This window comes from Amborella trichopoda, chromosome 3 (genome assembly GCF_054954075.1).
Source record: "Amborella trichopoda isolate Santa Cruz 75 chromosome 3, AtrichopodaSantaCruz75HAP2 v2.0, whole genome shotgun sequence".
In the NCBI taxonomy this organism is placed as follows: Eukaryota; Viridiplantae; Streptophyta; class Magnoliopsida; order Amborellales; family Amborellaceae; genus Amborella; species Amborella trichopoda.
Genome location: NC_142338.1, coordinates 18,032,097 through 18,104,185, shown reverse-complemented (window position 1 = coordinate 18,104,185; position 72,089 = coordinate 18,032,097). Strand labels below are relative to the sequence as shown.

At 37.5% G+C, this 72,089-nt stretch overlaps 1 protein-coding gene and 1 long non-coding RNA gene across 21 annotated transcripts; one reads left to right on the top strand and one right to left on the bottom strand.

Moving 5' to 3' along the window:
- Window positions 1-25,127: 25,127 nt before the first annotated feature.
- On the top strand, window positions 25,128-26,685 carry LOC148782789 (uncharacterized). Its single transcript, XR_016050870.1, has 2 exons — window positions 25,128-26,403; window positions 26,512-26,685. It is a non-coding gene; the product is annotated as an uncharacterized LOC148782789 (long non-coding RNA).
- Window positions 26,686-27,071: 386 nt separating this feature from the next.
- LOC18430523 (pantothenate kinase 2) lies at window positions 27,072-53,748 on the bottom strand. Of its 20 annotated transcripts, none has more exons than XR_016050861.1 (13): window positions 53,046-53,748; window positions 51,249-51,461; window positions 49,138-49,196; window positions 47,936-48,052; window positions 46,830-46,949; window positions 46,582-46,720; window positions 46,403-46,496; window positions 32,280-32,411; window positions 31,459-31,894; window positions 28,629-28,741; window positions 28,208-28,391; window positions 27,703-27,875; window positions 27,072-27,349 (listed from the first exon to the last, which is right to left on the bottom strand). XR_016050861.1 is itself a non-coding variant. In XM_088860301.1 (12 exons), exons 1-11 carry the CDS (start codon window positions 53,320-53,322, stop codon window positions 27,705-27,707), a joined length of 1,569 nt encoding a protein of 522 aa, XP_088716427.1. In that variant the 5' UTR covers window positions 53,323-53,748; the 3' UTR covers window positions 27,072-27,349; window positions 27,703-27,704. The 20 variants fall into 20 exon arrangements, 4 of the variants coding, with proteins under 4 accessions (XP_088716427.1, XP_088716428.1, XP_006840737.3 ...); XR_016050862.1 differs by having other exon boundaries at window positions 31,459-31,782; XR_016050865.1 differs by having other exon boundaries at window positions 46,582-46,686.
- Between the last annotated feature and the right edge of the window lie 18,341 nt (window positions 53,749-72,089).

The following is a 72,089-nucleotide window of genomic DNA, read 5'->3' as shown; positions in this document are numbered from 1 at the left end:
AGGTATGTGACAATCATATAAGACTCCAGAAGTACATCTCTACTTTGTCTACCAAACTCTAATTCTATATAAATATTTTCCTCATATTTCCTTTCTCCTTTCTCATTGGTATCCCTTTCTTCATTAGAAAATTGCTTACATCAATCCAAGAGGCTCGAGATCAACCTCCTTATATATGTCAACTTCACTTTGAGAGATTTCAATTCACATGGATTCCTTGGAGGAGAAATTTATTGGATGACTTTGATTTTGACATATTCAATCTCCAATCCCTTATGTCAAATGATAAACTGAATGATTTTTAAAATTTGATATCAAAGGCATATTTTACAGGATTCATCTTGTGTTAGTGGAGGTACAATCAACTAAAAAATTAATTTGTCTTACAACTAAGTGAATCATTCTTTGGATTTAACCACAAGATTGTCTAGGTAACATTCCATCATGTTATGCAGCATATCTATGCATCAGGTAGTCATTGCATGCTAGTAAGTCGCCCATGCATTTTTGAGATTGGAAGGCATGACTTCATAATAAAAGATCCTTTTGAAAGTCATGAAGTCTGTTAGTTCCGTTTTGAATTGATTGTATCCTAAATACCCATCTAAGAGAGAGACATGAAAGTAGCAATTGAATCTATGAACATTTTTGTGATGGTAAGAGAAAAAATCATATTGGAAGTAGGCTACATTCAAGCCCCAAAGTTAATTCAGAACGGATTTGTCCATTTTGCGTATTGATTCACATTATGCTTGCTAGCTAAATGGGGTAGTTAGCCTCTCTTGTGAAACCAATGTTAACTTGTTTGTCACTTTAGCCACCATTTGCGAAAATGTTTATGGGTAGAAGAGTCTTGCATTTTGCTTCTCATGGTTATTTGATAATCAATCAACTTATATGAAGCCAACCTCGATCCAGCCTAAGCACATTATGGTAGTTCTAAGCAAAGACATCCTGGTTCTCTTGGAGGAAGGTTGTCCATTGTTCTTTCTCTTTTGAGGTCAGAGCTATAGTAAAAAATTTGGGTCTGGACCATCCTCATCACCCTAGTTAATTTCTTCTAGATCATTCACGGTAGTTTGACCACAGCCCTCAAGTTGTTGAAGAGCAGTTTTAAGCCCAATGTCTTCTTTTTTTGAAAGGAAAAACATTTTCGTATGAACAAAATTCTTTCATGTGATTAAGTGTGGGAGTTAAGCCCAACGTCTTCCTTAGTTGGTCAAAGTTCAAGGGGGCTCTTGCTAATATTGACTTGGATGAGGAAGACACTTTTTTTATCACCTTTAGCTTGGGGGTTTGGAGGCGATTTAGTCATAGTGGTTCTTAAGGATATTATATTGATTGGTCGCCCATCCCTCATTTGTTTTAAGAAGGATAAACCATAAGGAATATACCTAAGGCAGCAGTTTGTGACAAATTTCCATGTGCTGCATCTGTGTGACAATTTATATATAAAAATTTATCCAAATTTAAAGAAAAAAAATAAAATAAAATCATGAAGACTTGCCCATCCCTCAGTAATTATAGGAAGTATAAACCATTAAGAATATACCTAAAGCTGCAGTTTGTGCCAAATTTATCTGTCTTATATTGTGTGACAATTTATATATAAAATAACTCCAAATTTAAAGCAAGCAAATACAAGAAAATTAGAAATACAAGTCTTTAATTTAAGCAAAGAAAATGCTTACAATTTTGGTGGGTTCAAAATATCTCGAGTCGTTTTTTAACCCTCTTAGGCTACCCAGGTTTTTAGATGCTGGGAAAAGCCCTGATGCTCTCTCTATTGCTTGCTTTGGGTTGGGTTGGGGTCGAGTTGTACCTTGCTTGGGCTTTTATTGGGATGCAGTCTCTCTCTCTCTCTCTCTCTCTCTCTCTCTCTCATTGTTGGATCCTTCACAGATCGAGAGATATCGTTCGAAAACCAACTGTAGGTCGTGAAACATGAGAATTGCATGAAAAAGAGCCCATCAACTGCTCTCTAGAGTTTCTCCAAGTTCCAGCGAAAGACACCCTTTGATATAAACTTCGTTGGAAAGTAACAAGCCATAGAATAACATACCCAATAATTAACCTCAAATTCCTCATATTTTGAGAGAAATTACTAATGGATGATAGCCAAAATTGGCTGATTTTGCAGAATTTGGGTCCCTTTTGGTTGTAGCTCGAAAATTAGCTTTTGAATAGTAAGCTACACCTTGGCCTTTCAGTAAACATGGCCAAATGATGTAGAAATGACATGAAATATGGGGATTAACGTTCTTCGCCCACCCAGATTTATCCATGAGGGTTTTGAACCTATCAAAGGCTGACTTTCTCGAGCTCCTTCGTAATTTAAACCCCTTTCTTAGGATACACAACCAATGTACCATGCCAATATTCCTACAATATCTCTTTCATTGGACATTATTTTAAGCTGATATCTCAAGGGAGTTTAAGGCTAATTTTTTGTTTAGGGTCAATTCGCATCCCTCTCCATTGCTTTTGATCTTGGCCCTTTATTATATACTCCACAGTAGATTCAGGTCATAACTAACTCTAAAACCCATAGTTTTTAGGTTCTCTAACATCTAAACAGAGGAAACTTGGAGTTTGGGCCCATAATGAATTCATTTGGCGATCCTTCTACATTCTTTGTATTCCAGCAGTGCACGCCATCAAGTTCCTGTCAATGTTGACAAACCTATATATTTGCTATCTTTTGGCTGTCATCTTTCCGGGGAACCACCACCATCTTTATATTTGAAGGATTTTCAATGGGATATGGTGCCCAAATACATGTCCTTGGTTTTAAATGAGGCTTCTATGTATGTGCAAACATGCGGCCATTCATGTAAAAGGAAAGTATGTTTTATCTACTAGGTTGAGATGGAATGTGTATATTGTAATCAATATATATGGGAAGGGTAGGTACAATATCTTATATTTTATGGTAAGTCTAGGTATAGTATATGTGTCTGTGATTTGTTTCTATTCTTGTTATCTATATTTGTCTATATAAGACAAGCTTGTATATATATGATGAATGGATATCCCCAATCTTGGCTGCAATTCCCGGCAGCCCTTACCCTTTGCTCGATAAGCTTTGATGGCATGATCCACTTCTATGAATGAAAAAAAACAATCGTTCCACCTCTCTACCTATTTTTCCTCTAGATCTCAATCTCACGGTCTAGATCCATTTCAATGATGACCCAGTTAACCAAAAATTCCAGTTTGTTTGAAGATCTACTGAAAAACAAGGTGTTACCAAAGATTCGAGGAAAAAATCATCCTTGCCCTAAAAAATAATAAAATCTGACAATATCCCAATAACCATTAGATATGATACTTACCGTTCTGTCCTCTGAAAAATGGCCATCTAAAAGTGGCCTCTGAAAAATCACTATATTTACCGCCTTCCCTTTGAAATCAACCAGCCTCTGAAAAATCCCTCCAAAACTGCATCCGGATCTGATACCACCTCTACTCTAAAATCCCTAAAACAACCACTGAAAAAATGCATCTGAAATCCTCTCTGACCCCCCTCTAAAATCTCTAAAACCTGTTGTGAAATCAACACTGAAATCTCTGAAACCTGCTCTGTTTTGCCGGAAACCCTTGAGCACAAAGAGAAACCATCAAGACCCATTGGGAAATCCCCTAAACATGCAGGAAACATCCTTGAACTCACTGGCTTATGTTCTCTGTGCCTAAACTTTGTTCTTCTTCTTTTTTTTCTATTTCTTGTTTTCATTCGCCACTTCCCCTTTTCTATGCCTTAACTATGCGTCCAAACTCAATGTTCCCTTTCAAGCCCCTTTACAAAAACTTTGATAGGCCATCTGGTTGCACAAGTGACAGACCATCAAGTTGTGATGGACTGATCTTTTTTGTTTTCATCTGTTATTTAATAAATAAAAAAATCATGTACGTCTTCACTTAATCCTGGTTTTGTATGATCGAGTCTATTGCTCTATTATTCGATCATGTTTATCTATCTGCGCGATTCCTAATCAATCTTGGATATGCATTGAGTTCTATTTGCTCTTCCAAGTGTTCATCATGTTTTCTCAGTTGTCTCGACTGTTTTTTTATCTATGGATAATATCTGAAGTTTTTGTTTGTTGTTCAAGCCTGCTCTATTCGAGCTTTATATTTCTGAAGCTTGTTTATCTACCATTGCTTGAGCTTGGCATATTTTGTTGTTCCTCTCTGCATGTTCAAGCAATATGAGCATGGCAACTACTGCTTCTACTAGTCACTCTATGCACCTGAAGATCCAACTGCTCATTTCTGCAACTTAGTGTTCAAACTCAAGCTGCTCTCACCTATTGCATCTTGAGTTTGAGGGGGAGTGTGAAAGGAAAGTATATATTGTCTACTAGATTAATATGGAAGGTGTATATTGTAATTAATATATATGGGAATGTTAAGTAAAATATATTGTATTTTATGGTAAGTTTGAGTATAATATAGGTGTTTGTGATTTATTTTTATTTTTGTTATATGTATTATTTATATTAGACAAGCTTGTATATTCATATTGATGAATGGATACTTAGAATCTCTTCAAAGAAATTCATATTGATGAATGGACATTGAGAATCTCTTCTGAGAAACCTGAGACTCTTCACAATTCCAACATTTATATGAGGCCACCTCAATAGAGATGAAGAGGACGACCAAACCATTGCCATCTTCAAAGCCTTATTCGAAGTGCGCTCATAATCCATTTTTTGAATGATCTCATGATCTTGAGGGTTTTAAAAATCCAGGGGTTCTGCCATTGGCCATAGCTGGCTTTTGTCTTCTACTACTTATCACCCTCTTTTTTGTTGTCAAGCATTAGTCCATGTAATGCTTTTGAGGATTTAGGGGGATTATGCCTTTCCCTTAGTTTTTTGCATTGCTTTGGCAACAATAATTTTTCAAGCTCATAAAGGGAGGTTGTCTATTTTTGTGGAGCCATCAAGCCTTTGGTGTCGCAGGAATGGGGGTAAAATGACCTTCAACGTATATGGTTAGTTTTTCTCTTATTAACATCATACATTTCTAAACCAACTCTCATTCTTCTGGAATAGAGATGATCAAGGGTTTAGAGGCATTTTCACCCTTTGGGGAGTTTTGACATTGGTGATCCAATCTGGTTTTCCTCCCATTTATGAACCTTCGGCTTTGAAGGTTCTTTTCTTTGAGATGGCCTAACAGTAAGAGAGAGAATCTAAGGCTCCGAGTGCGTTTTATGAAGGGTGATAGTCATGTCTTAGTGGGCCCTTGAGATTCCACCACTATGGGATGTAGGGAATTATGGTTTGATCCTATTTTCCATCTCCATGTCATTAAACATATTATCACAAGTCCCACTTAGGTCCTCCTCATCAAAACCATGGGCCTACGCCCGAGTGACCTTTGCACCTCAACCAGTCATGGCCATGCTGCACATTGGATTGGATCTATTTTAAGCCTCACCTTCATATGTAAAATAGTGCTTGACATCATAGTAATGAGACTTCGCATAAAAATCAGTACCACTCCATTCTCATGAAGCCATGGCAGCCCCAACATACATTGTAAGATGTGTCAACCTCAATGACAGGGAGTTGCACATACATTAGCCCTGATGACATTATAAGATGTGTCATCCACTTAAATAAACCCCTAAATGTTGAGATTAAAGGGCTTATGATTTTCGACCCCTCCCCCACTCGGGTTAGCATCCTCATTCGCAGCAAGTTAATGACCAATCATACATCTAGCATGACCTAGCCAATAGGTTGGCCATGTAATTCCCCCTGATACAAATACTAGTTGGATATTAAATTGATACCCTATCTATGGGTCATCATCTGGCAATATTTTTTTGTTTTTTTGAATGTTAACAGTGTCTTTAATTAAAAAAAAGAGCTAGGCTCAAGATTACAATAGAAAGAGGAGAAGAAGAAATAACGAGACTAAAGCTCTCAATTCTTTAAAGAGACTCATCCAAGACCAACAAAACACTTACACCACTCAACAACAATCAGTAATCCAACAAATCCAAACGTAGCTGCTTCTACAGGCGACGATCTCCTCGGCAACTCAGCCAAACCAAACCACATATCAAAACCCTCGATAAGAACAACTCATATATCAATAACCTTGCGAGCTGGGGGTTGGAAGAAAGTGCCAACCTGCACAGGATTAGCGGTGCCCATAAGGAGATCGATCAGACAGTGCCACTGTAGGGGTTGGGGCACAACCAGTGGCCGAAAACCAGGGCTAAAAAAGGGGTAAGAAAGAGGTTGAAGAGCATAAAAATCCAATGAGAAATGAACCTAGGGGCTAGCTACGAGAGAACAAAGAGAAAAACTAAGGCGCAGCGAAAGAGGAGACCGAACTAAGTAAACTCTCGAAACAATTGTAATTTGCCACAATTCATCAAGGTCAACAATTGACCATCCCCTATTTAGGCAGGATACAATAGACCTCGAGGGCCTCGAGGAAACCTCAAGGGCCAATGACGTCTGGCAACAAAGTGGGTGACCCCCAAGAAGGTATCCTTGTTTTAACCCAAGCAATAAGAGTTTAGAGTTGGAGAAGAGGGTGAAGGCGGAAAGCATTGGAGAATGTCCTGGATGAAATCAGAGAGTGGGCAAGAAAGGGCAAAGGCATAGGATGCATGGCGAAAGGGGTTGAAAGAGGGGACGAAAGAGCGCACAAAAGGAGGGGAGGAGAGGAGAGGGGCGCTTCTCGCCCCTCCTCCCCATCCTAGGGACCTATTTCTCTCTCTAGGCGGAATAGGAGGACACCGGCTAAGAAAACTGGGGGTAAGGAACTAAAAAAAATAAAAAAAACACCTAAGAGCTTAAGGAGGAGAGGCTGAGGGAAAGGATAAAGGAAAAAAAGAGAGAGGGAAGAGAGGAAGCAACCAGGGTTAGGCTCACTGGTCACACGATGGCTGTAGGTGCTTGGGTCACAGACAAAAAACTTGGATAGAAGCTGGATCTCGCTTGCTAAAGGCTAGATCTAGCATGAAAGAGGCTGGATCTAGCTTGTTGTGGATGAATATGGCCCCCAAAAAGAGCTTTGGGTGGAGCTTGGCAGAAGCAATGCTTCACAATGGAGGAGGTTGGGGAAGCGGTGGCTTGGCAAAGATGGTGTTGGTGGTGGCGGCTGGAGACGCATTGGTGGTGCTGGTGGTGGTGGCTGGAGATGTGGGCGGTTGTGGGTTGGTTGTTTCCTCCTTCGTCAAAACCCTATCAGAGCACCCTTCAGGGTTTCATCTCGCTCATCTCAAGATCTCTCATGGCGCTTGTGATTATAAACATTCGTACTAACCACCATGCTAATTGAGCATTTCTTTGTCATCATCTGGAAAGATTACAGCCATAAAATGGCCCGTAATGTTGGATCCACTTTAATTCATCCCACCTGGGTTTCATAATCTTCAGGATGATGGCTTTGGGTGTAGCTCTTCCTTGTAGTTATGCTCTCCGACAGAATGCCACTTACAAATTTAATTACAACTGAAACAAGGCTCAAGGACTCACATTACCATGCCCCAAAACCACCTTCCATTCATTAATGCAATTTTACAAGACACTATCAGCAATGTAAATTTTTTGCTACTCCAACATACAATCATAACTTCAATACATGGACATCCTCGTAATCTCTTTAATACCTGAACACAAACTCATAAATAAATGACTGTCGCATCATGGGAGCAAAAAGGCAATGAATTTTCAAAGATTTCCTCGTAAATCCAAACCAGATCATTTTTATCGATAGCACCCGAATCATGGCCCCTCTTGCTCCAACCGTTGGAAGCACTAAGAATAACTCCCAAATCCTCCCACAAGCTGTGTGAACGTGCCAATGATGTTTTGGAAAGGATGCTCAAAACTCACACAAGACAAGCAACATAGTAGCGTTTGAAGGCATGAGGAGTTAACACACCATGGGCTAGGAGAGAGACCAAAGTGTGCTGAGGGTGGCATGGACTAAGGGACCTTGTTAACTCAATTTGACAGCTGAACACTATTTTGGAGAGTTATGTAAATGAGGAGCCTAATATCCCTATTTACAAAGTTGGATTAGGGTGATTATCACACTCGTTATCTCTTAGATGTTTCTAGCCCATATTCCTCTTCAATTAATTTTATAGGAAATTCAACTTTAAATTTGAACCGTAGGATTAGCTGGAGAGAGAACATGACACTTTGATCAAGACTAACCACATAAATGGGGCATGCCACTCCTGTAGGGTTTTCTCTCTCCTTTCATGAAAAGTGGAGAGTGGGAGATAATATCTCATTATTCCTTCATCTAGCTTCCATGTGTTCAAATTTCTTGGTTACAGGAGTCTCAAAGAATCATAATTTCATTTTACGTATATGCAAAGGATGCTATGACACGTATCTACCGTTGAAATCAATTGCCAAAATACCCATTCCAAACTAGGATTATTTCAATCAACGTGACCAAAAAAAGTAGGAGAAAGAGAAGATAGACGATGATGAAGTCATGTTATGGCCCTCTAATGGCTGGGGCATGGGCCCATTTGAGACTGACATGTGCCTATGTCTTATATGTTCATTTTTTTTAAAATTGTTTTTTTTTACTTTATTTTTTTAAAAAAATTTTTCTAAAAAAACCCAAAAATATCAAATGATTATTTTTTGTCTAAAAATCCCAAAAAATAGAAAAATCATTTTTGAATCTTACTTACCAGGATAATGTGATTTTTGATCATTCAAAAATCATTAAAGAAGAATAAATGCATGGATTTAGAAAACTAATTCAAGGCACTCCACGGGGACTACCCCCATGGCCCACAAGCCACGTTCTCATACTGTTCCAACCAGTGTTTTAAAAAACGCCGAGTCGAGCCCGGTTCGACTTGGAAATCGCAAAAAGTGGATCGTATCGGCTAAAAAATCGGAAATCATCCGGTTCTAGAGAGAACCGGACGATTATGTATAGTGACTCGCCGATTCATTGTACGGAATCGTCGAGTCCGAACAGTGAATCGGCTAGTCCCGTACGGATTTTTTATTTTTTATTTATTTTTTATTTATTTATTTTTTTATTTATTTTTGTTGTAATCCATGATAGATTTTTTTGTAATACTTGATCGATTTTTTTGTAATCCAAGATCGAATTTTTTTTGTTTTTTTGTAATCCATGATCAAATTTTTTGTTTTTTTGTAACCCATGATAGAATTTTTTGTAATCCATGATCGAATTTTTTGTAATCCATGATCGAAATGTTTGTTTTTTTCTCTTGTAATCCATGATCGAATTTTTTGTTTTTTTGTTTTTTTTGTAACCCATGATATAATTTTTTGTAATCCATGATCGAATGTTTTGTAATACATGATCGAAATGTTTGTTTTTTTTTTGTAATCCATGATTGAAATGTTTGTTTTTTTTTTTGTAATCCATGATTGAATTTTTTGTTTTTTGCTTTTTTTGTAACCCATGATAGAGTTTTTGTAATCCATGATTGAATTTTTTGTAATCCATGATCGAATTGTTTTTTTCTTTTTTTGTAATCCACGATTGAATTTTTTGTTTTTTTTTGTAATCCATGATCGAATTTTATGTAATCCATGATCGAATTTATGTAATCCATGATCCAATTTTTTGTAATCCATGATTGAATTTTTTGACAATTTGTGATTTTTTGTTTTTAATCCATGATCGAATTTTTTTTTGTAATCCATGATAGAATTTTTGGAAAATTCGTGATTTTTTTTTTTAATCCATGATCAAATTTTTTTTTGTAATCCATGATAGAATTTTTTGAAAATTTGTGATTTTTTTTTTTAATCCATGATCGATTTTTTTGAAAATTTGTTATTATTATTTTTTAATCCATATTATTCAAAGAGAAAATGAGAGAGATGATGATTCTGAAGCCACCCTATCCCAGCCATATTATTCACATATCGAGTCCCAACAACAACAGTGTAGGGATGAGCACGACAGTGCGGGTGAGCATGAAGGATGGACAATCCTGGGGGATTTTAGATTGGGAACACAACAAAACACTAACACTCAGGGATTTGAGAATAGTCAGACGCTTGCTAATATCGATGATTCGTTTTTAGATCGAATCAATGAATTGTTAAACGAATTCAATCAATGGCACCAGCGTGACCAAGAAGAACAATAACGTCGTCTATCATTTTATTTTTAGATCATATGTTACTAATTTTATGCTTTATTGTAGTCCATGTATGTTGATATACTTATTCCATGATAATTATATGTTTATCCTTTTGTGTGATGTAAATTAAATGCTGAATGGCGGTTCATGCAGGGAAAGAACATATCAATATTCGCATATTTATTCAAAAACATGAAAATTCTTAATGGAGTACCCTCATTTCTTATTGAATTCCTAAAAAACAATATTTATAATGAATTTTAATAATTTTTTCGAATTTTTTTTAAACTTTATTCTGACCGATTCACTCGATTCCCGATCCTGATCGTCGATTCGTCGATTCGAATCGGTTTTTTGAAAGCTCGATCCAGATCACCGATTCATTTTTTAAACCATTGGTTCCAACAAAGCACATGATCCATAGTCATATAAAAAGAGTCTTATGATAGGACCATCAAATATGGCTAATAGGTGAGGAGATTATGAGGAGACAGTTGTGGATTCCATGTGCTCCAATCGACGCCAAGATCTAGCCACTTTTGGGCCTATCCACTAGAAAATGAAGGTGTTGGGGACGTTTCTTCAACACATGCGCATGTCTTCCTCGAATACTCCCCGAGGAGATAGTTTCCATTGTGTAACTATCATATAATTATACGGTGGGTAGTAGTGTCATGTCTTTCAGCCATCACCCTCATTCTAAGAACACCACAGGGGAGTCCGTCTTTCTCCCAACATTCCACATACATATCTTTGACGTCAATAAAAAATGACCTAAAACCTTCTTAAAAAATGAGCATCCTCAACCTCGATGCCCATCATTGTCGGTTTTCTTGACTTTATATACTTTTCTAAGCCCTAAATGCCTAGGCCCAATGAGCCACAATGGTTGAGTCCAACTTGCCCATGTTAAATGGGCCTAAGCCACATCCCCCGTCCTATCCTCCAAGGTCATGCTCCCACTTGAGTTCCCAAATCCACTATATAAGGCGGTTTGCGTACAAGGGCATCAACGCCTTGAAAGGCCACAAAATTTGAACACAGCATGACTCAAGGTTTGAATGAGCATCATTCAGATGTCTTTGAACAACATCAATGCTTCATATATTCTCAACAGAGTGGGCAACTTTCTGAATTGATTCTCAACAGAGTGGGCAACTTTCTGAATTGCATAAGGACATCATGTTTGACTTTATCATCATTTAGTGAGACTTGATGATTGGGATTGTTTCCTTATGTGTAACGCAGTTGGGTACCTATTAGATGGAATAGACTGGCCAGGTAGACTTGTCAACCTTGGGAATCTAGGCGCCACTATTCTTCTCAATGACCTTAAATCCTAGGTAGACTTGTCAACCTTCGGGATCTGGGCCCCACTATTCTTCTCAATGACCTTAAATGAACAGGGTTGGCCTTCATACTCTTGCTAAAAATAATGATCTAGACCATATTGCAGTCAGCATAGGACAACTGTATTTCCTTCCCACCTCGTTAAGAGGCCAATTATATGATAGTTTTGAGGATTGGCCCTTATGTATAAGCCAAAGCACGTGGGACCTTTAGAGACCCCGCTTTCCATGCCATCACTTTACAGAGCTCCTTGCACAATCTGATGGGCCTCAATAATAACTTCAAAGTTTTGGAATACAAAGTAGGAGATTAGTTAGTATCTGTTGGTACCTGTGTGGTCATTGGGCTTTTAAATGTGTCATTTTTTTTCTCTTATAATTTAATGCTTATCACTAAAATAAGGAGGCTTTTTAGAGAGAGAAAGTGCTGTTATCTAACGTTCAGAAAATTATTGGATTTTTGCGACCTTCAAAGGCCTTATGAGTGCTTGTAAAATGAAATGATATAGTGGAACATGAGCTCAGTGGGAGTGTGATTTCTTGTGGACTATACTAAGCAAACGATGGTTTGCTGATACCAATCAATGCTTGACAATCTAGGCCAGTCGGTTGGAAAAAACCCACGTTATCTGGGCATGAAGAACAAACCAATGAGGGTTTATGGGTTAGCCCTTAATGAGATTGGAGAACATGCTCGGATGAGTGAGCCGAAGGACTATGTGCCCTTGTATGTGATGGTGGCCTACATAGATAGGGGACAAAACCTCATCCATGTACCATCACACGACATGCATATCGATAGATCGTTCGGGAAAGCTAGAAATCCACCTTTTAGGGTGAAGCGTATGTATGTACGAGAGATACCCCTATACGCCATAGAGCTATGGTCGCATAAGGTTTTGGTGACCTTGACTTGTTTCTACGGGAGGACCTATAATCCACCAACTGGGATTGCGACTCTTTGGCTCATCTACTAAACTTTGGTGACCTACTAATGAGCCACTGCTTGGATTGTGGGTCATGAAAAACACTAGATCAGTTCAATAAAGCAAGTGTGGTCTGCAGTCCACAGTTGAAGGTGGAGTGCCCCATGATTGCAGATTTAATTCCTAAACTATAAGGATCCATTTCCCATCAAGTTAATTTAATTATATTTGTTTTATGATAGAAATTATTTTAGAATTATTATTTGAATTTTTATGAGTCTTTTGATATTTTATTTATAATTTTTACGTTTAGAAAAATGAAGATATTGATTTTATATAAGTATAAAATTCAAATAATATTTTAGAAATTATTTATTAATTTTAAAATGATATAAAAATTTCATGGAGGCCCATTGTGCACATGGGCCCACCATGTATCAAGTGGGTGACACCCACACGTGCCACACATGGGTGGAACGCCCAACCTCTTGGATGCTTTTTTTTTTTATCAAGTTATTATTATATTATGACACACGGTCAAATAAAGATATGGGTATGTATTACCATATATTGACTTATTATGGAAATAGATATTGACTTGATATATCTTTGATATATTTTATGGAAAATATGTGTAGAGTTGTATTATGTTATGGAATGCATAATATTTAATTTAACTTATTTTCTATTGATGGAAAAATAATTTAGGAAAAGGGGATAAGGGTACATGCACTTTCCATAATGTTAATGGCCCATTTATGGAATGGATGACACAGATCTCTTACCCCACAAGTCATCCTTAATCGACGGTTTAGGTTCAATCTCATAAGAAGAGGCAAGCCAAGAAAAATCCTAAAAAACACTAATCTTGTTCAATCCTATAAAAAAGGGATTGTCACACCTTATCTTTCTATCTCTCTCTTAAGAAAGTTTCTCTCTCTCATGTTTGATCCATCTCTCTCAAACTAGGTTGCTAAGGGAATTCATCTAGGGTTTGAGTTTGTGATCAAAGGGGTACATATTCTATCGGTGTGGCTTGATCGAAATTTGGTTTCCCGATTCGAGATTGAAGCTAGACTGTTGATCTCGTGTCATCAGATAGTGGTGACTCGGTGTGATGTGTAATAAGCTCAGTTGAGGTAATCTCCGGCACTCTTCCTTTTGTTGATTACAATATTATTTTTTATTCTCAAGAATAGTGCATAGTTGTTTCAATGGCATCAAGTTGTTAACCTATTGGTTTTATTGTTATGTTGAATTTATTATGAAATTTATCTTGTTGTAATCAAGACCACCTATGAGTGATCTTTTGCTAAAAAAAAAAAAAAGGAAGGGTTAAAATAAAAAAAAAAGTATTATTATTCCCCGGTAAAAGATCATATAGTTCATTCTTTCAAAAATAACCACCCACCTCCCAGGATTATAGGGCCACGTTGCTTAGAAATTTTAAGAACTCAGTAGAACGTTGGAGAATGACCTCCTTCTATCCCTCTTTAAGAAGGGTTTCATGGCCATGGAGATGAATACTACACAATCAATTTTGAGTTCTACATAATCAATTTTGAGTTTTCAGTGTTATGGGAAAGGGCCTGATCTCTGCGATCCCAAGTCTCACGATGCTGCCAATAATCCTGGGAAAGGGTTCCATCTCTTCCCTAATAATCCAACATTGGTATCAGAGCGGGTTGTGGAAGCGTGGTGCGCTCATAACCTACAGTTTATAGACTCCATTATTTATTTATTTAATTATTTAATTCTGGTTCATCGATTATCATATTTTATTTCATCTAACTTTGCAACCTAATTACTCAAAGACAGAGAGAAACAAATCACATATTTTTTTTTTCTCTCTTCGCTTTTTTTTTTTTTTTTTCATCATCAAGGTAACACCTTTTTTTTTTTTTTTGCGTGCTACGGTTTAACCAATATTTTTTTTTGAGGCGAACTCTTTCAATAGAAGTCGTTGTTGACGGCTCAAAATAAAATTGGCTGCGAGTATTTTGTTCAAAGTGCAGCTTTGGGATAGAGCAAAGATAATTGTTGAGAGAGAAAAGTCATTGTTGAAATATAAGGCTATTGAGAAAGACAAGATAGAGAGAAAACTTTTGTTGATAAATACTCGCAACCAATTAGAGAGAGAGAAATCAGTAGCGATAAATTGAGAGGGAACTTTTGTTGAAAAAGAAAAGTCGATGTTAACAAATGTTGAGAGAGAGAGATAGAGCTACTGCTGCAAAGATAATATTTTATTATGAAAATTTTTACTTTATCCCTTCTCGACTTGATTGTTTCAAGCTAATTGATAAGCACGTAAGTCTCAGTGTAGCGATAACCCCCTACTATAAATAACTTATGTTAGAAATTTCTAATTGATTATCACCGTAAATAACCTCTTCTTATCAAAAGTCTTACGGTAATGATTATCTAGCAAAATTTTGATTATCGTTGTTTTTCTTGCTCGCCCTGCAATCCGCGACTGTAACCTTGATTATCGATGGTAAATTACGTTACTGTTATATAGTTTTTGTTGACCATGGACGGCTGAAAATCAGTCGGCTTGCATCTTTTTTCTTCCAACTTTTTTTTTGCTGAAAATTAGTGCATATTTTTTTATTATTAAAAATTATTATGCACACGTCAATTCTATTGGAGTAAAGGCCGACATATCAATTGCATGCATTTTCTTGTGACTTATAATTTAGGGATTTCAACATATTTTATTTGCAAAATAATTACCATTGCATTGCATAATTTCCTATGCTTTGGTCTCTTTAACTTATAAAATTTCATGATCTTGATTTTGTGAATATTTTTTTTTGTGATTATGCAATGCCATATTTTTTGTTGAAAACTATCAAAAATCATTGTAGATTCTATCTATTATGCTAAAATATATTCACATATTTATGAAAATTATTCTTATACAAGATTTGACATAAAAGTAGTCGTTGCCTTACTTTATTAATTTTTTGTTGCATCACAGCAATGTGTATATAAACTGTTCGAGAACATTTTTCTTTGAGGTTGCAATTCACTGAGAGTCGGCAAACTTATTGATTTAACTAGCAGACAACCTTTTTGTTAAACACAATTAAAATTTTTGAACTTTTAGGCATTATCTAAAAATTAAAAACGGCATATAGGCTAGTCATGTCAGAACTATCCAAACTTAAAAAACTCAATAGGACCAATTTTTCTATGTAGAAAAGAAAAATTGGGTATATTCTTTTCCAAGATAGGGTAGATTATGTCTTAAAAACAAAACCACCTGTCGTAGAGCTTAATGCCAATGGTCAAGCCAAAAGACGACTTGACAAATGGCTAGAAGATGATAAAGTAGCTAGGACAACTATGTTAAGCTTTATGGAAGATGATTTAATTAGACTATTTGAGGATCACACTAAAGCTCAAAGTATGATGGGTGCCTTATCAGAAAAATAATAGGTATAAAGGAAATAGTAAAAATTTTAAAAATTAAAAGAATAAGGTTGAGAAGACATTTTTTATTGTAAGGAAATTGGGCACATCAGGTTTAATTGTCTTGAGCTGAAAAATAAAAATAAGAACTAGAATAACAACCATGCTCAAAATAATCAAAATAAGATAAAGGACTTGATCTGCGTAGTCCTAGAATCAATAGTTGCCGACCATGACTTGAGAAATTGGTAGATCGACTCAGCCTCCACCCGACATGTCTCGAGGACTAAGGATGGATTCACAGAATTGAAGGAGATTGCAGCCAGTAACCAGCGAATTTACATGGGAATGACACCTACTGCGATGTATTAGGTGTCGGTACTTTCATGTTGTGTTTACTAGGAAGAACAAATCTCTTATTTATTGATACATTGTATGCGTTCAATATGATGCGCAATTTGATTTCTATCCCTAGGCTAGACGACAAGGGTTATGAAATAAGATTCAGGTCTGCTAGGATTACTATTTGGAAGTATTGTAGAGCATTGGTGTATGGTACTAAAGTTGACAATTTGTACCGATTGAATATTAATGAAAGTTCATATCTTTCTAGGTATTTTGATGCATCTTTTGATGCTTATGTATATAAGGATGATCCATATTTATGGCACTTAAGATTATGACATATAAATAAAGACAAAATGAATCAAATGGTTAAAAGAGGCTTGCCCCCCAATTTAGGAGAAATTGTGTTCAAAACATGAGAGCCATGTATTTGTAGTAAATTAACTAAGAAGTCTTTCCCTAAAGGGAAAAGGTCTAATGAACTACTTAGTATTGTTCACTTTGATATATGTGGCCCATTAAATGTAAAAACACATAGAGGCATGGAATATTTCATAATATTTGTAGATGATTTTTCACGTTATGGATATGTATACCTAATTAGTAAGAAATCAGATGCATTATAAACTTTTAAAGAATATAAAGTTGAGGTAGAAAATTAGTTAGGTAGACATATTAAAATTCTTCGAACAGATAGGCGAGGTGAATATTGTTCTGCCTTATTTACCAAATTTTGTAAGGAGCACGGTATAATTCACCAAACAATCATGCCATATACACCACAACAAAATGGTGTAGTTGAAAGGAGAAATAGAACTCTAATGGACATAGTTAGGTTCATGATGAGCCATTCAAATTTATCACCTCATTTTTGGGGCAAGGCTCTCAACACTGCAATGTATATTATTAATCGTATCCCAACTAAATCTATAGACTTGACCCCATAGGAATTATAGACAGTTCGGAAACCTGACCTTACTATTTTGAAAGTTTGGGTTCTTGAGCACATGTGCTTATACCACTATAAAATAGAGATAAACTACAAAGTAAAACTATAAAATGCTCTTTTATAAGTTATTCAGAAATTCTAAGGGGTATAGATTCTATAATCATGATACTAGATCATTAGTAGAGAGTCGTGATGCTCATCTCTTAGAAAATATAGATGACAAAAATATTTTAAATAAGCCTGTCAACTTACATAAAATTGATAAAGATAAGAGTCTGGAAGACCCTGTTTCTCAGACTCCCTCTATATTTGGCGAGAATGATTCAATTGAATCATGTATACCAGATAAGAACTAGAGCCTCACCTACGACAATAGATGAACCTCGAAGCTATAGTAAAGCTATTAGCTCACATGACTCAGCTGAGTGAACTCATGCCATGGATGATGAACTTGATTCTATTGCAAGAAATCAAGTTTGGGAGTTAGTTGACATCCTGAAAGATAGAAAAGCCATTGGTTGCAAATGGGTCCTAAAGAATAAGCTTAATGCAAATGGATTCCTTGGTAAATATAATGGTAGGTTGATAGCTAAAGGATTTACCCAAAGGGAGGGCATAGATTATGTAGAAACTTATTCTTCATTAACTAAAATTTCATCTATTAGGATCATCCTTGCATTAGTTGCATATTATGATATAGAATTATTTCAGATAGATGTCAAAACAACTTTCTTAAATGGAGAATTAAAATAAGACATATACATGAAACAACCAGAAGGATATGTAATTAAATGGCAAGAAGACAAAGTATATAAACTTAAGAAATCTTTATATGGTCTAAAATAGTCTTCTAGGCAATGATACTTTACTTTTCATAATGCAATCACTGAAATTGGTTATATAACCAATAGGTTAGACCATTGTATATATGTTTGAAATAGTGGGAGCAATTTTGTTATCTTGTTACTATATGTGGATGATATTTTGATAGTCGGTAATGATATTGACATGATTAACCATACCAAATCATGGTTAAGTTCCCGCTTTGAGATGAAATATATGGGAGAAGCATCATATGTATTAGGCATTAAAATAACAAGAGATAGAAGTTCAAGACTTCTATGTTTATCTCAAGAAAATTATTTAGAAAGTATTTTAAAGAGATTGAAGGTGAAAAATTGCAAGACCATAGATACACCAGTTTGTAAGTCTAAAAATTATCAAAGAAAATATGTCTATTAAATGATAGTGATAAAGTTGAAATAAAAAGATTTCCATATGCTCAAGCTGTAGGATGCATAAATTATGTCATGTTGTGTACAAGATCTGATTTGAGCCATGCATATGGTCTTTTAAGTAGATTTCAGAGTAATCCTGGGATAGCTCATTGGCAAGCCGTAAAAAGGATACTCAGATATATTCAGAAAACTAAAAATTACAAGTTGTGCTTCAAAGCTAACAACTTAGAGGTTATTAGGTACTCTGATGCAGATTTTGCAGGAGACCCAAGTGATAGAACATCAACATCAGGAATTGTATTCCTCTTTGGAGGTGGAAGTGTTTATTAGTCTAGCAAGAAACAACGTTGTTTAGCTCGGTATACTATAGAAGCCAAGTATATTGCTTGTAGCATTATTACAACTTATGCCGTCTGGATTAAACACTTCATAAATGATTTGAAGCTGGATATAGATGACGGACCTGTTAAAGTTTTTTGTGATAATCAGGCTGCTATTTCATCAATTAGAAATCAAGCTTATAGTTCCAAGGGTAAGCACATTAAAATTGATTATCATTATATTTATGAGATTATTGGAAAGAATGAAATAACTATAAGTTATTTGCCATCTTCAAACCCTTTAACAAAGGGGTTGAGTGCAGAAATATTATCAAAGCATGTAGCTTTGATGGGACTTAGGAATATTTAAGTCTGAAACTCACAAATTGGATCTTTTTCTTTGATGTCTTAGTCATGTGAGTAAAAACCGCATTAGCGTGAGAAACCTCATGACATGACTTTGGATATTTTTTGTTCTGAGATATATAACTGCACTAACATGAAAAGCCTCATGATAAAAATATGCTCATAAATGTTAAACTTATTAAGTAGTAAAGACTTTATGATATTTCAATATATCTGGCCCTCATGGCTAAGTTGGATATATTGATACGTGTGTGTGTGTGGCCATGAAGCCTTTAAACGTGCCATTTTTCTCTCTATTATAATTTAATGCTTATCATTAAAATAGGGAGGTTTCTTAGAGAAAGAAAGTGTTGTTATCTAATGGGCATAAAATAACCACACACCTCCCATGATTACAGGGTCACGTTTCTCAGATATTTCAGGAACTCAACCGAACGTTAGAGAACGATCTCCTTCCATCTCTCTTTAAGAAGGGTTTCATGGCTATGGAGAGGAAGACCACAAAATCAATTTTAAGTTCTCATTGTTCTGAGAAAAGGCCTGATCTATGCAATCCCAAGTCTCACAATGCTGCCAGTAATCTTGAGAGAGGGTTTCATCTCTTCCCAAATAATCCAACAGTATCAATATCTAAGTGGGCATATTTCAGGTCTCCACCCATATTGGACGAAATGGGGGTGGTTTTAAGGTCTTCACCCATGTCTGACAGAAGCAAATAGCTTTTCAAGTCTTCACACAATTTTGACCAAGAGTGTACTTTGTAGGTCTTCACCCATGTCGGACCTAGAAGGAGAATATTAAGGTATGCACTTATTTTGAACCAAGAGGGGTGCTTTTCAAGTCTTCACCCATATTACACTAAGTAAGAAAGCTTAAGGCCTTCACTCATTTAGGACTACGATGAGTGGTTTTCAAGTCTTCACTCATGTTGGACTGAGAATGACAACTTTTCAAGTCTTCACTGATTTTGGACCATGAGGGGGTGCTTTTTAGGTCTCTACCCATGTTGGACTAAGAAAGATATATTTTTTTTATCATGAGGGGGTACTTTCCAGGTCTTCACCCATGTAGGACCAAGAAAGAGAACTTTTAAGGTCTTCATTGATTTTAGACTGAGAGGGACGCTTTTCAACACTTTAGCCATCTAAGGCTAAGAAAGAGAGCTTTTAAGGTCTTCATTCATTTTGGACTGAAAGGGCATCCTTTCCATGTCTTCACTCATATTAAGTTGAGAAAGAGAGCATTTGATGACTTCCCTAATTTTGGACCGTGAGGGGTCGCTTTGCAAGTCTTTATGCATGTTGGACCAAGAAAGAGAGTTTTTAAGGCCTTCACTCACTTTGGACCGAGATGGGGTGCTTTATAGGTTTTCATCTATGTTAGATCGAGGAAGAGATATTTTAAGGACTTCACTTATTTTGGTCCATGAGAGGGTACTTTCAGGTCTTCACCCATGTTGGACCGAAAAAGAAAATTTTAAGGCCTTCACTCACTTTAGACAATGAAGTGGTACTTTGTAGGTCTTCACCCATGTTGGACCTAGAAAAAGAGCTTTCAAGGTCTTTGCTCATTTTGAATTAATTGGGGGTACCTTTCCAGTCTTCACCTATGTTGTACTGAGAAAGAGAGTTCTTAAGGTCTTCACTCATTTTGGATCGGTGTTTGGGGGTATTTTGCCTCAATAAAATTGCTAAGGAAAATCTTCTAAAAAATGATATTAAATAAAAGAAAAATTATCGCTAATATACCTTAATTTTAATAAAATTGGAAAAAAACCTCAAACTTCCAAAAACCTTGCCCACACCCTTTTCTCTAATTTTTACGATTTTTTGGATGAAAATACCCGTTACAGTAGTCTTGCTACCATAAAGGCATTGATAGAATTACGGTACTTCGAGTACCGTAATACCTTGAAAACCTATAACTTCAATTAGCATTACGGTACTTTAAGTACCATAAAACTATGGAAGCCAATTACGGTACTTTAAGTACCGTAAAAATTCAAACCCATTTTACCATCGTAAAAACTAATTCATGCTATACGGCAACCTTTTCTCCTTATTATATTTATCTCTTTCATCTCTATTTTTTTTATGTTTATCTTTTATTTCTCTTTCTTATTCTATTTAATATTTATCTCTTCTTTATCTCTAATTTTTTTTTTATCTCTTCTTTTTCACTCTAAATCTTTTCTCTCCCTGACTGGGATATTCGGCTGTCCAAATTGGCTCGTAGAGAGAGAAATAAGAGATAAAAAAAAGAATGAGAGAGAAAGAAGAGATAAATATGAAAAAGAATTATAGAGAGAAATAGTTGATAAGAATTAGATATAAAATAGGTAGGAATAAACGAAATTTTATATTTATCTATTTCATCTCTAATTTCTTTCATGTTGATCTATTCTTTCTATCTCTATGTTATACGCGTAAAAAAAATTAGAGAGAAAGAAGAGATAAAAATTAAAAAAAAATGAGAGAGAGAAATAAGAGATAAACATAAAAAAAATGGAGTTGAAAGAGATAAATATAATAAGGAGAAAATATTGCTGTATAACATGGGTTAGTTTTTACGGTGGTAAAATGAGTTTTAGTTTTTACGGTACTTAAAGTACCGTAATTGGCTTCCATAGTTTTATGGTACTTAAAGCACCGTACTACTAATTGAAGTTATTGGTATTACGGTACTATAAGTACCGTAATATATTTTCAAGGTATTACGGTACTCAAAGTACCATAATTCTATCAATGCTTTTAAGGTAAAAAGACTATTGCAAAGGGCATTCTCATCCAAAAAATCGAAAAAATTGAGAAAAAAGGTGTGGGCGAGGTTTTCGAACGTTTGGGTTTTTTTTTTCAATTTTATTAAAACTAAGGTATATTAACGATAATTTCTCTAAATAAAAAGCCACCAGTAGCAAAGTGCATTGATATCAACAAAAGCAGTCCCAAAATGTCTTCAGCATCGAAAATCCCCTCAAAATGATAAGAGAATCCATCCTACCAAGAATAAGAAGCATCAGGCCTAGAACGCCCCTTAGATAGATGATTAGATGGCTTAGAACGCGTGGTCAAACTTTGGTATGCCTAAAAAGCACCATTCCAATATTCTAAATTTTAACCCAAGGTGCCTTAAGGCTATCTTTAAATTTCAACTCAAACCAACCTCAAATGATAAAGATATAGATTTGGCAATTCAGGAACCCAGATGTTGGGTCCTAAAGTGGCCCTATAGTTACAAAGCATCCCTATGAAAGTGGTCCACTATTTTTATAGAAGGAAGGAACGATGGTGAAAAGCTCAAATCTCAAATTTTAAGCCAATCCAATTCGTGGTCGCCAAGATATGGATTTGACAAATTTAAAATTTCAAGGGCAACCGATACATTTTACAAAGGGGGCCCACCAAATATAGATCCAAATATCCTTCAATTCTTATAGAAGGAAAGATATGTCATAAAATGGTTAAGTTTCAAATTTGAGCTTGATCTGAGTTTAAATGAATGGGATATGGCTATTATAACTGTGTAAAACTCAATGAACGTATACTATTCAGGTTACTTTTATAAAGTATCCTCAAAATATCAGTGACCAAAGTAGCTAAAAATTTTATGAGAAGAAAATGCAAATAATAAATTATATCCTTCAAATTTCAGCCCGATGTCCAGAAGTACTTGTTCTACGGCATTTTTGGTCAAACCACATGTAAACCATTAATCTTTTTGTGAAAAGACCATAGTCCATATGGTTCAGCAGGCTATGGGAATTGCAGCGAGCCACAAAAACTTTTGGGCAAGTTCACAAAGCAATATTTCTCATATGCAATAATCAAATGGGCTCAAATTTCAGTATGTCATTTATTGTTACGTGAGCTATCAAATGGCATACATATCAAGCGGGTTCTTTAGCTGAATCACAACCAAATCAAGATAAAAATAAGGTGGATCGAAGTCATTGAAAAAGTTGCAGCCCCATGACCTCCGATTATTCTCGAATCAATATCTCGTGATTAGATAAGAATTTTGGACCAAAATTTGACAAGCCTAAAATCAATGTATATAAATTTAAAAGAAAAGGTCGAATTGAGGGAAAAATTGTTAAAGAACTTACTTGGAGATTTTGAAGCTACAATTTCCAAAAATGGAAAGAAATAAAACAGTCATAACTCGGTCGAATGATGATCTCTTATGCCGAAAATCATTCCAAACAATAATATACCGTCAAATGCAAATCAAATAAGGGTGCATTAAAGAGCCATGGAAGAAGCATGGAAAAATCTTGCTAAAAATGAAAAATCAAGATTAAAAAGGGCATAACTTGCCAAATTTAACACCATTTCGCTCAAATTTGTCATAAAATGATCGCGACAAGATTTTTGGCAATTTCACGAAAGAAATTTGGATTTGAAATGATGGAAAAACAATCCAATTTGATGGGTTTTAGTGATGGATAAAGAAGGAAGCTTCCTTAAGGGCAAATCATCGAAAATTTCAAAATTTGGGTATTTTTTTTATCATTTTCAGGGGCAGCTCAAACTGAATTTTGATAATCCACCAAAATTTATCTTCATTTTTAATTTTCCACCTACTTTATTAATGATTATCTACCCATGGTTTCCTACCACTATATAAAGTCACCTACGCCTCATTTTCAAGGGTTAGAAAATTGATATTAAGAACTTAAAAGAGAGTATACTCAATTTCTCAAATTATCCCGAAGCGTCTCCCATACTATCCTATTTACCCTTTACATCTTCTCAAAATCCCCAAAATACCCATCGAAACTCAAAAGAACCTAAAATTCCCAAGAAATTCTCACTTCTAGGCCTAACCCCTAAGAAGTTTAAAATCCAAGAAAGCTCAATTCCCACAAAAGCCTAAATTCCAAACACCAAACTTCATAATCTTTCACTTTTGGCCCTAGCTTCAAACTGAGTGAGGATCAAGAAGGTCTTAAATATATTTTGATTGCTCTAGGAAGCGAGCTTCTTCGGCTGGCTTGAGGGGCCCTCGCCAGGTCCAATACCATCACTCATCCTAAAAAGCAGGGGCATCCCCGATACTCTACAAACTGGAGGTCTAAGAGGGCCGGTTATACCCAACCCAGGAGCGAACGTCCCCATCTGTGCTTGCTTTATTTTAAGCCATAAAAGATTGTAGCGTGTACCTCCGGTAATTGGTTTTTCTCGAGCTATTGAATCATCCAAAGCACCTTTTAAAGCGACACCCCATGTTGGACGTGAAAGAAACCTCTTAATGTCTTCACTCATTTTGAATTTTGAGGGGGTCCTTTTTAGGTTCACCTATATTGAACTGAGAGCTTTTAAGATCTTCACTCATTTTGAACCAAGAGGGGGTACTTTTCAGGTCTTCGCCCATGTTAAACTGAGAAAGAGAACTTTTAAGATTCCCTCATTTTAGAACATGAAGGGTTCTTCAAGTCTTCATCCATGGAACTTTTGAGGTCTTCATTCATTTTGTACTAAGAAAGAGAACTTTTTATGTCTTCACCCATGTTGGACCGAGAAAGAGAGATTTTGAGGTCTTCACTTCGGAATGTGAGAGGGTGCTTTTCAGGTCTTCACCCATATAGGACTGAGAAAAAGAACTTTCAAGGTATCATTTTAGACCGTGAGGAGATTCTTTTAGGTCTTCACCCATGTTCGACCAAAAAAGAGTGTTTAAGGTCTTCACTAATTTTGGACTGTTCAAGTGTACTTTCAAATTCGTCACCAGATTGGACATGGTGGAAGGAATATGAGTCATCCGAGGGGAGCTTTTAGTGTCGTCTCCTATGTTGGGCAAATTCAAGTAGTTTTTTACACGTTCACTAGTTCTGGACAAGGGTGCGACACCATATAATTGGCAAGGGCAGCCCATGTGGGAAGCTTGGCTCATGCTGCAACTAATCGTTAGGGGCATTGCTTCAGGCACATTGGGGAGCTGGGTTGATTTGGGCAGTCTCATATCACAAAATCATTGAGGATTATAAGAGGTGGAATGGGTAGCAAGGGAATCATGGGAATTTTCTTCTCTCGACTGGCTTTCCTAGTCCTTCTAATAGGCGTTGGTGTCAACCTTCTTTTGCTGGGCTGTCAATCTTGCTTGCATAAGCGCCTCTCTTTTCATGGTTTTTTACTTGCTGCGATATTGTAGAGTTGCCATGGCTCATTGGAAATGGGACCCTTGGCAGAAGGGGGTTTTGGAACTCGCTGGTTGTCTTTTCTCTTGGGTACCACAAATATGAGGAAGATAGGAGAATTTGTGATCAGTCAAGTATATGAGGAGTCTCTCCACCCTTCTAACTCACCCTAGGATTTAGGGTGACCCTTGGTGCACGTAAAAAACCGATGGGCAGCGTGTTATAATTTGATCCTCTGCAGGAACCTTGGTAGCATGCAAATGAAGGCCAAGAGAGTGAAGACGAGGCCCTAACTCAGTCGTAGGCATTGGATGTTGGCTAGCATGCTGACGGCAATGATCCAGCAGATCTGTCTTTGGTGAGATGTGGCTCAATTTTGAAGGATCCTGCCCGGCCGCCCTCAAGGTAACCAATGACAAGAATATTTCAAAATTTTTGCCCAGATGGATCTCTCTTGGGATTGTAGTTCTATCTAAGGCTGCTTGGGACTTAACCTATTAACCCTGCCATCTGTCTCCGGGTTGTGCCAATCACCTCTTCTAGTCATCCAACTTAGACGTCTGCCCCATAATGACCTGGCATTAGGTCAATGGCACCCTCCTAGCCAACCTTGCCAAGCCATGGGTGCTTTGCCAGCCTATGCTCCTGCAGACGGATGTATTCCAGCCATCTCTGCCTTTTTATACATCTGACCTCTAAGCAATCTTGTTCCTTGAGCTCTTTGAATCCGAAGCTGACTTCAGGACTTATGGGGCGTTACCAGCCAGGTTTCCACCTTGGTTCTGCTACAGCCTATCCACTAGGATTTTGTTCTTGCTTTCCTCCAATACTGTAATTTGTCTCTCCCACCCTTTGCAAAATGTTGGACTGATCCCCTTGGTCCTTCACCTTCGCTATATTAAACCTTAAATATTCTAGGGGAAGGTCCCCCCATTACTTCCCAGTTAATTTTTTTAACATGGGGCAGCAATTCCTCGGAATGCTTCTTATGTCAATGCGTGTGATGGACTGCCAGCAGCTCAAAACCAGGCAGTCTCGTGCATTAGTAGAGAGGAATACTGCATCGAGGACCAAAAGAAGGCTACCCCGAAAACTCCAATGCTTATGAAAACTACCATTTGAACTTCCTCCTTGGAAGCCAACAGAAACAGGACCTCATTCTCAGAGACCTCCCAACAAGTAACCAAGGAGGAGGTCGTCCATACTGTATTGGCCCATCTCTGTAAGCCTTTAATGTCATCTACTTGTGGGGACCGGAGAATAACTAAAGTTAGCAGGTTCCCAGTGATGCATTTGCTCTCTGACTGTAAATTGGTTCATCCCTATGCAGGCCCTGTAGGTCTCCCCTTTGGTGCTGACTCCTTCCTTGCCACCTCCGGACAGGGCCTCGATATTTGCTGTGGACACCTTATCGAATGCCATGAGAATCCTTCTCAAAATGCCATTATTATATGAATCCAGCTTCAGAGACGTGGCTAGGGTTGCAACCCCCACTGTCAAATCATTGGACAGTTACCCAACCGTCCCTGCTACTGTTTACTTCTCTAACTGTCAGCTACACCTAAATCCTCCACTGCAAATGGCTTTCACTCTTGCCAGAAAATGCTCTGGCATTGACTCACTCTCTGAGGGCTGTTATCAACTGTCATTATACAGGAGATGCTCATCCTAACACATGCACATATACATTCAAAACAATGGCATAAGGTTCAAAGGATCAAAAATTTGTTTGAGTTCACCTTTCTATTCTGGCATTCTTGAATGCCCTTCTCAGCGTAGCTGTCTGCATTCTTCATGATCTCTCTCTCTCTCTCTCTCTCTCTCTCTCTCTCTCTCTGCAGCCTCCAATTCATCTATTCCCGTCACTTACTACTCAATTTAGTAATGGAATTTCTACAATAAATAATAACACTTGATTAAGTTCAAATATGAATAATTGCTCAAATAAGGTATCCTTCTCTGCATTGCTTTACATTAACACATCATAGCATCCAATTTATTAAATTACAACTACATGGATGAAAAAAATAATACCAAAATACAATAATTATCAATGGGTTAGTTGGACTATATGCAAGGCATGTGATCTTCAGCAATGGTTCTTTTCACCTTCAGCCCACAAGCGTGTAAATCAGGCCCCTGGTAAATCGGAAGCAGATTCCTTGAACCTGCAACAGGAAAAATTGTCAAAGAATGGGTAAGTGAGATCTCTATAATCAAGCAATTTTGCGTTTTGGATAACCAATGTTTGCAGTTTTTTCTTACAAGTAAATAACGCTAAAGTAGATCCTATACAAAACTATGCATAGAACTAAATATATGTCACGGAGAAACCTCTAGCATCAATACTTGTGCTAAGAGAAACAACGAAATCCATTTCTTTTGTAAGTCGAGGAATGGTATCCAACATTAATCCACAAATACAGATATTTGAGACTTCACAAATTACATGTAAAGAAAGTAATGAATATTTTTAGATTTCATACTCAAATGAAAAAGGTCAAAAGGGGAATCTTCATACTTCTAATGATCCTCCAATAATGGTGCCACCTCACGTGAAGTTACAAGATGAAGCACACCAATGTTTAGAGCAGCATTCATGTCACTGTTAGAATGAGGTTGTTCAAAGCGTGTGATGCCTGTCATCGTCAGTGGGATGGGAGGAATAATTTGATTGTCCTTTTGCCCAACCTTCTGCACGCATGAAAACCGCAAATTATGGAAAATCATTCTTCATGATAGCAAAATGCTAGTGAAGTGTACGATGGAAGTGTTCATAACAGTGAAACTGCACAATGGAACTGTTAATAATACTGAAGAAAGACGTCAATCAAACACTGGCATATCTTTGCAGCAAATAGGATTAAGGAGAATACTAATTTAAATTTTTTATGAATTGCTGGCTCCATTAATCAGATCAGAGAAATCCAATCAGACCTTATATAATAACAGACAGAAGGTTTCAACGTACAATGCTGTGAGTGGAATAACTCTACAGTACATACTATGCCAATTTCTTCACTTACCTCCTTAATTCCACCCTGTTGTGGTTGAAATCCCCCAACATACTGAGCATCATTTGGAAATTGTTCAACAAAGGTATGAGTCATTAAATCTTCAATATCAGGCTTATCATAACTTAGGAGAGCACCCAAAGCACCTAAATAGCCTTCATGTCGCAAAAACAAGGCTTGAGCCTGACCCTTTGACCTGAAGAAAATATAGGTGCATGAACTCGAATCATATGGAACTCACACAAAGAATCAAATAGAGACTAAAAAGCCATATAACCACTTGTCTCCTTCTCTCTGCAAAAACTATCTCGATAAATAAATTCTGAGGCCAACCAAATTATATAATGCATTATATTCCGATATTCTGCATCCATAAATAACAGAGGTATCCCCTAAATGTTACCCAAGGAGTTAGAAGCTATTCATCACTTACCAGGAATGAACACCAACAGAGATGGTTTCCATGGTAAATGCATGACCACGGATGAAAAATCCTCCAAATAAGACCCTCTTGAGTCCATAAAGTAGTGCATTATAGTATGCAATCTGGCATAACCAAAACTAATTGATTAGTAAAACTAGGTTGTAAAAGTCATCAGAGCTGTAATTAAACATAGAAACATAAATGTAACAAGCAGGAAGCTTAATAATATGTGAGCAGGATTCCACTCGAGATAACAAGGTGTTTGTTTTAGGAAAAAGCAGCCTTACCATAAGTAGGTTTTTCACAATCAAAGGATGATGAACTTATCAGTATCGGTAGATATAAAACTCATTGCAATGTAAATTCCAAATAAACAGAGCAGTATTATATACAAAGCTACAAATTACCCACAATTAACTTTAACTAAAGTTGATACATACCACCTAAAACAAAACTATGATTAGTGATTTTGGCATGGCATTGGATTTGCAAAGCAAATTTACTGACATTCTAGAAAGAGCCCGAAGGAGCATCATTCTTATGAGAGTATGAGAACTATAAAGTGATGCTAGTTATGCTGTCCCAAAAAGTAATATTGTTTCTTATGAAACTAGTGCATAAGTATTTGTAAAATGCAGGCCATTATCTACAGTTTCAGATATATAAATCTACAAGGCTATATTTGCTGATCTGCACAGCAGGAAGTCTCATTATCATAAAATTAGGTTAGGTGTCTTCATTGAAGAAAGTATGTCTTGTTTATCCCTAACGTCCATCTGCCAACTGCAGTACCACTTCTTCCAAAGAAAATAACCATATTAAAAAGGCTAATGCATTCAATGCACCGTCATTTACCTTAGCATGTTGATTATTATACCTAAGTAGTGGTGCGTGCTACAGTCGAAATGGACGACCTCATGCACCATCATAGATGAAATCCTTCAAGAGCCCTTCTAGTATAATCCACAAACATCATGATCTCATGGTTATCACTGTTCCATCAATGGGTTGGACAGTGGTGGAGGAAGTGGGTCCCAACATACAATTTCAATTAACTTTACAGCCTTAGTTTCTCTCCAACATCCAACCAATTGATTGGATGGTGATAAGCCCATTGGCAGAGGTTATGGCTATGGCCACATAGATCATATTCCATTTTTCAATCCTTCAGAAGAACAAAGATGAATACTAGGAACTGTTAAACAGCTTGAAACAACTAACAGGATGGTGCCCGCCTTTTCCCAAAAGGATTTCTTTGGGAAGTGCTCATAAGTGGCCTGAGCCATGGGGATAGAGCGCGCCTTTGGGTACATCTCAATTACATATAAGACACCTTCTAGTTCTCTCATTTCAAAGTAAGCCTTAAACACACCAACCAGGAGATCTGTTTTGAGGGTTACAGCTATATAACCCACATGCCTGAGGCCCTTCCTGTTATTATTCGAGAAGACACAAGATATCCACCTAGAGTGTCTTCTTTGGGTAATGTGGCATGGACACCCAATAGGTGTAAGAAGCACATATAACCTACCAGACTACAATCTAGGTAAAAATATCTTTAAAAGGACATGTTCCACTAACTTCAGCAAGAGCAATCATCTCAGCTAGCATTGTGGAAGCTTCCATTCTTGTTGTTGGGAATTGAATTCCAATTTCCTCTTTTCTGCACCAGCTAGCAGTCTCTGCTGTGCATGGGCAATGTGCATTACAAGAACTTGGAGAGAGAGAGAGAGAGAGCGAGAGAGAGAGAGAGAGAGAGAGAGAGAGAGAATGGTATTAAAAAGCTAACTGAATTTGGGAAGCCTCGGAGTGAGGAAGAGGGGGGAACTAAAATTAGAGATTTGTGTCAGGCATCCATTCTAAAATTCCAAGCACATGAAGTGGTATGGGTAAGGAGATCATTGGCCCTTATAGATAGGAAAATATCTAGAAAACTAATGAATTTGGAAACCCCGAGCGAAGTGGGTATTACGTAGGTTTTAGTTGGAGCATAGAAAAGGAAAATTTTTGGAAAGACTAGTTAATTTTATCTTGATTTTCTCCTCGGTAAATCTCATAAAAAAAAAACTTCTCTTCCTACGTCATCATAATTGTCAAAGCTTTTTTCCAACTAATTGGGGTCGGCCTTCTTTTTTTAGCTATTATCTTTTTATTTCATTTCTTTTATATGCCATGTCAACACCACAGAGCATTGGGCAACACACATACCGCATGAGATATACCCTACTCTTATAATAATTGTGTAGATTAAAAAATGACGAATGCATTGATCATGTTGGTGAAATCACTATACTTCTATGACTGAATAAATCAAATCTAAATTCCTTCTTCTGATCATATCCTTACTTATTGGGAAGATTGCAATTGAAGACCCTCCCTCTCCACAGAAATAATTGTTCATGTTTTGTTGCTAAAAAGAGATTAAGCAATTGTTTCATGTGCATGATAAACATATCCCTCTACAATCATAATTGTATGACGAAAAAGTAGTAGCTAAGCATTTTATTTATAAGGAAAATATCTCCATACACCCTATTTTGGTGTATCATTTCTCTATAGACCCAGGGTTTTAAAATTTTTTTGGCAGCATAGATTTTCTAAAAAGTATATCTTCTAACCCCCTAGACCCAATTTACTCCTTTTGGCTACTTGTTTTTTGCCCAAACATAAACTAAAATGACACCTCTATCTATCTACTAAATCTCACTCTCTCTATAACACCTCTCTCTCTATCTCTTTCACTCCCCCTTTGTTTCTCTCTCTTCTCTCAGATGCCAATTTTCAACAAAACATTACTAGGGTTTCATGGGAAAACCGTAACCCTCAACGAAACCCTAACCTTGAATTTCCCTTCTCTTCATCTCTGGCTTCACAGATTCCGTCGCCTACGGACTCCTTTTTTCTGAAAGTTCAAACGCCATGACTGGTTCTTCAATTTCCCTACGAGCTTCCAGCAAAGACCAGAGGAAATCGGTCGCCTTTCATGGCTGGATTATGGGGTCTTCTAAAGCCATTCGCAGGCCAGAATCTCACCTTGAGTTGGCAGGCCATGGCAAATTGATCTCTGGAAAGCACCAACACCTCTTTCCTAGTTCGTAGGAAAATGTTTTCGGCAGGCTAAAGAAGCTGCTCCTTAATGTTACAGTGCAGAGGAGTCTTGACCCTGTTCATGTTGTTATATCGCATGAAAATATAGTGGAGGATCGCATAAAGGTAGTCATTGATGCTTATGTTAAAGAAGGGAGGAGGCCTCTTTTGAACCAGGTTGATCCAAGCTGTTACGAGCAATAAAGACGTTATATAGAGAGAGTGAGACGTTAGAGAGAGAGATATATAAAGATATTGCGTAGAGAGAGAGAGCTTTAGTAGACAGATAGTGGTGTCTTTTTAGTTTTTGTTTGGGCAAAAAACGAGCAGTCAAAAGGGGTAAATTGGGTCCAGGGGGTTAAAAGATATATTTTTTAGAAAACCTATGCCGCCAGAAAATTTTTAAAACTTGGGTCTATGAGGAAATGGTACACCAAAATAGGGTGTACGGATTCCCCTTATTTATAAACACGCATGAGCACAAATGGCTGAAGTACTATATATATCTACTCTTCTGATAATTGGTTGCTATGAAACTGTATCACTACAAACTATGCAAACAAAAGAAATCACCTGCGCTATGTTGTAGGAAACCATCCTCAGGAGGGACAAAGCAATATCTTCTGGCTTGTAGTCTAAGAGATCCTTATTTTCAGAAATCGTCTTTCCAAAACTGGAAGCAATTGTTGATGAAGAGAGACCAATCTGTAAAATTTAAATGGGTGTCATATTGATGCAATTATTAAAAACAACTAATAAAATCAAGCGCTTGAACTTTTTACTAGAATAACCAAAGACTTATAAAAAGAGATGAACATGTAATGAAATTCCTTAATGACAGTTAGTAATCAAGTATGAGAAATTACTTCAAGGATAAATAAATATATACAGCCACACACACTTATAGTTGCCTAACTTTTCAAACTCAATCCGTATCATTATCCATAAGATCATTCATTACACTTAACTTTGGATAGATTAATTTGCATAACAGAACAGTTGCCCAAATTAAAACTTGGTTAAATTTCAGAAAATACTACTGATATCAAATATAAAAGTTAGATATTCTCAGATCTCTTTTGGGAGACACCAAATGAAGCAGAAGGGAATACAACATTGATTGATATAATATTACATAATATAAGAAAAGAAATGCACATCAAAACTCAGAAAGACCTCATCAGATTAGAGTAAGCAAGAAAAGATCATTATCAGCCTTCACTAAGATTAAAAAGATGGACACAGATCACGACTCAGCATTATCCTAATTGTAGTTAACTCAAACTCAGCCAAGTCTCAAACAAATGGCTGGGTCTTTATGAGACTCAGTGAATTCAGTGGGTCTGAGGCGATTCAACTCAGGCAAGGCCCAAGTCCCCTAGCTGAGTTAAAACTGTGGAAGCACACAGGCAAATAAAAAATCTCTTTACATAAACAAATAGATTAAAGAATACAACTCATAGAGACTCGGCCTAAATATGATGAAAAAGGTATTTGTATGTGTACTTGCTAGCTATACTTACCTAGCCCTTTCTAAAAGTAGACAGAAATTAATATGTATTGCTCCAAAGCGTTGCAAGTCAAGCGGACCCATTCAAGTCTATAAACCTGACACCACCCCATGAATACTCAGGCCCTAAGAGCTCAGAGTCTTGGCCATCCCCTTCTATACCTCGACAGAAATGAGTAAGACGAAGAGTTACCAATGGCATCATAGGTTTCCTCAACCTATTCACGAAGAGAACCTCCTGCCAAGTTCATCTCACAGAGAACAATTTCTATACTAGGCCTCCACCAATTGAAGCAAACTCTGACTATCCCATCCTACGAATATCTCTTCATATAATATAAGCTGTTCTGCACCAAAGTGAAGCTTGTAAAGGATCACCTATTAGATAGTCTTATTCACCCAAAACAAAAATGTCAGATATTCTTTATGATTCAACGCAAGTCAGTCACTTCATGCCCAAGAAAAAATTGTTGTAATGACCAGCATCATGGGCTAAATTTTGACATTCCAACAAGATTTCAATAAACTGTTCTACTACTTAGATACATATTCACCTATCTTTGGAACCTATTCAACAGAAACCAACTCCTCAGAAACTAAGAAAGCTGCCACATGCTTGTCAGAGCTAGCCAAAACTAGCTGCACCACCACCAATCCATGACTATTTAGAGGGTTCTTTCCCAGACAAAGGGCCATTCATAACTTCCAAATGCTAATTTTACCACTTATCCCTTTAAATGTTGATTACCACCTTCCAAGAAGTCAAAAAAGAAAAAATCGGTTTTTGTTTTCGTGTTTAAGGTACAAGTGGGACATTCACTGGAAGCATTTAGCCATATTGTTGTCATACATGATGAACACTTTGCTAAAATTTGAACTCCCAATTAATGACATTAGTTTTCCAAATCGGCATAAGTATAGAAGTCACATGTGCAGAAGTACCATACCAGTTTACATGGTAAGTTAGAACCAGAAACATCATTAATATCAGCTCAATAGTCTTATTTATCATAAATTATGGGGTTGAATGAAAAGATGCCCCTGTGATTAAGCTAGCCAGGTAAAAGAAGACAAGATTGATGCAGGACTGTTAAATTAATTTCTTACGTATGAAGCTCATATTGGACAAAATTTATGTGCCACTTTCTCACATGATATTCGTGAGTGTATAAAAACCAATGCACTTGACATGGACTACAAAGTAGCTAAAATACAAGCCAATACACCTTGAATTTTACAATACACTTGCACTTACACTCGAAAAAACAAATTACAGCAAGGTCATTGTAACTTTTTTTTGGGTAAGTCAGTGGGGGAGAAGGCCCCCTACCTATTTTTTATTAATAAAAGAGCAAAGAAAAACAATTAAGATACAACCCTATGGTAGGGCAATTGCGCCAGATCATGTAATAAAAAAGAGGAAAGAAAATCTGGTGGTCTATAGTGCCACACAGTTGCACCAAGGTCATGGTAACTACAGTGAGCTATTGACTTCCAAATACACTCAAATGAGAGGATACAACTCAATTAGGGTACCTTGCACATGAGCAAAACAAGTTACAAAAGGAGAACATCAAACCATACATGCATAGTGTGCTTTTGAAAATTCAGCACCACTCAAATTTACAAAACGAAATTATACATCAATGGATTTAATAAAACTCATCACAACATGATCTCCATTACATCAACATTTATATGCTCAAGTGTGCAATGCAACATGACCATGGGAAGCCAATCAAAGCTCTCAAGTACCCAATTTACGGCCTTGGGTCTTAGCTATGTGCCATTGGATGACATGTAATGACATATCTCAAAATCGGGCTAATTCATCACCTAATAAGTGGGAAAGTCAAGCTACTGATACACACTTAAAACATAGGAGGATTCGCAGAGATCTAAAAATCAAATCAAGTGGGAAAATCATGAGAGAAATCGGGGTTCTTAAAACACAAAAATGGTTCAATTGAGTTCATAATTCGGCCCACAAAATTTCAGCATTGTCTCCTCTTGTGAAATCAACAATTCAAGAGGTTAAGAAGAATATCTATTTGAGTAATGAAATCAAGAAAAAATCAGAGAAATATCAGCCAAAATTACTCCAAAATTCAAGGAAGAAAGCTCATGAAAAACTATGTCAAAATGTACATGGATGAAGCCTTTAACTATATGGATCAGGACAAATCAATGATCATTCAAAGGATCAAAGATCTAATCGTCAAAGTACGAAAAAATGTTGTTATAAATGAGAATTTACAGCAAGCAGAAACTAAAGGAATCAATGGAAATGGAAATGATCTTACTCAATTGTTGAAGGCTTGAAGACTAGATCATCCATGACTTGAATTTGAGCTTTGGATCACCATTAATGGTATAGTATAAGACCTATAATAGAATTCTTCTCTCACCTTAACATAAAAGAGGATCTTCGAGAAAGAAAGGAAGAAGAAGACTAGCTTGGGCGTTCCACTTCATGGAAGAAGCGAGAGAGAGGTGCGTGCCACTTTTGGAGGGAAATTTGTGAAGTGAACTCATGTGTGAAAAATGAAGGATCAAAGGGGTTTTTATAAGCTTTTAACCTTCAAGTATGGAGATGCTTCTAGATGGATGAATCTTAGCCCTCCATGTCATCTACCAATGGCTACAAAGAGAGGCATGATCGTAGCCCACCATCCACCATCATGTCATCAAGATGTATGGTATGGATTTAAATACTTTTACCATCTTTTAATTCACTCCAATTTCTTTTTTTTATTAAAATACCCATGCTCTTTACCAGTGTTTTAAAAATTGCCGATCCTATCCGGAATCGGGCGATCCGGATCGGGTATTGGTGATACCGTTCCGGAACCACTAATAAAACAGGATCCGGCCATTTTTCTAACTTGATGACGTCACGGATCGTTCCATGACATCACAGATCCTGGTTTTCTAGCTTGATGATGTCACAGATCGTTTCATGACATCACATAATCCCGTTTTGGACTACATCGCCACGTGTCAAATGCGCAATTTTCAAATTCTCACCCACCCACCAGCTCAACGACACAAAAACCAAACCTCTCCTGCCAGCTCAACAACCCATCTTGGATAACTTAAAAGCACACAATTCTCCACCTCATGCGTGTGCTATTTGCAACAACCAATTCGATGGCTTTTATATGTACTTGGTCAAATCGTAAATTTTCGATGTGGGATGGCTTTGCTTCCTTGCGAGAGGAGTGCGCATAACTCAAGTGATAATAGGTTTGTAGGGACATAACAAAAAGGGCATGTACTATAGTTCTGCAGGATCACAATGTACATTTAATCCTTAGGTAAAAAAGCATACTTATGGAGTAGTTTTTTATCTAAAATATTTTCTTTTGAAGAATAAAAAAAGATCTAAAATATTGTGTTCCACTATACAATCTATCAATATTATAAAAAATAAAAAATAAAGAAAAAAAGATTTTGAATTTCTAAGTACTTAGTGATTTATTTATTTTTTTTCTTATAGTTGTTAATAAGATTTTTTCTTAAAACAATTAGTACTAGCTCATAGGATATTAGAAAAAGAAAAAAATAATATTAATATTGGTTTATTGAATATTAAAAAAAAAAAAATAGTTTATGAGATATTTTAAGAGAGAAAAATAACACTAGCTCATACCACTTTAGAATTTATTTCAAGTTGTTTTATCAATTATCTCACATTGCAAATATGAATTTTTTTTATTTATTTTCCTAATTTTATTAAAATATGATTGCAAATTTATGTTACTAAATTCTATATTTCTATCAACACTAACTTTTATATATTAGATTTATTTATTTGTGAGGGTCATACCCTTGTTTTTTGAATCACGTCTATTATTATCTTATATTTTATTTATTACTTTATTTACACTGTAAATTATGCAATGTATTACCTTTTGTTATACTTGTAAATTAGATTTTAAATTAGATGATATTATAAGACAAATTTCAAATTTATTCTTATTTGTATAGTAAAATGATGATAAAATAATAAAATACAAAACCACTAATTGTAATTTCAATGTATAACATTGTATTTATTTAGGTTTTAATAAATCGTTGATGAAAATCTTCATACAGGGAAAGAACATCTGAATATTCTCATATTGATGTAAAAAAATAAAAGTTATTAATGTAGTACGTTCATTTCTTATTGGATTCCTTAAAAACAATATTTATAATGATTTTAAATATTTTTTTATTTTTTTTTAAGGCCAAATCCAATGGATTCGGCCGATTCCCGATCCGAAACGTTGATTCACTGATCCGGATGAGTTTTTGGGGTGCTTGATCTGGGGCACCGATCCGTTTTTTAAACCACTGCTCTTTACATTTAATAAAGCTAAAACGAAGATAGAGGGTATACCCTAGTAATTTGTCAAAATTCCAGTAAAAAGAAAATCTCAAAAATTCCCTTCGTTTTATAAAAACATGTGGGGCTAATGAAAACTTGCCACATAAACTAAGTTAATTGCATATTTACCATATACCCTTAGGGTTAAGCTTGAAATTACAAACCCTATACTCCTTTTAGAATCCTCCACGCACGTGCACAAACCCCTTGCTTTAGGCATTAAACATGTGCCAAAATAATTTTTCCAAAAATTCAATATTTCATAAAATTCCATAATTCAACACCCTTAAGTTAAATCAACAAACAACAAAAATAGATGGGGGTTCCATAGTGGGGTTGACATCATCTCCACGTGGGGGGCACGTGGGACCCCCCCAACCCGACACGTGGACGCCCATTGGCCATTTGGGTGTCCGATGTAGGTCCCGAGGGACTGTCCCTGTTGTCATTTCTTTCAAACAATTACGGAAAAATTCTCATAAATCCATAAAAATCATTTTAATGATTTTCCATCAAAATAAACCATTTTGGCATTGATTAAAAACATTTACAAGGGAAATTAGGTTCCTTGGAGTTGAATTACGAAACGGAGTACTCCACTCGGCTATACCCGTAATCCAAAGCCAACTTGGTGACCCAACAGACTCATGACCGACAGTGTATAATCAAGGGCTCATGATCTCAGCCTATCAAAATCAAACCGATGTGCGACTCTGAATCCTCAAGTATAAGTGGATTTCAAGTGCACCCCCTAGAGGACATGCACACACATGGTGCGGGGGTTCTTCTCTTAACACATGTGCATAGCTAAAACTACTGTATCCTTGGAAGAGTGGCTTCTCATGCATTGCGACTGTATATGCACATGCTACGAGAAGGTTTTAAGAGTAAGGGATTAGGCCAATGTCCTCTATTGGCCCTAACCTTCCCGTACAGGGCTTTTTGTCATCAAGTTCATACACAAATCGTATTGCCCTACCCTATCACTCAGTCATGAGGCACAAACATAACAATTGACCCTGACTAAGAGGTAACCCTCAACCCTCTTGGTACCTCCCATATATAAATCAACCTCATGATTTAATTAGGGTTTCATGACTCTTGGTCCCAGTTCGCCAAGATCTTAGAGTCATGTCACTCTTTTATTTTCACTGAAGTTAAGAGCCATTGAAAATGTCAAAATTTAAAACCATGAAAGGACATAATTCCAACATTCTTCCACTTGGCCTTTTGAGGCCTTAAATCTCATAATCACCACACATCATATCACATAATCCATAAACATGATCCATAAGCATAATCCATGATGCCAATGCAAATGCAAATGTAGACAAACAAATGCACCTCCCAAGAGCAAATAATCATTCAATCTTTCCAAGTCTCATACCATGTACATGTCTCCTAAAAACATTGTGAACCAAGCCTTTGGTCATGGGGTCGGCTAGCATGGCCTCGATGGGTATATATGCCACATCAATTTCATCATTCTCAATCTCATCTCTTATGTAATAAAACACGGCCTTTATATGGTTGGACTTACCATGAAACCTTGGTTCCTTAGCATTATATATCGCCACTTGGTTGTCTCATATCTCAAAGGCGAGTTATCTTAAATTATTAAGGAACGTTTTAATCCATGAAGCTTCCTTAGCCGCCATGCAAAATGCAATGAATTCGGATTCCATAGTTGATAATGCAACTAAATTTTGCTTCTTAGACAACCATGAGATGGCACCACCAGCATACATGAAACGATATCCCAAAGTGGATTTAATCTCAGATCACCTCGGAAATCTGCATCAGAATAACCCAACACATTAAGACTATCAAAATCCCCATAAGTAAGAGCATAATCACAAGTTCCTTTTAAGTGCCTTAGAATTATCTTATGGCTCTCCAATGTTTCATTCCGGGATTACTTTGGAATCTACCAATTAAACTTTGTGCGATAGCCAAATCAGGTCTAGTTTCCATAATTGTATACATAAGGGAACCTACAGAACTTCTATATGCTATACCTTCCATTTCCTTTCTTTCATCATCATTCATTGAACACATACTTAAGCTTAGCTTAATTCTTTTTTCTAAGGGTGTGTTAATAAGCTTGTATTCATTCATACTAAACTTTTCAATAATCTTCTTACAATAATTAGCTTGAGATAATTGAAGAATACGGGCTGCTCTATCTCTTCTTATCTTGATTGCCAACACAAAAGATGCTTCTCCCAAGTCTTTCATATCAAAATTATTCGATAACAAGGACTTTGTTTTCCTTACTAGGTTTAAGGAACTACTAGCCAAAAGAATATCATCCACATGCAAGGTTAAGAAAATGATTTCACTCTCACTCACCTTAGAATATATGAAAAAACGATTATCTTCCTTATTTGGTTTAAATCATTTTTAACTAAGGTTTGATGAAACTTTATGAACCACCTCCTTAAGGCTTGTTTCAAGCAATACAAAGACTTCACAAGCTCATACACATATTTTTCCTTCCCTTTCACCATGTAATCATTGGGTTGCCTCCAGTGACGGAAAAATCGGGCGGTTCAAATTTTAACCACCCGGTAGATCGGAACCGACCACTGGCCGGCTCCAGTTTTGGCAGGTTTTGGTGAACCGATCGGATATTTTAAAAAAAAAAATTCAAAATATTTTTATATAAAATCCCAAAAAATAAAGGATTTTGTTTGTAATGCATTTTTTAAATATTTTTCATCATTTTGTCAAAGACTAGAAATTATTTTGGCCATAAATACTTATTTTCACATTTTCCCATCTTTTTTGAAAAGTTTCAAAACTATCCCTGGGCAAAAATCAATTCTTTAAAATCTATTTTTTTGATTAATTTTCAACGTCATTTGGATTTGCTTTGTTTAATCATGCTTTAAATATACTTTTCATATTTTATGAGATTTGTTTTTGCAGTTTTTTTATTTTTTTAACACTTTTATGACTGCCCGGGACTTGCCCAGTTACGCTAGTTGAACCGGCCAGTTGATTAGTTAGGACGGTTGAACTGCTTCCGGCCCCATGTTCGGTTAACCGTTCTGGTTCAATTTTTCTTACACTGGTTGCATTATATAAATTTCTTCTTCTAAGTCCCTATTAAGAAAGGCGGTTTTGACACCCATTTGGTGAAGCTCAAGGTCTAAATGGGTGGTTATGGCAAGAATGATTCTAATGGACCTCATTTTGGCAACCGGTGAGAAAGTATCTTGATAGGCAGCCCTTTCTTTTTAAGTGAAACCCTTAACTACCAATCTAGCCTTATACTTCTCTAATTTCCCTTCCGAGTTTAGTTTCTTTTTGAAAACCCACTTGTATCATATGGGTCTCCTATTAGGTGGCAATGGAACAAGCTTCCACACACGGTTTTTCTCAATGGATTTCATTTCATCATCCATAACTTCCTTCCATTGTTTTCTTTCAGGACAATTAAGGGCTTCATGGTATATAATGGGTTCATGGTCGGGTTCATCACTAATTCTGTCATAAACCTCACTACTAAAGTATGTGAAAAACTCGGGTTCTCTGCTCATTCTTTGACTTCTTCTAGGTGGGTTGAAGGGTGTGATGGTTCTCTTAACTTGTTTGTCCCTTTCCATTTCATAAAGATCTACTTGTTTATGACTCACCATTCCTTTAAGAAATTCATCCTCAAGGAAATGTGCATCACAACTTTCGATCACATTGCCTTTGGACAAATCATAAACCAGAATCCTTTACCATGTGAGGGATAACCAATGAAAATTCATTTGATGGTTTTGGGTTCAAGTTTGGTTCTATTTTGAGAGGGAATCAAAACATGGGTTGAACAACCCCAAACTTTGAGGTACTTAATAAAAGGTGCACGCCCCATGTACATTTGGTAAGGAGTTGATGCAACCACCTTAGTGGGAGTCCGGTTAAGGACATAAGTCATGGTTAAAACAACTTCACCCCAAAATTCAAGTGCAAGTTTGGCGGTTCCCAACTTCCCATCATACTCCGAACCATTTCAATTAAAGTCCTATTCCTTCTTTCCGCAACCCCATTTTATCCGGGTAAATATGGCATGGTGGTTTGGTGTATGATACCATTTTAGGTACAAAAATCATAGAAGGCATGGGATGCATACTCACCACCCTGGTCCGACCAAAAGTTTTTAATTTTGATTCCAACTTGGTTTTCAGCCTCGGCCTTATATTCCATAAACTTGCCTAGGGCTTCACTTTTAAATTGTAGGAGGTAGGTTTGACCATACCGGGAGTGATCATCAATGAAGGTAATTATGCTCCTCTTGTTCCTCTTGGAAGGCACACTCATGGGACAAAAAATATCAGTGGGCATTAATTCTAATAGGCTAGTAGTCCTTTCAACCTTCTTATAGGATTTCTTAATCATTTTGCCTTATATTCAAACCTCACACTCCTTTTGGAAATTCACCTTCATGGTTTTGATAAATCCATCTCTCATAAGCCTTTCCATCCTTTATTTGTTTGTGTCCTAGCCTTAAGTGCCATAATAGAAAATCATTCACATGATCCGACACATAAGCAAACTTATTCTTTATTTCCAATTGAAAAAGTCCATTGTAGTTTTTGGTTACAAAGACGAGCTCTCCATTCATACTTCCCTCATAGAAAAATACCTTGTTCTCCTTGCAAACAAGCACATAACCGGCACTACTCATCTTGGAAACCAGGATGACATTCTTTCTCATACCCGGAGCATAGAGAGTCTTTTATTCTCCACTCACAAGATCAACCACATAGTCCCCACATCCTAGGACTTGCTTCTTTTGGTTTCCACCCATATAGATGTATTGGGTGCCCGGTTTCACCTCCTTAAAGGATCGGAATCCATACATAGAATTTGCCACATGAATCGAGCATCAAAATCAAGGCACCATGTATGGATTCCTTGATCGACTACCATGACAAAAACCCTCTTTTCTCTCTTAGTCGTGGAACCAGTGTTAGGCCTTGCCCTACAGGTCTCATTATGCGATTGCAAAAGCACTAAGTAAGACAAGGAGGTGCACGACAGTACCTAGCTATGTGCCTGAATCTCTTACATTTATGGCATTGCACATTGGAGTAGTCCTTAGGTGGATGTGGTTGTTTTCCTTTCCCATTCTTTGGATTAAAGTTCCCATAATTCCCCTTTTATGGATATGGTGGTGGTGACTTGAATGCACTTTGGCCTTGCCTTTCTCCTTTGACCTATTCCACCAACCTTTTCCTTTTGTCTTTTTATTTTTGTTACCATCCCCATTAATTTGATTTGGAGCATTCCCACATAAATTCACTTGCATACCATGAGCAGGTAAAGAAGAAGAGGAAGGGTTAAGAGTTTTACCATATGTACCATAGTCTTAAGTCCACACATACTCACAGTCCGATGCTCCTCCTCGGCTTCAAGGAAAAATGTGAGATTCCCAAGAGTCATGAGGGTGTCACGTGCCACCAAGTTGGCTGTAAAATTCTCCCATAAAGGGGAGAGAGTGGACGAGAAGAGGGTCACTTGAGTTGGCATATCAAATTCCATGTCGGCCAACTCAATGTCCTTCACCATATGACAAAAATTTCTCACACGATCACCAATTTTTGAGTGATCCAGCATCCGTGAGCTTCTTCATGCTCATCACCTTGAGAGAGTAAGATGGAGTATTAAAGGATTTCTTCATCTTTTCGATGATTTCTTTGGTTGTCTTACACTTTTTATACTCTCTTGCTTAAGTGTAGGACATGGTGGCTAACACCACATTCTTAGCACTTTGAATTTTGGTGCTCCATGTCTTATAGGCATCACGTGTGCCTTGAGTGGCATGAAATCTTGGTACATTTGGAGGATCTTGCGTGATCATGGGGATGAGACCCTCCTCATGGAGTTCATAGCCCACTTTCCTCAATTTGAAGAAATTTGACCCATTAAACGTTTCTTCTTTAAGCAATTTTGTAACTATCGACTTGGCAGCCATGTGCAAACACTTGAGCAAAGTCCTAATATAATCTGGGACTCACAAAAAGACTCAAACGGACCTCTCATAGAGTTTTCACTTTGATACCACTTGTGAGTGTATAAAAACTTATGCTCTTGACTCGAACTACAAAGTAGCTAAAACACGATCCAATACACCTTGAAATTTTACAATGCACTTGCAGTTATAACTCGAAAAAACAAATTACAGCAAGGTCACTCTAACTACAATGGGTTATTGACTTACAAATACATTCAAATGAGAGGATACAACTCAATTAGGAAAAGAGATCTTAAACAATGGACTTCATAAAACTCATCACAACATGATCTCCCATATATCAACATACATATGCTCGAGTGTGCAATGCAACATGACTATGGGAAGCCAATCAGAGTTCTCGAGTGCCCGGTTTACGACCTTGGGTCTTAGCTGTGTGCCAATGTGTGACACGCGATGGCATATCTCAAAATCAAGCTAATTCATCATCTAATAAGTAGGAAGCCAAGCATCTCCTGATACACACTTAAAATATGAAAGGATTTGCAGAGATCTAAAGATCAAATCAAGTAGGAAAATCATGGGAGAAATCAAGACTCTTAAAACACAAAACCGGTTCAATTGAGTTCGCATTTTAGCTTATAAAATTTCGGCATAGTCTCCTCTTTTGAAATCAACAATTCAAGAGATCAAGAAGAAGATATAAGTAACTAATATGATCACGAAAAACTCGGAGAAATATCAACCAAAATTACTCCAAAATTCAAGGAAGAAAGCTCATAGAAAACCATATCAAAATGCGCATGGATGAAGCCTTTAATTATATGGATCAAGAGAGATCAATGATCATTTAAAGGATCAAAGATCTAAGCATCAAAAGATGAAGAAATATTGTTGTAAATGAGAGTTTACAGCAAGGAGAAACTAAAGGAATCAATGGAAATAGAAATGATTTTACTCGATTGTTGAAGGCTTGAAGACTAGATCATCCATGGTTTGAATTTGAGCTTTGGATCACAATTAATGAAGTAGTATAAGACAGTGGAGTTCTTCTCTCACCTTAACCTCACCTTAATATAAAAGAGGATCTTCGAGAGAGAAAGGAAGAAGAAGACTAGCTTGGGCGTGCCACTTCATGGAAGATTAGAGAGAGAGAGAGAGAGAGAGAGAGAGAGAGAGAGAGAGAGAGAGGTGCATACCACTTTCGGAGAGAAATTTATGAAGTGAACTCATGTGTGAGAAATGAAGGCTCAATAGAGTATTTATAAGTTTCTAACCTTCAAATGTGGAGATGCTTCTAGAAGGATGAATCTTAGCCCTCCATGTCATCTACCAATAGCTACAAAGAGAGGTATGATCTTAGCCCTCCATGTCATTTACCAATAGCTACAAAGAGAGGTATGATCTTAGCCCACCATCCACCATCATGCCATCAAAATGAGTGGTTTACCCTCTTTTAATTCACTCCAATTTCCCTTGTTATTAAAATACCCATGCTCTTTACATTTAATAAAGTTAAAACCAAGATGGAGGGTATACCCTTATAGTAATTTGTCAAAAATTCCAATAAAGAGAAAATCTCAAAAATTCCCTCCATTTTATAAAAGCATGTGGGACTAATGGAATCATGTAAACTAGGTGGTTAATTACACATTTACCATATACCCTTTCTAGAATCCTCTACACATATGCACAAACCCCTCGCTTAGGCATTAAACATGGGCCAAAATAATTTTTCAAAACTCAATATGTCATAAACTTTCATTATTCAACACCCTTAAGTTCAATCAACAAACAATGAAAAGACATAGGGTCCCATAGTGGGTTGACATCACCCCCACGTCATCTCCACGTGGGGGGGATGTGGGACCGCCAAGCCAACAGGTGGACACCCATTGGCCATTTGAGTGTCCCGTGTGGGTCCTGGAGGACTCTTTGTTTGTCATTTCTTTCAAACAATTTCGAAAAATGGACTTTCTCGCCCAAAAAATTCCAGAAAATCCTATAAATCCATAAAAATCATTTTAATGATTTTCAGTCAAAATAAATCATCTTTGGCATTGATTAAAAACATTTACAAGGGAAATTATGATCCTTGGAGTTGAATTACGAAAGCACTCCACTCGACTAGACCCGAAATCCAAAGCCACCTTCGCGGTATGATCCAATAGACTCATGACCCACAGTGTATAATCAGGGGCTCATGATCTCAGCCTATCAAAGTCAAACCGCTGTGAAATTCTGAATCCCTAAGTGTAAGTGGATTTTAGGTGCACCTCTTAGAGGATACACACACACATGGTGCGGGGGTTCCTCTCTTGGCACATGTGCATAGCTCTAACCAGTAGATCCCTGGAAGAGCGACTTCCCATGCATTGCAACTCTATATATGCACATGCTATGAGAGGGTTCTAGGAGTCACGGATCTAGACCAATGTCCTCTATTAGCCCTAACCTTCCCGTACATGATTTTTTGTCATCAAGCTCGTACATAAATCATATTGCCCTGGCTTATTACTCAGTCATGAGGCACAAACATAACAACCAACCTTGACTAAGAGGTAACCCTCAACCCTCTCGATACCTCCCATACATAAATCATCCTCATGACTTAAATAAGATTCTAGGACTCTTAATCCCAATGTGCCAAAATCCTAGAGTCATGTCGTTCTTTTACTCCCACATAAGTTAAGAGCCATTGAAAATGTCGGAAGTTAAGGCCTTGAAAGGACATAATTCCAACTATATCAACAGGCTGCATGTACCAATGAATGTTCAAGAAAGAGCACAAGTTCAGAACCTTAAGAGCAGTCTTTTACAAGAAAAGAAAAGAAACAAAAGAGTACCTTGGAATAGTCCATTCCACCATAGATGTCACCAACAAGCATGTCAACAGCAGTATTATTCCCACGTTGACTAAGCTCCAACAACTCATCAAAACTGAAAAATAAAATGTTGTGAGATGACATAGTAAATAACCATTAACATGAAGACCAACGCTGTCCAAAAATCAGTACCAATCTACCTCTTGCACTTTGTCAGAAGCTTTCCTAGGCCCCAAAAGGTACCACCTCCCACATTTGTTCCACTAACTCGTTGAAAGCTTCCATCACCATCAACCTACAGCCAGCTTCGCATAGGTGAAGAACAGATGAAGAAGAAAGCTACACAAGTGTTTAAATATGAATCTATTGAGAAAACATACATTAAAAGCACATAAAAATGGAAACGAAGAACATAGGGCATTAAAACTGGGAAAAGGCATATCGATACCTTAATTACACTAACACCAGAACCTATATTGACAAGAAGGTAAGGGAACAAGTCGTTTTGGTCAATCTGTACAAATTCTTTACGTCCCTTCATGTAAGTGAATGCTTCATATCGGATGGTCTGCACATAATTTCATTCATTATTTTGGATATGAGCAGGATACCATGCACACCTTAGAATATTAAAGAACCACGCTCTTAGCTTCACCAGAATATTAAAGAACCACGCTCTTAATAATTTAATTCTAAAAGAAAGAATAATGCTTTCACATGCAAATTTATCAATGAATACATTCACATCACAATATCCATGATGTTATAAATAATAGCAATCAAAAAATAAGATAGATCATAAATTTAACATTATCAAATAAACCATATATACATCAAATGAAAATAAAACAAATAAACCATATACACATCAAATGAAAATAAAACAAACATGATCACTAAGCAAAGTCTACTATCTCATCCAAGCATGATCCATAATCATACAAGGTCACAAGCATCACCCAAAAATGAAATCTCACCAACTATTACAGATTGTATATTTCCCCATCCTTCTACCCAACCCACTATAGTATAGCTATAGCATGCTCGAGCCCACTGCAATATCTGAGGCGGGGCACAGTGCCTCAGCAAGTGTCCAACCTCAAGGCTAGCGGTGATTGGCGAGTAGCCCTCTTCGGTCTCGTCAATCCCTTCGTCCCTCTGTTCCCCCCAAAACAATCCTAGAAATGGCTCGACTCAGCGTTCAATGACATCAATCTCCATAAATCTAATAGGATCCAATCGCCAATTATCTAACACAACTGACAATCACAAAATGTTTTGTTTTCAAACTTACATAAGTTTATGGCCCTAGAAATTACAAGTTAAACAATCAGGAACATCTAACTGACATTATACAAATATATATCCTTAGAGAAATTTATGAGGTCAAGATAGTATTATTTTAAGTGAAAGGGATATCATGCTGCAATCCCACAATTTAATCAATTAACTGTCAGTAAGGCAATTTGGCAGACTTCTTCTTACATTACTCAAATCTCAGAAGTTATATTTACAGTCAAAACAAAAAAAAGTACCATAAGTTCAGGATCATACCTTAAGCAAAAAATTTGCCCCTGCAACAAGGCAATCCATTTCATCTTCCTTTTCCACAGTAAAACCCAGTGTATCTTTAAAAACCTCAGCAAATTTGTATGCCCCGCCACCTGTGGCCTTATCATCCATTCCACCCAATGTTTATAAAATAAGAATTTATAAGTCCAAGCAGAAGAACATAATTTGCATCATGGAAGTATATAAAAAATATTCATTTCAGGGAAAAGAAATTTTTTTGATTCAGCAAAATAGACTATCATCGAACACATGGCTCGGAGTGTACTAATACATATAGCAGATGCAGGAAGTATTTTGAAGTCATCTGCAAAACAAGACCGATGTGAACTTCGTACAGAATGAAATATATTAATTCCCTCGAAACATTTTATATAGCATTGATCAAGCTCTCCTGCAAAACCAAACATAGTTTTACAAGCTTTGGTATGGGGCAAACCAGGAATTATGGTTCACAATGTTTAAAGTTCTTTATTGAATCATAGATGGTTTCTTTTAGTACCAACCTTTACAATATGCTTTGAGTGTTGCTTTCATGCATCAAGGAATACTAGATCTACATATGCCAAACCAAAATCAAAGTTATAAGGGTTTCTAGAGGTTGTACAGGCTGGAGGAAGATTTAGTCAAAGTATCCAAGATCATGTTTGGAACACCAGAGATCTGCAATTGTATGACAATCCATAGGTAAAGGGTAGTCATGCGCATAACACAGTTTGAGATAGAAGTGGTAGGCTTTTATTTCTATGCTCAACAATCAGGTTCCCATTTTTATATAATTGGCCACAAAACAACTATTTTGATACTGGAATGACTTAAAGAGAACATCATGAAAGGTTTATGCAGAAACGCAACTCCACATACTGGAAGCAACCAGTGAAGGAAACCTTCTTCTACAGATTGATTTAGTAAAATACAGCTCTTCCATGATATTTCAGACTCTGTATTTACAGGAATATTGTGAAAGTAAACCACTCCCCACCTCCCTTTGTTATTGATTTATCATATGGGTTCTGTGGAATCAATGAATGTCCTCAAACAGACACAACTGCTTTCCAACTTCGTCTTCTTGAAACCTATTGTTTCTGGTGTTACAAATAGACCCAAGTATTCAGGGAAGAAGATGATAAAAAACAAATGAAAAGGGAAACAAAAATATACAAAGATGAGTCGTCTAGTACGATTACCTTTATTATAGCATTTTCATCAGGTAAACCTCCAAACTTCCATGAATGTAGATCTTCCCCTAGAAAAAAGGATTCAGCAAATGTCTACAAAAGGTATTCAACAATAAAGGATCTATCATAGCTCACAAGCAAATAAAAACTAACAAAATAAAAAAATAAGATATCAAATCCAAACAATCATGTTAAATTGTGATGTGCCAGCTTGAGAGAAATGAGAGAGTCATCCATGGAAAAATGGAGCCTACGGGGATTTTATAGAAGTGCCAGGATATAAACATCCATATGAAGACAAAAATGACAGTAAGGTACAGGTAAAGGATGCATGAGATATATATGAATGGAATGTCCTTAGAACAACAATAATGCAACATTTCATAGTTTAACAAACTCATCTAACTCAGCGAACCGTTACTGAAGGACAGTTTGCCAACCACAAATTGATGTTGCTTTGTGGTCACAGCCTTGGTAACAAATTAGGGTTCTGCTAATCAACAAAAAACATGTGGAAAATTAATAAGGACACATCTGATTTTATCTCAAAAAGAATGGAAAGTAACCTATGTGTATATTTGCTTGTAGACAACGAGTAACAGCATTGATATTCACAACAAAGGGGCATGCGGAAACTGAAAAGCCAAAACGGATATCCATGTTGTGAAGAAGGGAGAATCCAATTGCCTATCACAAAGGAGATCGCTCCATATTAGGCCTTAATACTAAGAAATAGTGTTTATTGAACTTGCAAATTTCTTACGTGTATGCTTAACAGATTTCAGATTTAGTATGGAGGTGAGTAAGCAAAACCTTATGCACTGAACTCTGTAAAACTACGGACAGTGCCACTCAACTCTAATATATGGTACAAAGATGCTACGGTACAAAGATGCCAATCTTTGGCAAGTAAAGGCAGATGACCTTTGATTTACAACAGTATTATCATAGCTTGGCCTATTGAAAGCACACTTATCTTGACAATCTTCTCCAAATCTTAAAACATTTACCAAAACCTTGGAGTGGAAAGTTTTGTATTTTCACACAAATAAAGTATTAAGAAGCAGAAAAATATCAGATCCTGACTCTTCAGTCCTAGTACCAACTCAATCGGTGGTAGGAAGATTTTGTGGAAAGCCAAGATTTTGTATTTCAAAGAAAGCAGAGGAATTCAAAACGCATAAGTCCACACTCCACAGTTGAATGGCCCAAGAAATGTGATCACAATGCATGAGCTCCCCAGATCTCTAGAAACTAAACTAATTGCTGGCACCTTGATCTCAAATTCAAAACATAATCAAATTGGAAAGGTGGTCACTGACATTTGTACAGAAAATGCATATATAAACACCAAGTATGCCAATTTATATCTATCACTGCTAGTGCAGTAAAAAGATATTCTAGACCACATTCCTTATATCACTTTTTTGACTGACTTATGTGAAATACCAACTTATGAAAAGATTTGAGATGACATATCTAGAATGCATCAATGAATTTCTTCGGGTCCAGACATACAGTGAGTATCAGTACACATATTAGATGCTAGAAATTGGAAGCTTTTAGATAGCCCCAATTTAAATATAGGAGCATTGCAAACTTGGTAACCCCACCTTTATCACACTTATCTCAAAAATTTAACCATCAACACCCCATCAGCAAATGCCACTTCTCATGCATGAGTATTATTAAATTGCTATCCATGAGAGCGAAGAACATGTTATCATTGCCATAGGGAGGCAAACAAGCTAATGGACTAGATTGGTATCTTAAGACTCAATGTGATCAAGTAAGGTGAGCAATCATTGTACGATGGCCAGGTTGGCTATGTGGTCCTCTCATTCCTTTGATTATTAATACAAGTTCAAGTTCCCCACCAACCAAAGCAGAACTATGAATCCTAATTTCAATTCAACAAAATCAGAAAATAGAAGGGTTCAAACCCACAGCTCGACTGGAAAGCACTCATATTGCAACTTTGAGGTTGTGGGTTCAGACCAGGCTAATTTAAGCATACATAATATATATATATATATATATATATATATATATATATATATATATATATATATATATATATATATATATATATATATATATATATATATAACTCAGCATACCACTGCTATGAAGTTGTTTGCATCTGATAAATTCCAAGCACTCATTAAGCTTTCTAGTCTCAAACTTCACAAAATGGAGTTGACCACCACGAGTGGGATAGCTCCATGCACTGCCATTAGGAGCCTCCTGCTTCTTCTTCAAATGACCATTCTTCTTGTCTTTAGTCGAGCTCTCCTCGTGCCTTGAGAAGTAGACTAACTTAATAAGAGATCCTGGAAGAACATCTCAATATCATCTCACATGACACAGCTAAAAACAAATAACATATATCTAAAAAATAAAACAATAGATAATCAAGACAGATTAATCCCTTGTCCAACATCCTTGAATCATGAAACTCCTTTTATAGATATTTCAAATCATAAGGTTTATGAGCTGAAAATCCATCAAATTATCTTATAACTGAATCCTTCCATGCATATACTGTAATGGCACAAAACAACACAAACTTATGACATGTTATTAAAGGCAATTGAGAAAATAGTTACTAAAATGGAAATGGAAAAATGCAGGCTAATAAATGAGAAACGACTCTTAAAATCTATGTGCCAATCAAGGTATAACCCAATTTGCCAGTATCATAAAACTAGTACTAGCATGAAATACAAAAGCAATTTTGTAGCTAAAATAAAGTAAGCTCAATAAAGGAGTAAAGCTAGATTAGTGTCCAATCCTCCTAATATGACAAACTCGAGGCAGTAAATGGTTCAATGGAAAAAATAGAAGCCCAACCATGCAAAAGGAAATATGCAATTACAAAAAAAAAAAAAAATATTATTATTATTATTATTATTATAAAAAATTATATTTAAAATAAATAAATAAATAAAACCCACAAAAAAATACCCAAACCAAATCAAAGGAGAGATGGGGATGGCTAGGACACAAAAGAAATGAAGGGCAAAATAAGACATTTTCCAGGCGAAATTCCATGCAAGTGCCAAAATGATGCAACAGAAATAAGAAAATGGAATAACACTAAAGCAAAGAAATAGAAAGCATAAACCTGAAAAATCATCACAAATATAAACGAGAGAACGGAGAAGAGTGCTAAAAAATAGGAGCAGACCAACAGCAAATCAAGAAATCTTATACTGAATATCATACTTACTTTTAAAAAATAGTAGCCCAAACATACGAAACCACTTGGTTTACAAACGAAATCACTGCCAAACCAAGTGATTCTATGCACAGAACCAATTTCACTTTACCAAAACCTGCATCATTGAATTACAGTGCGTGTGTGTGTGTGTATTCATCTTGAAAGGAAAAAGAAATAGGCCAAGGAAGAAGCACAAAATAAATCAAAATTCATCCTTTCATTATTAATAGACACATTTCAGCTACTGTTGAGTGAAACCTTAACTAAAAAAAAGTAAAAATAAAAACCAGAGAGAAAAAGTTACTGCAGAACATAATAAATAAAACTTAATAGTTATAAATAAAAAGAACAACACTGAAAAAAACCCACCTTATAAAATCCGTGCCAATCGAATTAATGGAAGAACCAAAACCAAACCGCATTTTCTAGTGCCCAATCATTCATTAGAAAATTCGGATACAAAAAGGAAACTAAGCCAATGCAGTTAAGAGAGACACACCCAAATTCCATTAAAAAAATTGACTAACAAATGCTCCAAAGATATAAAAACACCAGTGACAATCCAAATACAAAAAGAAATATCATAAACAGCCCATTTCAATTCCAACAATTATTCATCAAAAGATACCCAACCCCCCAAACAAGCAAAACCAAATACTAAACAAAACATAATCTTTTCAACAAGAGAACAAACCTCCAATATCAAGGGCCATTCGCGATATGTCATCAAACTGATTGGGAAGCAAAATAGTCGGGCTTCTCTCCTCAAAATTCCCCTGAATTGCTGCCCCACTCAAATCCAATTGCGGGCGAGAACCCGACCTGCGCATCGAAGCAGCCGCCAAAACCATCTCACCTTCTCGCTCTAACTCCTCTGATTGATTCACAGGATCGGCTGATGAACAAGGAGAGAGAGAAGAAGGATTGATGATGGCTGAATCTGCCATTAAACCAACGTTCAATTTATGCATATGAGCCCAATAAGTCAAAGAGAGAAAGAGAGGAATGATGGGATGGGGGTCGTTGTTGAATCCGCCATTAACCTAACAACTGGTTTTCTTTGTGCCCTGCTGTAATAACTTCAATTAATCGAGTCCAGGAGAGCCTGTATAGCCGTTATAATGCACACCCCGAAATATAAAAATTTTAAATATACAAGGCCCTGGAGTCCTGATCTAAAAAAATGGAGACTTTAAATAAAAGGGAAATCGTTCGAAAGTATGAAACATCCCTTGTGCAAATGGGTGGTCCCTTTAAAAAAGTCAAAAATTACTACTCTAAATTTAGTTATTTTAATATTACTGGATAGGGTTTTTCTGAGTCAGCCGACTCATATTGGACATATGCGGTCTCAAATTTATCTTAAAGATGGATTTTTAATCTAAAATTTTAGATATATATGATCTAGGCTACTATCATCATTAATACAACCAAAAAAAATCAACATTTTAAATATGATTCTTTAGGGATTTTTCTACACCGTGTATATTTATGTTAGCCCAGTGATCTAGTTTAAGATCAAAATAAATACGACAAAAAACAATCAACATTTTAAATGTGATTCTTTAGGGATTTTTCTACATTGTCCATATTTATATTAGCCCAATGAATTTTTGAACATGGACGTTGGTGAGGAGCAGGTTCTTGCACCCGCTGACTCATGAACAACTTTTCCAAATTTATTCACTTATTCGTGATCCATGCGTTAGAGATTGTATATTTCTTAAAAATTAAGTCCAAAATCCATCTTAAAAATAGATTTTTAAGAAGGGACTCAATTCTACATTTGAGTTGTAGAACTCAAAAATAGTGTCCTAAATAAAATTGACTGCATAGGATGCTGCCTGTAGGGTTGGGAGGATTCCACTTTATTAATATTCGGCAACCCAAAAAAGTTTATCAAAATTCGGGAACCCAAAAGAGTTTATCAAAATTCGGGAACCCGAAAAAGGTTTAAATAAAGTGTTAAGATTATATTGTTGAAGTAGGCAGCACCTCAAAAAATTCATGAAAATAATGCTAGAAAACCCTCAAAGCGATCATCTTGACCTCAATATATATGTGTATATCTAAAAAAAATGATTTCAATTTATGAAAATAGGGCATCTTATTACGTATAATATGGACAATCTATTTCTAAAATATTTAATTATTTATAAATTCGTTTGACCTTCACTATTTTTTTAACTTTAAATTTAATAATTAAAGGTGACAATAAATTTTTATTGCAAGTCCTTTCCCCCCTAAATCTGTCCAAAAGGAAAATGACCTAGTTTCGTCCGCAGAAAGGATAATAAAGATTTGGCCTTTTGTTTTGATTTTCCAACTATCGCACTTTCTTTCCGTAATGGGCTTTGTCACTTGGTTGAATGTAATAATTAAGAAATTGCCATGTGGTTGAAGTCCAACTGACGTGGCCGCTGATTCATGCATATTCTTAAAATCATCTCCCGAATGTGTGCACAATCACTGTCAAATTGTAAGGAAAGCACATGACATGGTTCAATATATTATATTAATTTTGTTCAATTAATTGTCTTGCAAGAAAAATAAAATTATGTATGATTGCAAAGCAACCTTGTATAAATTTTTTTATTTAAATACTGTTTAATTATCATATACTAAATATTATTTAAATATTAACACTATTTGGTTGGTCGGATGCACGTGGACCCAAATCTAAATAGTATTCGGATCCAAGATTTGGACTTGGACCCGAACCCGTCAGGTCCAATTTTCGAACCCATACCCAAAAACTGGGTCGAATTCTGTCGTCAGATTCCAGGTTGGGTCCGAGTATTTCCACCGCTAGCAAATAGAATCTAGGCAAGGATGATTGGTAACATGATGGCTAAAGTTCCATTCTCACCTTATTCGAAGTTGTTATAAAAACAGGACAAACGGTAAAATGATCCCATACGGAAATTGGAACCTCACTTAAAAGGCAAGCTTTCTATGTTTCCTCTCCAGCATAAAACTTATATATGTCCCCTTATCCAACCGTCCATTCTGAATGGAGGGCTAAAACTGCCCCAATCACAATGTCATGTCTTTACACAATTTAATTTTAATTTTTTTTATATAATTATTTTGACACCAAATTTTGGACGTCCAATTCTATATTAAACTCGCACTAGCGAAAAAAAAAAAAAAATTTTCTAATAAATAAAATGACCAAAATATCCCTAAAAGTTTTAAGGGGTATTCTAGTCATTATATTTTATCAAAAAATTATTTTTAATACTTTTTATAGGTGTACCCCAATGAGAAGATGTCACGTACCAAATTTCATATTCATATAATTTGTATAAAAAAAAAACTAAAATTAAAATACTTTGAGATGTTGGATCTAAGATCAAACGGTAGGCGGCTCTCTTGATCAAAATTGGACGGTTGGATGGTAGGGGAAGCATAGATCTTCTATACTGCAGGGTAAGTATAGAAACCTTTTCCCACGGAAAAGTTTATGTAAGGTTGCAACTTTAAAATGTAGAATCACATATGCACCTCAAAAATCTATCAAAAAGGCTGTTTTAATGTTGAAAAACAGTCTAATTGATCATCTCGACATTGAGATGTATGAATATAAAAAAAAAAAATTGTTTTTGAGTCCAAAAAATAGTGCATCTTGCAACACATTATCTAGACCGTTCATTTTCAAGATTTTCATTTGTTTATGGATCTACTTGATTTTAACTATTTTTGGAGTTTAAAATTTTCTAATTAGACATGAAGATAGTTTGTAAGATAATCCTAAAAAAAAAAACTACAACAAAATTACATGATAAAATTTGGAAGTCCACCAATTATTGTTTACAGATACAACCTTGTAGAAACCGCACCCCTTTTAAAATCGCCCGACACTACCAAACTTTTTTTTTTTTTTTTTTTAGTTGTATTTGACAACACCCACATTAAAGGTCCAAGTTGGAACGCCCCTTGACCCTACCCAAGAAAAGGTGATGCCCAATGTGCCCATTCACTTTTGTGGCCACAATATGCCCGTCTCTTTCTCTCTTTTCTCCCACATTCGCCAAAAACACTTTCATGGCGACAATTCAACAGCCAGGGACCATACAGTATTTGAAGGTCTCTGTCACAAGCGACCCGCAACAACAGAGTTATTTGAGAAAAAAAAAAAATTGGGTGAGGTTTATACATGTCCACTTGGTAGTTTGTACTATACAAGCAAGTCATCTCTAAACTTTAGCAAATACCAAAATTGTATTTTGGGTGCTGTAAAACTTATGATAGCTTGAAGATTCATGTTTAATATTAATTATGGAATCTTAAATTCCAAAAACATTGGAGATTGGACAGAACTATAAATATTTGAAGATCTTGGAAAGAGACTGTTTAGATAATTTGTTGCAAAATGTGGAAATTTTTGGACTTGAAATTAGTTATTTTTTTCTGTATCCATACATCTCATTGGAGTGTTTTCTAATTTCGAAACACTCTTTTTGAGGGGATTTTAAGGCACATCTTACTTCTATAGTTTAAGGTTGCAACCTTGTACAAACTTCTTCCTTCTTTGATATATATGGGAAAAGTTTATATAAGTCGAGGCTCTAAATAATAAAATTAGAGCCCACCTCAAAAATTTCACTAGAAGAGTTTGTTTTAATGCCCAAATATATTCAAATTGATCATCTCATCATCAAGATGCATGGACATGAGAAAAAAATAGATTTCAAGTTTTAGAAATAGTGCATCTTGTATTGCATTTTCGGATAGTCAATTTTTAAGATTTTCAAGTTTTCATAGATCTACTCGATCTACACTATTTTTGAAGCTTTAAAAGTTTAGAATTCGAGATAGCTTTAAAAGCTATCTCAAAGATTTCCAGTATTGAGACTATATGTCTCTGACACTATTCGAAGGTATGCTCTACTTTAATTGTTTAGAGCCTCGGCTCTATACAAACCGCATCTTATATATATATATATATATATATATATATATATATATATATATATATATATATATATATATATATATATATATATATATATATATATATATATATGTGTGTGTGTGTGTGTGTGTGTGTGTGTGTGTGTGTGTGTGTGTGTGTGTGTGTGTGTGTGTGTGTGTGTGTGTGTGTGTGTGTGTGTGTGTGTGTGTGTGTGTGTCCCAGATCAGGCACCCCAAAAACCCATCTAGATTGGTAAATCGGCGATTTGGATTGGGAATCAACCTAAAAATCATTATAAATGTTGTTTTTTAGTAATCCAATTCAAAAAAGGGTACTACATTATTAACTTTCATTTTTTTTTATCAAGATGCGAATATTGTGATGCTCTTTCCCTGTATGAATTTAGGTTAACCATCAAATTTACGTCACACAAAAGAAGAAGCATATAATTATCATAGATGAAGTATCTTATAATATCATCTAATTTAAAATATGTTATTGACAACTGTAAGAAAAAATAGTACATTACATCAAAGTTATAAAAAACGAATCGGTGATTTTTTAAACATTGACCGAATTCAAAAAATCTTATTTACAGCAATAAAAAAAAATAACACATTACAAAATTTATAATACAAATAAAATACAAGATTTAATTATCAATATATAATTATTAATTATAACAATATAATAAAAATAAAAATAAAACCCCTTATAAATTTTTATATTATGAAATTAAAATATTTCAAAAAACATTTATCCTAAAAATTGGAAACTAAAGATAGCAAAATTTTTTTAAAAAAGAAACAAAAAAAAAAAAAGAAAAAGAAAAAAAAGGTAACAAAACTTTGAGTAAGCTTTAAACCCCTTTCAAACATCAAATATAAATATAAATGATATACTTACAAGTGCATTTTTTTTAGGCAATCATGATTAAGTTTCAAAATTTAAAATTCTACCTTGTATATATGGTTTTTCAAAATTTCACATTAAAAATAAGTAAATGATAGAATGTTGTCACATTCTACGTGACAATAATAATTTATTAAATAACATGGCAATTTAATATATTAAATTATGTGATATTTTAATGTATTTATAACAATAAAAATTTCAATATAGCCATAACAATTTTAATATAATTATAATAAATAATTATAGTTAGTTAACAATTTTGACATAATTATATTCATTCAACATAATAATATTAATATCATTTTAATATGTTCACATTCACATAATTATAGTGACATAAGTTTAACATAATTATATTGAGTTATTAACATAAATAACAAAAACTTCATATAATTATATTAATTCTTGTAAATTTATTATGTGTAATTTGTTTTTTGTATTTATGTGTAATTCAAACTTAGTTATATGTACTTTATTTTTGTAAATTATAAAAATACAACTGAATATAATTAATGAAACTAGAAAAATAAATTTTTTATTTTGTAGGCCATTTATTTTAGGGTGCAGTTGGCATACAGATGCATTTGTAGGTATAGAGGTAAAGTGCACCTTCAAATTTTATCATGGTATATAATTTTGATGTAAAATGTTCTTAGGATTATCTCAAAATCTATTTTTATATCTAATTATAAAATTTAAAATTTCAAAAATGGTCAAAATCAAGTAGATCTATAAACGTATGAAAATCTTGAAAATGGACGGTGTAGATAATATGCTGTAAAATGCACTATTTCTGAGACTTAAAATCTTTTTATTTTTCATATTCATACATCTCGATGTCAAAATGATCAATCAAAGGGTTTTTCAACATTAAAACTACATTTTATGATGGATTTTTTAAGGGCATCCGTAGTTCTACATTATAAGGTTGCATCCTTATATAAACTTTTTACTTTATTTTATAGATGATAGTTTCCTTCTATAAAACAAAGCTATTAATGAAAACGTCTCTTTTAAATGTAGACTCTATTGTCAAGAAAAAAGAAATATCCCACATCGATAGATAGTGGAAAGAAACATACGTATATAAATGTCCCACATCAATAGATAGTGGAAAGAAATATGCTTACATAACTTAGAAATGTACAACATTTGGTTATCAATGTGACAAGCGGAAGAGAGATGGCTTCATGTCCTCTAGAGAGTAGAGAGAGAGGGACCAGAGATCTAGAGAGTAAAGAGAGGGACCAGAGAGATCTTCGAGATCTAGAGAGTAGAGAGATCAAAGGAGTAGAGGGAGAGGGACCAGAGAGATCTCCGAGATGATCTAAAGAGTAGAGAACATAGAGAGAGAGGTTTAGAGAGTAGAGAGATCTAGAGAGTAGAGAGAGCGGGACCAGATCTAAAGAGTAGAGAGAGGGGTAGAGAGAGGGGTCTAGAGAGTAGAGAACGTAGAGAGAGAGTAGCGAGAGGAGAGAGATCTCCGAGATCTAGAGAGTAGAGAGAGAGGGACCAGATCTAAAGAGTAAAGACGGGGTTTAGAGAGTAGAGAACGTAGAGAAAGAGTAGAGAGATCTCCCAAATCTAGAGAGTAGAGAGAGGGGTCTAGAGAGTAGGGACCAGAGAGATCTCTGAGATCTAGAGAGTAGAGAGAGAGGGACCAGAGAGATCTCCGAGATCTAGAGAGTAGAGAGAGGGGTCTAGAGAGTAGAGAGAGGGGTCTAAAGAGTAGAAAACGTAAAGAGATCTCCGAGATCTAGAGAGTAGAGAGAGGGACCAGAGAGATCTCCGAGATCTAAAGAGTAGAGAGAGAGATGATCTAAAGAGTAGAGAACATAGAGAGAGGGGTCTAGAGAGTAGAGAGAGATCTAGAGAGTAGAGAGAGGGGTCTAGAGAGTAGAGAGAGGGGTCTAGAGAGTAGAGAGAGATCTAGAGAGTAGAAAGAGGGGTCTAGAGAGTAGAGAGAGATCTAAAGAGTAGATAATGTAGAGAGATCTCGAGATGTAAAGAGTAGAGAAAGAGGAGTAGAGAGCGTAAAGAGAGGCATCTAGAGATTAGAGAGAGATCTAGAGAGTAGAGAACGTAGAGAGATCTCCGAAATCTAGAGAGTAGAGAGAGAGGGATGATGTAGAGAGTAATGAACGTAGAGAGAGGTGTCTAGAGAGTAGAGAGAGATCTAGAGAGTAGAGAACGTAGAGAGATCTCCGAGATCTAGAGAGTAGAGAGAGGGATGATCTAGAGAGTAGAGAACGTAGAGAGAGGGGTCTAGAGAGTAAAGAGATCTGGAGAGTAGAGAACGTAGAGAGATCTTTGAATGTAGAAAGATCTACGAGATCTAGAGAGTAAGAGAGTAGAGAGACTCTAGAGAACGTAGAGAGATCTTTGAATGTAGAAAGATCTACGAGATCTAGAGAGTAAGAGAGTAGAGAGACTCTAGAGAACGTAGAGAGATCTCTGCGATCTAGAGAGTAAGAGAGTAGAGAGAGATTCTAGAGAACGTAGAGAGATCTCCGAGATATAGAGAGTAGAGACCAGAGAGATCTCTGAGATCTAGAGAGTAGAGAGAGAGGGAGATCTAGAGAGTATGGACTGGAGAGATCGCCGAGATCTAGAGAGTAGGGACCAGAGAGAGCTAAAGAGTAAAGAGAGAGAGATCTAGAGAGTAGGGACCAGAGAGATCTTTGAGATCTAGAGAGTAGAGAGAGAGGGAGATCTAGAGAGTAGAGAGAGGGATGATCTAGAAGATCTAGAGAGTAGAGAGAGAGGGAGATCTAGAGAGTAGAGAGAGGGATGAAGATTTAGAGATTAGAGAGATCTAGAGAGTAGAGAACCTAGAGTAGGGACCAGAGATAGCCGAGATTTAGAGAGTAGAGAGAGGGATGATCTAGAGAGTAAAGAGAGATCTAGAGACTAGGGATCTGAGAGAGTAAAGAGATGGATGATATAGAAGATCTAGAGAGTAGAAAGAGATCTAGAGAGTAGAAAGCGATCTAGAGAGTAGAGAGCGTATAGAGATCTCTGACATATAGAGAGTAAGAGAGTAGAGAGAGATTTAGAGAGTAGAGAGAGGGATGATCTCCGAGATTTAGAGAGTAAGAGAGGAGAGAGAGGTCTAGAGAGTAAAGAGAGAGGAAGATCTAGAGAGTAGAGAGAGGGATGATCTAAAAGGGACCAGAGAGATCTCTAAGATCTAGAGAGTAGAGAGAGGGAGATCTAGAGAGTAAAAAGAGGGATGATCTAGAAGGAACCAAAGAGATCTCTGAGATTTAGAGAGTAGAGAGAGGGAGATCTAGAGAGTAGAGAGAGAGATGATCTAGAAGGAACCAGAGAGATCTTCGAGATCTAAAGAGTAGAGAGAGGGAGATCTAGAGAGTAGAGATAGAGGGATGATCTAGAAGGAACTAGAGAGATCTCTGAGATCTAGAGAGTAGAGACAGAGGGATGATCTAGAAGATCTAGAGAGTAGGGACCAGAGAGATCTCTGAGATCTAGAAAGTAGAGAGAGAGTGATGATCTTAAAGATCTAGAGAGTAGAGAGAGATCTAAAGAGTAAAGAACGTAGAGAGATCTCAAAGATCGAGAGAGTAAGAGAGTAGAGAGAGATCTAGAGAGTAGAGAAGAGATCTCCGAGATCCAGACAGTAAGAGAGTAGAGAGAGATTTAGAGAGTAAAGAGAAAGGGAAATTTAGAGAGTAGAGAGAGAAAGATGGTATCTTCGAGATCTAGAGAGTAAGAGAGTAGAGAGAGATCTATAAAGTAGAGAAGAGATCTATGAGATCTAGAGAGTAAGAGAGTGGAGAGAGATCTAGAGAGTAGAGAGAGGGAGATCTCTGAGATCTAGAGAGTAGAGAGAGGGACCAGAGATATCTCCGAGATCTAAAGAGTAGAGAGAGAGACTAGAGAGATCTTTGAGATTTAAATAGTAGAGACCAGAGAGATCTTTGAGATGATCTAGAGAATAGAGAGTAGAGAGAGAGGGACCAGAGAGATCTCCGAGATTAAGAGAGTAGATTTAGAGAGTAGAGACCAAAGAGATCTCCGAGATGATCTAGAGGGACCACAGAGATCTTCAAGATCTAGAGAGTAGAGAGAGTAGAGAGAGAGGGACCAGAGAGATCTCTGAGATTTAGAGAGTAGAGAGAGAAGGACCAGAGAGATTTCCAAGATCTAGAGAGTAGAGAATGTAGAGAGATCTTCGAGATCTAGAGAGTAAGAGAGTAGAGAGAGATCTAGAGAGTAGAGAAGAGATCTCCGAGATCTAGAGAGTAAGAGAGTAGAGAGAGATCTAGAGAGTAGAGAGTAGAGAGAGAGATGATCTAGATAATAGAGAACGTAGAGAGAGAGAGGGAGATCTAGAGAATAGAGAGGGAGAGGGAGATTTAGAGAGTAGAGAGAGAGAGGGAGATCTAGAGAGTAGAAAGAGGGATGATCTAAAGAGTAGAGAACGTAGAGAGAGGGGTCTAGAGAGGAAGAGAGTAGAGAAGAGATCTTCGAGATCTAGAGAGTAGAAAATCTAGAGAGTAAGAGAGTAGAGAGAGATCTCCAAGAGTAGAGAAGAGATCTTCGAGATATAGAGAGTAAGAGAGTAGAGAGAGATCTCCAAGAGTAGAGAAGAGATCTCCGAGATCTAGAGAGTAAGAGAGTAGAGAGTAGAGAGTAGAGAGAGATCTAGAGAGTAGAGAGAGGGACCAGAGAGATATCCGAGATCTAAAGAGCAGAGAGAGAGGAAGATCTCTGAGATCTAGAGAATAAAGAGAGATCAAGAGAGTAAAAAGAGGGACCAAAGAGATCTCCAAGATCTAGAGAGTAGAGACTAGAGAGATCTCCGAAATGATCTAGAGAGTAGAGAGTAGAGAGAGAGGGACCAGAGAGATCTTCGAGATCTAGAAAGTAGATCTAGAGAGTAGAGAGAGTAGATCTAGAGAGTAAAGAGAGAGGGACAGAAGAGATCTTCGAGATCTAGAGAGTAAAGAGAGAGGGACCACAGAGATCTCCGAGATATAGAGAGTAGAGAACGTAGAGAGACGTTTAAAGATGTTCTAGAGAGTAGAGAGGGACCAGAGAGACTCTTTAGAGAGTAGAGAGAGGGATCAGAGAGATCTCCAAGATCTAAAGAGTACAGAGAGAGGGATCAAAGAGATCTAAAAAGTAGAGAGAGGAACCAGAGAGATCTCCAAGATCTAGAGAATAACTAGAGAACGTAGAGAGAGGTTTAGATATGATCTACATAGTAGAGAGAGAGGGACCAGTGAGACTCTCTAGAGAGTAGAGAGAGGGGCCAGAGAGATCTTCGAGATCAAGAGATTCGAGAGAGTGGGACCAGAGAGATCTCCGAGATCTAAAGAGTAGAGAATGTAGAGAGAGGCTAGAGATGATCTAGAGAGTAAAGAGAGAGGGACCATAGAGATCTCTAAGATCTAAAGAGTAGGGACCAGAGAGATCTCAGAGATGATTTAGAGAGTAGAGAATAGAGAGTAGAGAGAGAGGGACTAGAGAGATCTTCGAGAGTCTAGAGAGTAGAGAGGGACCAGAGATATCTTTGAGATCTAGAGAGTAGGGACAGGAGAGATCTTCGAGATGATTTAGAGAGTAGAGAGTAGAGAGGGACCAGAGAGATGTCCGAGATTTAGAGAGTAGAGAGAGGGACCAGAGAGATCTCTGAGATTTAGAGAGTAGAGAGAAGGATCAGAGAGATCTCCGAGATCTAGGGAGTAGATAAAGGGACCTGAGAGATCTCAATAGAGAACGTAGAGAATAGAGAGAGAGGGACCAGCTAGAGAACGTTGAGAGTAGAGAGAGAGGGACCAAGTAGAGAGAGAATGATCAAAGAGATCTTCGAGATCTAGAGAGTAGAGAGAGGGACCAGAGAGATCTTCGAGATCTAGATAATAGAGAGCGACTAGAGAGATCTCCGAGATCTAGAGAGTAGGGACCAGAGAGATCTCTAAGATGATCTAAAGAGTAGAGAGTAGAGAGAGAGGGACCAGAGAGATCCGAGATCTAGAGAGTAGAGATAGAGGGACCAAAGAGATCTCTGAGATCTAGAGAGTAGAGAGAGAGAGGGATCAGAGAGATCTCAGTAGAGAATGTAGGGAGAGATCTAGAGAGTATAGAGAGAGGGACCCGAGAGACTTCGAGATCTAGAGAGTCGAGAGAGATGGACAAGAGAGATCTCAGTACAGAATGGGACCAGAGAGATCTCCGAGATCTAGAGAGTAGAGAACATACGGAGAGGTTTAAAGATGATCTAGAGAGTAGAGAGAGAGGTCAGAGAGATCTTCGAGATCTAGAGAGTAGAGAGAGGGACCAGGTGGAGAGAGAGAGACTAGAGAGATCTCAGTAGATGACGGGACTAGAGAGATCTCCGAGATCTATAAAGTAGAGAAAGAGGACCGGAGAGAGGGATCAGGTAGAGAGAGAAGGACCAGAGAGATCTTCGAGATCTGAATAATAGAGAGAGAGGGACCAGAGAGATCTCCGAGATCTAGAGAGTAGAGAGGGACCAGAGAGATCTTCAAGATCTAGAGAGTAGGGACCAAAGAGATCACTGAGATGATTTAGAGAGTAAAGAGTAGAGAGAGGGACCATAGAGATCTCCGAGATCTAAAGAGTAGAGAAAGAGGGACCAGAGAGATCTTTGAGATCTAGAGAGTAGAGAGAGGGACCAGAGAGATCTATGTTGAGAATGTAGAGAGAGATCTAGATAGTAGGGAGAGTAGAGAGAGGGATCAAAGAGATCTCCGAGATCTAGAGAGTAGAGAACGTAGTGAGAGATCTATAGATTAGAGAGAGTGGGACCAGAGAAATCTCCGAGATCTAGAGAGTAGGGACTAGAGAGATCTAGAGCGTAGAGAGAGAGGGACCAGAGAGATCTCTTAGATCTAGAGAGTAGGGACTAGAGAGATCTTTGAGATGATCTAGAGACTAGAGAGTAGAGGGAGAGGGACCAAAGAGATCTCCAAGATCTAGAGATTAGAGAGAGAAGGACCAGTGAGATCTCAGTAGAGAACGTAAAGAGAGATCTCGAGAGTAGAGAGAGGGACTAGAGAGTTCTCCGAAATGAATAAGAGAGTAGAGAGAGGGACCAGAGAGATCTTTGAGATTTAGAGAGTAGAAAACGTAGAGAGGTGTCTAGAGAGTAGAGAGAGATATAGAGAGTAGAGAGAGGGATCAGAGAGATCTTTGAGATGATCTAGAGAGTAGGGAGAGGAACCATAGAGATCTTTGAGATCTAGAGAGTAGAGAGAGAGGGAGAGAGAGATCTAGAGAGTAGAGAGTGAGGGATCAGAGAGATCTCCAAGATCTTAAGAGTAGAGAGAGAGGGACTAAAGAGATCTCAGTAGAGAAAATAGAGAGAGATCTAGAGAGTAAAGAGAGAGGGACCAAAGAGATCACCGAGATCTAGATAGTAGAGAACGTAGAGAGAGATCTAGAGAGTAGAGAGAGGGACTGGAGAGATCTTCGAGATGATCTAAAGAGTAGAGAGAGGGATTAGAGAGATCTTTGAGATCTTTGAGATCTTGAGAGTAGAGAACGTAGAGAGAGGTCTAAAAAGTAGTGAGAGATATAGAGAGTAGAGAGAGAGGGATCAGAGAGATCTCCGAGATGATCTAGAGAGTAGAGACAGGGACCCGAGAGATTTTTGAGATCTAGATAGTAGAGACAAATCTAGTGAGTAGAGAGAGAGGGACCAAAGAGATCTTTGAGATCTAGAGAGTAGAGAACATAGAGAGAGGTCTAAAGAGTAGAGAGAGATCTAGAGAGTAGAGAGAGAAGATTCAAAGAGTAGAGAGAGGACCAGAGAGATCTCCAAGATCTAGAGAGTAGAGAGAGAAGGACCAGAGAGATCTTCGAGATCTAGAGAGTAGAGAACATAGTGAGAGGTCTAAAGAGTGGAGAGAGAGGGATCAAAGAGATCTCCGAGATCTAGAGAGTAGAAAATGTAGAGAGAGGTCTAAGGATTAGAGAGAGTTCTAGAGAGCAGACAACATCCTGAGAGATCTAAAGAGTAAGTAAGGAGAGATCTAGAGAGTAGAAAATAGAGAGTAAGTATAGAGAGATGAGTAAGTAGAGAGAGATCTAAAGAGTAGAAAATGTTCAAAGAGATCTAAAGAGTAGAGAGAGATATAAAGAGTAAAGAACATCCTCGTAGAGAGAGGTCTAAAGATTAGAGAGAGATCTAAAGAGTAAAAAACGTCTAGAGAGATATAGAGAGTAGATAAAGAGAGATCTAAAGAGTAAGTAGAGAGAGATTTAGAGAGTAAAGAATGTCTAGAGAGATATAGAGAGTAGAGAGGGACTAAAGAGATCTAGAGAGTTGAGAGAGATCTAGAGAGTAGAGAGAGGAATTAGAGAGATCTAGAGAGTAGAGAAAGAGGGAGTTGTATGTCCAATAAAGAGAGATCTAGAGAGTAGAGAACGTCTAGAGAGATCTAGAGAGTAGAGCGAGATCTAGAGAGTAGAGAGAGCTCTAGAGAGTAAAGAACGTCTAGAGAGGTCTAGAGAGTAGAGAGAGGGACCCGAGAGATCTAGAGAGTAAAGAGAGAGGGAGCTGTATGTCTAATTGAGTGAGATATAGAGAGTAAAAAGAGATCTAGAGAGAGTAGAGAGAGGGAGAGATCTAGAGAGTAGAGAGAGAGAGGGAGTTGCATGTCCAGTTGAGAGAGATATAGAGAGTAGAAAGAGCTCTAGAGAGAGTAAAGAGAGGGAGCTACACGTCCAGTTGAGAGAGATATAGAGAGTAGAAAGAGCTCTAGAGAGTAGAGAACATCCAGAGAGATCTAAAGAGTAGAGAGAGAGGGAGTTGCACGTCCAGTAAAGAGAGATCTAGAGAGGAGAGTAGAAAGAGCTCTAGAGAGCAGAGAACGTCTAGTAAAGAGAGATCTAGAGAGGAGAGTAGAAAGAGCTCTAGAGAGCAGAGAACGTCTAGTAAAGAGAGATCTAGAGAGGAGAACGTCCAAAGATCAAGAGAGTAGAGAGAGACGGAGATCTTGATCTAGAGAATAGAGAGAGGGAGATCTAAAGAGTAAAGAACGTTTAGAGAGATCTAAAGAGTAGAGAACGTCTAGAGAGTAGAGAGAGAGGGACCAAAGAGATCTAGAGAGTAGAGAGAGGGAGCTGCATGTCCAGTTGAGAGAGATATAGAGAGTAGAAAGAGCTCTAGAGAGTAGAGAACGTCTAGAGAGATCTAAGAGTAGAGAGAGGGAGCTGCACGTCCAGTAAAGAGAGATCTAGAGAGGAGAGTAGAAAGAGCTTTAGAGAGTAGAGAACGTCCAATAAAGAGAGATCTAGAGAGGAGAATGTCCAAAGAGATCAAGAGAGTAGAGAGAGGGAGATCTATATCTAGAGAATAGAGATAGAGGGAGATCTAAAGAGTAGAGACAGAGGGAGATCTAGAGAGTAGAAAACGTCTAGAGAGTAGAGAGAGGGAGCTGCATGTCTAGAGAGAGAGGGAGTGAGTAGAGAGGGAGCTGCACGTCTAGTAGAGAGAGGGAGAGAGGGGGAGAGTAGAGAGAGAGAGGGAGTTACACGTTCAATATAGAGAGGGAGAGAGTAGAGAGAGGGAGCTGCACGTCCAGTAGAGAGAGGGAGAGAGAGGGCTATGATCTATAGAGTACAGAGAGGGAAAGAGAGAGTTACGATCTAGAGAGTAGAGAGAGGGAATGAGTAAAGAGAGGGAGCTGCACATCCAGTAGAGAGAGAGGGAGAGAGAGGGTTGTTATCTAGAGATTAAAAAGAGAGGAATGTAATCTAGAGAGTAGAGAGGGGTAGAGAGAGAGGGCTGTAATCTAGAGAGTAGAGAGGGAGAGAGAGGGTTGCAATCTAGAGAGTAGAGAGAGAGCTACAATCTAGAGAGTAGAGAGAGGGAGAGAGAGAGCTACAATCGAAAGAGTAGAGAGAGGGCTACGATCTAAAGAGTAGAGGGAGAGAGTAAAGAGAGAGGGAGCTGCACATCCTCTAAGAGGGAGAGAGAGAGCTGCGATCTAGAGAGTAGAGAGAGGGAGTTGCACGTCCATGCGAGCCTCCTCTAGAGAGTAGAGAGAGAGGTCCTCTAGAAAGTAGAGACTAGAGAGTAGAGAGAGGAGCTGCAGAGAATGTCGAGGGAGAGGGCTAAAAGAAGAGAGAGAGGAGCTATAGAGAATGTCGAGGGAGAGGGCTGCAAGTAAAGAGAGGGTGTTGCACATTCAGTAGAGAGAGATTTAGAGAGTAAAGAGAAAGGGAGCTGCACGTTCAATAGAGAGAGATCTAGAGAGTAGAGAGAGTGGGAGCTACACGTCCAGTAGAGAGATTTAAAGAGTAAAGAGAGAGGGAGCTGTAGGTCCAGTAAAGAGATCTAGAGAGTAGAGAGAGGGAGCTGTACGTCTAGAGAGATCTATAGAGAGAGAGGGAGAGAGGGCTGGGATATAAAGAGTAGAGAGAGGGAGCTGCATGCCCATCCAAGCGTCCTCTAGAGAGTATAGAGAGGTCCTCTAGAGAGTAGAGACTAGAGAGTAGAGAGAGGAGCTGTAGAGAATGTCGAGAGAGAGGGCTGTAAGTAGAGAGAGAGAGGAGTTACAGAGAATGTCAAGGGAGAGAGCTGCAAGTAGAGAGAGAGGGAGTTCAACTCCAGTAAAGAGAGATATAGGGAGTAGAGAGAGAATTGCACATCCAGTAGAGAGATATCTAGAGAGTAAGAGAGGGAGCTACACATCTAGCAGAGAGAGATCTAGAGAGTAGAGATAGGGAGTTGTACGTCCAGTAGAGAGAGAGAAAGAGTGGAGAGAGGGAGTTACACGCCAGTAGAGAGAGGGCTACGATCTAAAGAGTAAAGGGAGAGAGTAGAGAGAGGGAGTGAGGTAAGAGTAGAGAGAGAGGGAGCTGCACATCCAGTAAAGAGAGAGGGAGAGAGAGGGTTGCGATCTAAAGAGTAGAGAGAGGGAGCTTCACGTCCATGCGAGCGTTCTTTAGAGAGTAGAGAGAGAGGTCCTCTAGAGAGTAGGGACTATAAAGTATAGAGAGAGGAGTTGCAGATAATATCGAGGGAGTGGGCTCAAGTAGAGACAGAGAGGAGCTACAGAGAATGTCAAGGGAGAGAGCTGCAAGTAGAGAGAGAGAGGAGCTACAGAGAATGTCGAGGGAGAGGGCTACAAGTAGAGAGAGGGAGTTGCACGTTCAGTAGAAAGAGAGAGAAGAGCTGAAGAGAATGTCGAGGGAGGATTGCATGTCCAACAAAGAGAGATCTAGAGATTAGAGAGAGATCTAGAGAGTAGAGAGAGAGGGAGCTGCACATCTAATAAAGAGAGAGGGAGAGGAGGGAGAGGGCTACAAGTAGAGAGAGAGGGAGTTACACGTCCAATAGAAAGAAAGGGAGCTGCACGTCCAGTAGAGAGAGGGCGAGGAGGGAGAGGGTTACAAGTAGAGAGAGTTACATGTTCAGTAGAGAGATCTAGAGAGTAGAGAGAGGGAGCTGCACATCCAATAGAGAGAGATAGAGTGAGGGCTGCAATCTAAAGAGTAGAGAAAGGGAGCTACACGTCCAGTAGAGAGGAAGAGAGGGTTGCGATCAGAAGAGTGGAGAGAGGGTTGCGATCTAAAGAGTAGAGAGCGCAAGCTGCACGTCCATGTGAGTATCCTCTAGAGAGTAGAGAGAGGTCAAATCTAGAGAGTAAAGAGAGAGAGAGAGAGGGCTGCGATCCAGAGAGTAGAGAGAGGGAGCTGCATGTCCAGTAGAGAGAGAAAAATAGAGGGCTGCAATCTAGAGAGTAGAGAGAGGGAGTTGCACGTCCATGCGAGCGTCCTCTAGAGAGTAGAGAGAGAGGTCCTCTAGATAATAAAGATTAGAGAGTAGAGCATCCTCTAGAGAGTAGAGAGAGGTCCTTTGGATAGTAGAGACTAAAGAGTAGAGAGAGGAGCTGCGAGCTGAGAGAGAGAATGTCAAGGGAGAGGGTCCTCTAGAGAGTAAAGAGAGGGAATGCGAGCTGAGAGAGAGAATGTCCAGTAGAGAGTCCTTTAGAGAGTAGAGGAGAGCTAAAGGAGTTGCATGCTGAGAGAGAGAATCTCTAGTAGAGAGAGTCCTCTAGATAATATAGAGAGGAGCTGCGAGGTACGTCCAGTAGAGAGAGGAGCTGCGAGCTACGTTTAGTAGAGATAGAGAGAGAGGAAGCTGCACATCCATGCGAGCATCCTTTAGAGAGTAGAGAGAGAGGGAGCTGCACATCCATGCGAGCGTCCTCTAGAGAGTAGAGAGAGGTCCTCTAGATAATAGAGGCTAAAGAGTAGAGAGAGGTCCTCTAGATAGTAGAGGCTAGAGAGTAGAGAGCTAGAGAGTAGAGATCTAAAGAGTAGAGAGAGGGTGCTGCACGTTCATGCGTGCATCCTCTAGAGAGTAGAGAGAGGTCTTCTAGAGAATAGAGAGAGAGGAGCAGCGAGTTGAGAGAAAATGTGGAGGGAGAGGGCTACGAGCATCCTCTAGATAGTAGATTAAGAGAATGTTGAGGGAGAGGACTGTGAGCATCCTCTAGAGAGTAGAGAGAGGGGCTGCGAGCTGAGAGGGAGAATGTTCAGTAGAGAGTCCTCTAGAGAGTAGAGAGAGCTAGTGGAGCTACAAGCTGAGAGAGAGAATGTCTAGTAGAGAGAGTCCTCTAAAAACTAAAGAGAGGATCTACGAGCTGAGAGAGAGGGAGCTGCACCCCCATGCGAGCGTCCTCTAGAGAGTAGAGAGAGGTCCTCTAGATAGTATAGACTAGAGAGTAGAAAGAGAGGAGCTACGAGCTAAGAAAGAATGTCGAGGGAGAGGGCTACGAGCGTCTCTAGAGAGTAAAGAGAGGGGCTACGAGCTGAGAGAGAGAATGTCCAGTAGAGAGTCATCTAGAGAGTAAAGAGAGCTAGAGGAGCTACGAGCTGAGAGAGAATCTCTAATAGAGAGAGTCCTCTAGAGAGTAGAGAGGAGCTGCGAGCTACGTCTAGTAGAGAGAGGGAGAGAGAGGGCTGCGATTTAGAGAGTAGAGAGAGGGAGCTGCACATTCATGCAAGCATCCTTTAGAGAGTAGAGAGACGTCCTCTAGAGAGTAGAGAGACGTCCTCTAGAGAGTAGAGAGACGTCCTCTAGAGAGTAGAGACTAGAGAGTAGAGAGAGCAGCAGCGAGCTGAGAGAGAGAATGTTGAGGTTGAAGGAGAGGGCTGCGAGCATCCTTTATAAAGTAGAGAGAGAGGGGCTGCAAGCTGAGAGAGAGAATGTCAAGTAGAGAGTCCTCTAGAGAGTAGAGAGAGCTAGAGAAGCTGCGAGCTGAGAGAGAGAATGTCCAGTTGAGAGAGTCCTCTAGAGAGTAGAGAGAGCTAGAGGAGCTGTGAGCTAAGAGAGAGAATGTCTAGTAGAGAGAGTCCTCTAGAGAGTAGAGAGAGGAGCAGCAAGCTAAGAGAGAGCGTCCTCTAGAGAGTAGAGAAAGTGGCTATAAGCTAAGAGAGAAAATGTCCAGTAGAGAGTTCTCTAAGAGTAGAGAGAGAGCTAGAGAAGTTGCGAGCTGAGAGAAAGAATGTTTAGTAGAGGGAGTCCTTAAGAGAGCAGAGAGAGGAGCTGTGAGCTACATCTAGTAGAGAGAGAGAGAGCCACGATCTAAAGAGTAGAGAGAGGAAGCTGTAAGTCCATGCGAGCGTCCTTTAGAGAGTAGAGAGAGGTCCTCTAGGGAGTAAAGACTAGAGAGTAAAGAGAGAGGAGCTACAAGCTAAGAGAGAGAATGTTAAGGGAGAGGGCTGCGAGCGTCCTCTAGAGAGTAGAGAAAGGGGTTACGAGCTGAGAGAGAGAATGTCCTTTAGAGAGTCCTCTAAAGAGTAGAGAGAGCTAGAAGAGTTACGAGCTGAGAGAGAGAATGTCCAGAAGAGAGAGTCTTCTAGAGAGTAGAGAGAGGAGCTATGAGTTGAGAGAGAGAA

Bases quoted from the DNA above. Each gene is read 5' to 3' on its own strand.
- LOC18430523 (XM_088860301.1), bottom strand. From the start codon at position 53,322: ATGCATAAATTGAACGTTGGTTTAATGGCAGATTCAGCCATCATCAAT. The intron at 46,497-46,581 runs GTAGATTGGTAC...TTTATTTTTCAG, and splicing joins CTTCTGACAAAGTGCAAGAG to TTTTGATGAGTTGTTGGAGC. The intron at 28,392-28,628 runs GTAAGTGATGAA...TATTTTCTTCAG, and splicing joins TCTGTTGGTGTTCATTCCTG to GTCAAAGGGTCAGGCTCAAG.